Here is a 72,089-nt window from a genome sequence, read left to right on the forward strand (position 1 = left end):
TGTTGTGCCACTATCTCCCAACCTAACTGAACTCTCTAGGTTCTTGTGAGTTAAAAGTGGGACAGCCCCACATACAGGAAACATTGGATGCAGTTGTGAAAGGTAAATTTGACATTGTGTTTAATTACAAAATTAGAAAGAAGAGTAAGAAGAAAAACAAATTGTTGGACTGTCCAAGAGCTGAGGAGAACTACAACAGCAGCAAAGGACTTAGAAAATGTTAAAACTCTTCTGGCTCCAATGATTTCATTGCAGGATTCTTTAAACAGTTCAGTGAATGTCTCTCTCCCAAGCTGAAACTTGCATTTGACAAGCTACATTGTACAAGCTGAGTCCATGAATCATTCTCTGAGCCAGTGATCAGTGACTGAATAGCTAATACAAATTCCTGGTCCAGCAGTAATTATTGACCCTTCTTGTTTATTAACTTTTGCCAATATTCTAGCCAACAGAACGGAATGAGTTACGCCTAAGATCATTTCAATTTCAAAGGATCAAGCAGACTTTCTGAAATGATTCATTGGCAGAAACACGCACCAGAAATCTCGGTTATTATCATTTGGGTTTTCTGAAACTGACATCTCCCTATTCCTCTGAGTTTACAGCGTGTATATTAAAGTGCTCCCCTCTACTTTAGTTTTATCTTGCAAGTTAAGAGCAGCTATCTCCTGCTCCCCAAAGGACCCTCTAGAACAGAGATGTGGAACCTGTGGCACTCCAGACATTGTTGGATTCCAAGTCCCATCATCCCTGATCACTGAACATGCTAGCTGAAGCCAACAACATCTAGAGGGCCAAAGGTTCCCTACCCCAGCAGTAGAAAGTGGGCTTATGCTGGTGCAGTGGAATACATTTAGAGAATGCAACTAGTTATGTCTCCTTCTCCAATATTCTCTGGAATCACATATAGAGCAGAAGAGAATAGGCTAGTTCTACAGCTCAGTACTATAGTGGCTCCATCTTTTCAGGAGGTGCAAGAGCTTCATGCATGAATCTTAGGCTTCATGCATGAAAAACAAGTATAAACTTATTTAGACCAGAGAACCATGTTTAGGAAGGAGAAGGGTTATTCATCCCCTATCTGAGGATTCCTTTCCTCAAAACTGCAACTTCCTGAACCTTTTATTATTATTATTATTATTTTAATGCATAACTGCAGAAAAGTAGTTTGGCCCTGCATTTCTACCTCTCCTCCCCTTTCTCAAAAATAAAAGATAACTGGAATAATAAAACTTAGTCCAATTCAGTTGAGGTCAGGATGTGACACAGTACTCACAACCCGCCTGCTGAAAAGCGAATGTGTTAAACTATCTGAGCTTCTGAAAAACACCAGAAGTGTTGTCAATTTCAAAAGAAGAAAACACTGTGGCCTGCCCTATTTGTTCATCACTTTATATAAGCAGCAATAACAAAAGGGGAGTATGGATTATGGGTTCTTGCACTGAAAGGTTTGTTTCAAAGGTGAGAGGCCATTGTTGACGTATACTGTAGGATGATCCCCTTCATTAACAACCCCATTCAGAGTTCACCTTGGATGCTTTTATATTACTGATAAACAAGCATTGCTGCTGTTTTGGGGCTCGGTGGGCTAGCTCTCCTGAGATTTGGGTTATGAAATGAATCTGGATCATCAATAGTATTGATAAATATATACAGGGCTGACCCAAGACATTTTGCTGCCTGAAGCAGGGCAGCAATTGCCCATCCCTACAAATACAGATCCATAATATCAAAGGCTAGCCAAGTTATTTTGGGAGAAGATCTCACAAGGGCCTCCTCTCCTCCATGTCAGCAGAAATAACAACAATAATACATTAAATGATGAATTTGCTCTCCTTTTGTGACACTCAAAATCAGATGGCATACAAGGAAGAGAAATGAATGGATTTGTTACCTATACTATGTGCTCAACACATTTTAGCCCCAAATGCCCTTTTCAAGGGCTTATCTAAAAAGATTGAAATACATTTATTAAGTTGTTCTTCAACTACACAAACACATACACATATGTATACGTAAAAAACTTTGAATGTATTATAAAAAATATGGAAGTCAAATACCAGATTGGCCCAAATATAAGCCACACTTTTTTTTCCAAATTCTGATCATGAAAAGTTAAAGTGTGGCTTATATTCATGACCTTATGCCACTGGCAAAGTGGTGCAGTTTCCCCCCAAGAAGCAGCCTGGGAGCGCAGGGCAATGGAGGGCCGGCCGCCGCTCCCAAGCCTCCCCATAGCCGTCGGGGGGGGGGGGAGGCTGCCGGCAAAGCAGTGCTACATCCCAGGTATTGTCTTTTTCTCTCCCCCCCCCCCTTGAATTTTAAAGGTGCAGCTTATTTGTGGGTGCGGCTTATATCCAGGCCAATACGGTAGCTAATGAAATAAATCTATATTAAATTAGAAACAGCCATAGCACATACAAAAAACCAACAACTCTAAAGTTGATTACTTACTGAACCAATCTCAAAGGTTTCTGTTGTTGAGAGAAACTGGCAGTGCAAAATCTTGTGGGAGAACCACCTCAACCTGTGAGGTAGCCTGAGGCAGCTCCTACACTCTACCAAATGGTAGGACTGACCATGTACATAAACAGATCTGTAAAGTAGGTATAGTATTGTATCTAATGTTAGGCATACTCAGATTGGGCAGGATTCACCCACCTTACTTCCTGCAAGCAGAAGTCCTGTGCACAAACTTCCACTTAGAGCAATGGACTTCCCCTCTCTCCTCTCCCAGGCTCCACAATTGGCTTTTGGGGGGGGGGGGGGAGAGGAGTCCAGAAGGTGTTCCCTGCCTTCCAACACACCAGTCCCCATGGGCAAAAGTCATATATGATTGTGTTTTCTCTTATTAGTTTCTAAACTGTCTAAGATGTTTTCCATTGAAATCTGGATTGCTCTCCGTGTCAGTATAGCATACCATGTTTACATTAACTGATTTATATACAGTTCCTTAGGCAGAAGTAATTACGTATGCAGAGAAAAACAAAGTAACAATCACTTTTGTACGTCTAAAATACTAATAGGAAAAATACAGGACTACACATTCATTGCCCTGACTGCCAATTTGTGTCTTTCATTTCTCCAGAGTTCTCTCAGTTTCATCAGTAGTGTGTGAATTAAAATACTACTCTTTTTATTTTTAAAATTTTTTTTTGGCTGTTGACAGATATTCCCACATGACAACATTTGCTATTGGGAAATTATAAGGCAACATTTGAACAATATGCTCCCATAAGACAAAGAAAACAAAAGAAAACAACACACCTGTTGGTGTTATACCTGAACAAAGTTTTCATGGCAAATTGTGGTGCATTTCCATTATACCTGGAAGACCAATCCCGTTTCAGTCTCATTGGTGCGCAATCCTAGATCCATTATATCAGGTATCCCCAAACTCAGCCTTCCAGATGTTTTGGGACTACAACTCCCATCATCCCTAGCTAACAGGACCAGTGGTCAGGGATGATGGGAATTGCAGTCCCAAAACATCTGGAGGGCCAAGTTTGGGGATGCCTGCATTACATCCTCTTTGTTTTGGATTTTGTGGGGAAATGCACAAAAAGTCCACATTTAAATGGCATAAATCTGCCAAACTGTGGCGTGGAGTATCACTTGGATAGTGTCTGGCATATCTGTGAAAAACAGAATGGCCAGAGACTGCAAATGGTGAGCACAGTGTTTGAATCATCACTCTAAGGACCCAGAAGTCTGCCGCTGAGCAGGATGTACCAGAAATGACTGGAGAGGAGGCAGGCTCTTGAAAGAAGCTGAGAGGATTAGGTGCCAGAAAGATCCCAGCATCATTAACAAACTACAGTTTCCAAGTTTCTTTGGGGAATTCATGTGCTTTGAATGCATGGTGTTGGTGATGCCGCAAATATCACCAGGATTTTCCTCTCCCATTGTAAAACACACAGAGGAGCAACCCAATCAGGCAGCAGGTTTTGAGATTATTATCAGTGGATCTTTGGGGAAAAACAAGAGTGACGAGATGCACCGAAGTCAGCAGTAACATGATGCACATAAGTGATTTAAATTTACATTATATTGATTGAAAAGATTGTGCCTTTGAATGGGAAACATGACATGCAAATACAAGGGCTCATACACATAAAATACACATCTGTTTTTCTGCAATGCACTCTACTGCAATGCGCTCTACGTGGGGCTACCTTTGAAGGTGACCCGGAAACTACAACTGATCCAGAATGCAGCAGCTAGACTGGTGACTGAGAGTGACTGAAGATATGAAAGAGGGATTTATATCTAGATGTTAGGATAGAGATGATAAAGAAAACAGGAAAACAGGAAGACACAATGAGAGATAAAGGAGGTGCTGTGGGATTGGTGGACGTCAATGTCTTGTTGTTGCTTTAGTGTTTATAATATTAACTTGTAAGATATGGATTTGTTTTTGTAGTTGTTGTTGCTTTCTTTAGTTTTCAAATGTTGATTTTTGTGTGTTGTGTATTGTTATTTTTAGATATCTTTTCTGTTGTTGTTGTGTCGAAAATACTAATAAAATTTAGTAAAAAATATAAAAGAGAGAGAGAATAGCCGCCGGGACCATATAACACCAGTCCTGAAAGACCTACATTGGCTCTCAGTATGTTTCCGAGCACAATTCAAAGTGTTGGTGCTGACCTTTAAACCCCTAAATGGCCTCTGCCCAGTATACCTGAAGGAGCATCTCCACCCCCATCATTCAGCCCGGACACCGAGGTCCAGCTCTGAGGGCCTTCTGGCGGTTGCCTCACTGCGAGAAGTGAGGTTGCAGGGAACCAGGCAGAGGGCCTTCTCGGTAGTGGTGCCCACCCTGTGGAATGCCCTTCGATCAGATGTCAAGGAAATAGACAACTACCTGACTTTAGGAAGATGGCTGAAGGCAGCACTGTTGGAGGAGTTTTTAATTTTTGATGTTTTATCACTTTATTATTATTATTATTATTATTATTCTGTTGAGAGCCACCAAAAGTGGCTGGGGGAACCCAGCCAGATGGGCGGGGTATAAATATATTATTGTTATTGTTATTTAGTGTGTTGTGAAAAAATAATGTTTACTTAGGTGGATCAGTGTCGTTGCCAGACAATTCCAACAGGATAGGAAAGGTAGAAATTATCTGTCAGAGTAACGGGAAAGATTTCACATGTTCCTGATGTAGATATTCTCCTGAGTCACATGAAGAGTTGGTAAAGTTGACCCATTTCCTTTCTCAAGAGAGTCATTAATTGGTCTCCATGTTGTGGCTAAATTGTCACCAGACGTCTAAAAATACTATATCTTTTTAAAAGTAAAGCAAAGAGAGAGAGAGAAAGTCGAGTGTTTTCTCTCTCTTTTAAACACAGAGCTTGCCCCTCAGGGTTAGCTACCTATGCTTAGCAAAGAAAGATAAAAGATCTCATTATCTATTGAACCTGTATAATAGAAATCACATTAAGATGAATGGCATTCATTTTCCATTAATCAAAGGCATTTTCTGCTCCATCAGATAGATCACTTTGCTCATGCCACATGTCCCATTAGTGTCATAACAAGATGCCAAACTGCAGCTTCTTTACTGAGATATATTATCTGAGGTTGAATATGGGTAGGTTATAGATGAGGGTTCATTCCGTATGACCACAGGCGTTGTGCTGTTTGACCCAGTGACCCAAAAATCTGAACACAGGAAGCTGTCTCATACTGAGTCAGGCCACTGGTTGATCTAGGTCAGTACAGTCATACCTTGATAGTCAACTGCCTTGGTACTCGGACATTTTGGTTCCCAAACTCTGCAAACCCGGTAGTGAGTGTTCCAGTTTGTGATCGATTTTTGGAAGCTGAACATCTGACATGACTTCTGCGGTTTCTAATTGAGTGCAGGAAGCTCCTGCAGCTAATCAGAAGCTGCGCCTTGGTTTTCAAACCAAATTCAACAACCAAGGTACCACTGTATTGTCTACATAGATCGGCTTTGTCTCACCAGGGTTTCAGGCAGCAGTTTTCCCCAACTCTACCTGGTGATGCCAGGGATTGTATCTGGAACATTCAAGCATACAAGGCATATCAGTGAGCTACAACACCATCCCAAACCTCCATTTTATAAACAAACAGATCGTAACTGTATCGATCCATTTAATTCAGTGTTTTACTGAAAAATTTGTCCTGCAATTTTACCTTTTTTTTAATCATTCCCCAGCAAATAATGAAAAAATAAATTACATTTGAAAATTATTTAAGGGGAGAAAAGAAATTCCAGTGAAATTTTCACATATGGGATGCAATGTTTTTGCTGCACTTATCCTTATTGCAAGGTGACCAAGCAATGGTTGAGTATGCCCTTTCTTTTGCTCTAGAAATCAACTGTCTGTTAAGGATAATTTCCTGAAATGGTAATGTAAAATCCATGTGTACTTTTAATATGGGATTTTCCTCCCCTATCTGGCAGTAGCTCTCATGTGATTGGCTGACTATGAGTCACATAAGAGAGGCATTCTATTCGGCTGTGACTGTTATTCCAGTAACTGTCATTTTTTAACCTGCTCTTCTTTTCTCTCTCTCTCTCTGTGTGTGTGTGTGAGAGAGAGAGAGAGAGAGAGTGGCTGCTGAGAGTGTCTTCTCAGGATACTGCTGAGGACAGTGTTGTGTCAGTGTGATCTGTCTGAAGTGAAAGAGACAGAGTAAGTTGCGTGTTCAGACCCAGATACCTCCCCACTAAGACACATTTGACTCAAATTTTAGTTTTGGTTTTTGGCAGAATTTAGGCCACAACTTTATTTATTACAGAAAGTGAGTGGTTGCATAGGCTCTGGTTTGACTAGCTCCCTGCACCCTTGCAGGCAGAGCTGACCCAGGGCACCAGCATAGGCCAGCCAAGGCTGAACACCTGGGTAGGTGAAAAGCTGGGAACAGACTATGTTCACCCTCCAGATGCTCCCCTGGACTCATGCAACCCCATCTTGGGGGTTGAGTAAACCAGTTGAGTCCCTGGATTCCTTTAACAGAATACCCTTTACATAGGCATGGTGAGACCATTCTCCCATCCCTATCACCTGAACCAGTGCCTATCCGCAACCTTACAAGTTGTGATGATTTGCTACACGGCAGGTGAAACCCAAATGGCAACAGCCAACCAGCCAAGTGGGGAAAATTCCTGCCGTACCCCTGTCCCAACGACAGACGGCACACAACAGCATAGCAAGGTCAATCGCAAAAAATGCCCTAAAAGTAGGGAGAGGTGGGTGGGTGTTCCGAATGCACGAGCCGAAAGAGGAAGCTCTGGGTCACGTGCATGGGAATATATAGGTCCCTCGATCCATTTCGACTGCGCCCCATTGGCCAGATTAAACCCAGCAATGAGGGACCTACCAATTGGGTGTTGTGGCTGACCAATCTTACCCACCCACAACACAGGAGGTCAGTCTCCAGGCCTCATCACAACACGTGCCCTCTTTTAGGGGGACACGATATTCCTAAACGTTAATAGGGAGAAACCTGTGCAGGAGCTCTCTGTAAGGAACAGAGAATACTCCTGAGGTGAAAGTAAAATAATAAGAATAAATCTTTTCATAAGAAACTATAAGACCTAAATGAGGTAAAACTTTGGTGCAAGTCTCAACACAGTTTTATTTATAAGTCTAAGTTTATAAGACTTCAAGTGAGAACAAACCCATGTTTGAATAAGCATCAGATTGCAAACATATTCTCAGCTATATGATGATGAAAGAAAAATTCATTTGAATATAAAGAGTCTGGATATTTTATAATGTTTACAAAGAAGCTATGTTTTATTTTTTTAAAATTTTATTTATACATTTTAGATTAATACATTTCATTAATTTTACAATCATTTCAACATTTCAAGGTTTGACTTCCTTTCCCCTCTTTCTGCGGTTCCTTAAATTTATTTTTTAATATCTTCTGCATATCCAAATTCCTTTAATTTGCTCATTTATTTATCTACTTTAAATATATACTCTTATGAAACTGCAGGTGATTACAATAATCCTGATAATGTTTTTATCTGTTTGCAACTTATCTGTAAATATTCAATAAACCATTTCCATTCTTTTATAAAAAGTTTGTTATCTTGATTTCTTATTCTTCTGGTAAGTTTCGCCATTTCTGCATATTCCATAAGTTTTTGTATCCATTCTTCCTTAGCTGGGACTTCTGCTTTTTTTCCATTTTGGGCGAGTAGCATTCTTGCTGCTGCAGTCGCATACATAAATAAATTTCTATACACTTTAGGTAGTTCTGTCCCTGTAATTCACAAAGAAGCTATCAATCACCTAGAAGAGTTATTTAACTTCCTAGGTGTAAGGCTACTCTGCTACTTTGTTTACCACCAAAAATAGTTTTATATACATACATTCCCTCTGCACCCTCGCTGGCAGCAGTGGCACTTACTGAGAGGAAGAGGCGCTTAATGATGATGGTGATGATTTCTCCAATTATTTTGCTTCACCTTTAACGGTGTCATATTCATTTCACCGCTTAACTGTACTTTAAGGCTAAGAAATCTAGGGAGAACTTTTGAAATTTTTACATTGCAGAAGACAGGTTTATTGCAGACTGTGAAGGCCCTGAGAAGTTTAATAACTAGCACAGGCTTCAGCTTTTACAGATTTGCTATTTGTTCTCTCAGAAGTCCCTGAATGTACAGAATAAAAAACACCAATCGCTATGGATGGCCATTGAAAAGACAGCACTGCTCCCTGCATCTCAGAAAAGCTATCTTTGAGTCAGATATAAATCATTCCATGTTACAATTTTTGTCATGGGAGTGACTAGGCCACACATATAATGGAAATAGTGGTTCCTGCTTTAAACGCCCCCACTTTCAATATGATATCCATTATCAGCTAGAGCTGGGATGCCAGTCAGTTCACTGGTAAAATATTCTTAATTGCCCAGTGAATAGGCTGCCTATTACTTGACCATAGTAAACTGAAGCATGCCCTATTTTAAGGAGCGTTCTATATTTTTATTGTGTTATGGTGTCACTTGGTAGTAATAGCAAGGACAAAGGTGTTTGCTTCTCTCAGGGCCTCTGTCTGTCAGTTTAGTGTTCTACTGCAATTTACAGTAAATTGTCTCTGGCTGTACTTTTTTCATTGTATTGCCATTTGGCCTCATTCTTCTCATGTATGGACAAATCTGCACCTTACATTTATACCACTATTATATCAGTAATAGTTATAGCTTCCCCAAAGGTACCCTGGAAATTTGTAAGTTGTGAGGAGACCTGCATCCCTTCACAGAGCCACAGTTCCCAGAATTCCCTGGGAATGGACTGTTAAACCACTTTGGAAATTGTAGCTCTGTGAGGGGAACAGTGGTTTCCTAAGAACTTTCAACAACCTTAACAAACTATAGTTCCTAGAAGGCTTTGGGGGAAAGCCATGACTAGGAAAGTGGTATAATAGAAATTTGAATGTAAAGTTCACCTGCGGCCTATATCTATTTATTAACAGAGTACTCCTGTTTATGGTTTTGATACAGTAGATACTCTACCTTTGAAAGGGCCTTGGGCAATATTATTTTTCTGCCTCCTGACTGCCACACTCTCCTGCTATGCTGCCCTGATTGCTAAACTCTCCCTTTATCTGAAAAATAAAGTATTTCCTTCCTTCCTTCCTTCCTTCCTTCCTTCCTTCCTTCCTTCCTTCCTTGGTCTTCCCTCATCCTTAGCAGGTGATGACATTGTATTTGTTTTTCTGTGAGATCACCTCAGCATAGGGTTGTCACCCATCCCTTAAAATACGGAATCATTCCATATTTGAAAGTAAAATGCTGCGTCCTATAATAAAATGGGATGCAGATTATCCCATATTTGAAGTCATCCTCCCATCCTCCCATCCTCCCCTCCCCATCTCCTTCCACTGGTCCTTTAAGAAATTTCTGTCCTGTCTCTTCTTCTTCCACCATTTTTGTCCCAGTCGTTGTGCCGTTGGAGGGCGGAACTTGCACAGACAGAGAAGTCCTTGTTTCCTTTGCTTTATCATCTCCCTGAATCTCCCCATTTCCTCACAAGGATGGGGCCTTCTCCTCCCCACCCTCACCCCAAAAGAAGGTCCTTTGCATTGAGGAATCCCTCAATCTTTCCACCAACCACTTTTCCATCAATGGGACAGCTCCCACCCCCAAGAAAACAAGCTCCAATCAAGGGGATTGAATCAAACCACCACCACCCTGCCCACGGGACAAAGCAGCATGGCAGAGCATTCAAAAATATAGGAAGGCAGCATAATTTACACTGGAGTAAACTGTGCCAGTTTAATGTATCTCTACTCCAAACTCCATTTAGCAGCAGGGCTACTGCTGGATGACCAAGCAAAGGGAAACCAACTCTTTAAAACGGTTTGACTTACACCACTGCAATTTCTGGTGGGTTGCTAGATGACTCAACCAAGCAGCATGGAGTTTGGACTCCTCCTACCCCACTTCATACAAAGGCCCCTTTGGAGAACTTATCCTGGTCTTGGCTCAGCGGAATATTTGTGTATTCCAAATTTTTATCATTCTGACTGATCTAAAGTTTGGATTGCTGCCTAAATAACTGCAATGTAAATACTCCCATAGTTGGGCTCTCAGTGGGTGGTGGTAGCAGCAGCAGCAGGGGTATTCCCTAGAATTTGCAATGTATTATTATTATTATTATTATTATTATTATTATTATTATTACTGAATAGATTCTGTATGTGGAACTATCACCCACCCGAGGATGGGCACTCTGCTTCACAAAACCTGCGTGGGAAACTTCCTGTGAATGCAATGTAAGCAATAAGGTAAAGGTAAAGGGACCCCTGACCATTAGGTCCAATCGTGACCGACCATGGGGTTGCGGCGCTCATCTCGCTTTATTGGCCGAGGGAGCCGGCGTACAGCTTCCGGGTCATGTGGCCAGCATAACTAAGCCTCTTCTGGCAAACCAGAGTAGTGCACAGAAATGTCATTTACCTTCCCGCTGGAGCGATACCTATTTATCTACTTGCACTTTGAGGTGCTTTTGAACTGCTAGGTTGGCAGGAGCTGGGACCTAGCAATGGGAGCTCACCCCGTTGCGGGGATTCGAACCGCCAACCTTCTGATCGGCAAGTCCTAGGCTCTGTGGTTTAACCCACAGCGCCACCCGCATCCCTATGTAAGCAATACGTAGCAATAAATAGCAATAAATAGCAATAAATAAATAAATAAATACGTAAAAAATAAATAAATAAATAAATAAATAAATAAATAAATAAATAAATAAATATGTAGCAATAAATAAATACGTCCCTATGCAAGCAATATGTAGCAATAAATAGCATAATATTGCCAACTTGGAAAGGTTGTGTTTTTGTGAAATCACATCACACATCTAATCCCGATTGCCTGAAATCACAAAGCGAATGCTTGCAATGTTTTGTGGTGCTCTCTCTTTTCCGACTCTTTTAGACGTGGAAGCCATTTTGTGTCATGCCACATTCTTACAGCAGCCATTTTGTGAAAGGCACCCAACGCTTTCTCAAGACTCTAAATTTGCCCACCTGGCCAAAAGGGTTAGTGAACTCTAACTGAACCTCCCAATACACTACCACCCCATCAGTCAAATGCCAACTCATTTATCTGCTTGATTTGCTTAGAATATAACAGAATAATCCAAAATCAAGGAACATACCATTAGTTTTCCACTCTGACTAGTCATGAGTGGAGAACCAATGACTCTGACTAGTCATGAGTGGAGAACTAGGGCAAATGTTGTCCCTATTTTCAAAAAGGGGAAAAGAGAGGACCCAAATAATTACCACCCAGTAAGTCTGACATCAATACCAGGGAAGATTCTGGAGCAGATCATTAAGCAAACAGTCTGTGAGAACCTAGAAAGGAATGCTGTGATCACCAATAGTCAGCATGGATTTCTGAAAAATAAGTCATGTCAGACTAACCTGATCTCGTTTTTTGACAGAATTACAAGCCTGGTAGAAGAAGGGAACGCAGTGGATGTAGCCTACCTTGATTTCAGCAAGGCATTTGACAAGGTGCCCCATGATATTCTTGTAAAGAAGCTGGTAAAATGCGGTCTTGACTATGCTACCACTCAGTGGATTTGTAACTGGCTGAATGACCGAACCCAAAGGGTGCTCATCAATGGTTCCTCTTCATCCTGGAGAAGAGTGACTAGTGGGGTGCCACAGGGTTCTGTCTTGCGCCCGGTCTTATTCAACATCTTTATCAATGACTTGCATGATGGACTCAAGGGCATCCTGATCAAATTTGCAGATGACAGCAAACTGGGAGGGGTGGCTAACACCCCAGAGGACAGGATCACACTTCAAAACGACCTTGACAGATTAGAGAACTGGGCCAAAACAAACAAGATGAATTTTAACAGGGAGAAATGTAAAGTATTGCACTTGGGCAAAAAAAATGAGAGGCACAAATACAAGATGGGGGACACCTGGCTTGAGAGCAGTACATGTGAAAAGGATCTAGGAGGTCTTTGGAGGTCTTTAAGCAGAGGCTTGACAACCATATGTCAGGAGTGCTCTGATGGTGTTTCCTGCTTGGCAGGGGGTTGGACTCGATGGCCCTTGTGGTCTCTTCCAACTCTATGATTCTATGATTCTATGTCAATAGCTAAAACCTCCACCCCACCCCACAAGCAAATGTCCAATGTGAATTGCATTATATCACTAGTTGTGAGGTGGTGGGAATGGGGTGGGATGGCCAGTGTAAACCAGAATGTGCAATTCAGAACAGTGTGTTTAAAACTGTATCCCTCTCATAGATGCACACTGGGATATAAATCTTATTTACACTGATTTACAAAGCCAGCAAGTGATATGCATGGATTAATCTGCTTACATGCCATAAATCTTCTTAGCTGGATTAGGACTAATATCTTTTAACTATTTTAAATGACTAACAATGCACAATATTTGTCATCTTTTGTCAACTTGCAGAGGCTAAACTTGCAATTTTGGGAGGAAAGCAATGTAAGGTCTCTTGCCCAGAATTTACAGCAAGCTGATTCATTCTTTTCTTGCTTTCTTAAGCTGGAGGTTTTCAAAGTCGCCAGAACATACCACTTATTATTAGAGCTGTGTCCAAAGAATGGCTGTCACAAAGACACATCCCTGTCCAGCTGTGCCTTCTGAGACTCGGATAAAGTCCAGTCGCTGACTGCAATTTTTGAAATAGATTTTCTTTCACTTGGTGGGAAGGAAAAACAAACTGATGTGTCAGAATAATGTACCTTTTGCCATTTAGAGCTACAGATTATAATGGATCATATGTTAGATATAAAGATCAGGATTTCTGGTGTCCTGAATATGAAGCTACGAGGGGAGAGCAAAATATTTCACACTGTCTTTGAATATATATGCTATTGTTCGTGCCAATGACTGTTCCATTGAAGTGAACCAGGGATAGGGGAGCAATTTGGTTTGGTTAGCATTTTAGTGAAAAACTACCTAACTTGCACTTCCCGTGTGTGTGTGTGTGTGTGTGTGTGGTGAAATACAGCTAACCTTTGCAATTCATGCTTCCCTGAATTTTGCAATGCCTTTCCCCAACCAGATCTATGCAAAAATAGAAACATTAGGGGAAAGTGCGCATAAAATTGCACATATTAGTGAAAACAACATAGGAAAATGTTTTATATTTTTCTTGGCAAAGAGTAATTTGTTTGCAGAAATGTGTATATCAACTTCTAGTACATTCCGGTCATAATAATAATCCGTTATACAACAACTGCAATATTAATATCTTCTAGATTCAGGTAGGTAGCCGTGCTGGTCTGACGCAGTCGAAATATATTTTAAAAAATTAAAAAAATTGTCCAGTAGCACCTTAGAGACCAACTAAGTTTGTTCTTGGTATAAGCTTTCATGTGCATGCACACTTCTTCAGATTAATAACTTCTATTTGTGTTGACACATTAAATAATTTATAAATCTACAAGTGAGGCACTCAACCTATATCCCTTTTCTTCCTGTGTGTGGCAATTATTCTGTATTGAAATTAATAATATTTTGGAATGCAGAAATAAAGAGAATTATCAAACCATCAATTCTAGCACGCTGGGGGGCCACCTAAATTATATAATTCAGTATTTGAATGATAGGTATTGGTAATTGTGTTATAAATTGGTACTGTTATAATGAGGCTATTATTGGAGTGTAATTGAAAATTAATAAAAATTATTATCAGAAAGTGTATATCAGGCATTCTGCTTATATTCTGAGAAATTTGCACTGAAATGTTGATTGATATATTGAGGACTTGTTTTAAAAAATCATAAACTGATGCAGAAATGTGGAGAGCTCCAGGTAACTTACAAAACAGAAATCACATAAAACTTGGATTTGTGTTATTTTCTTCAAACACCTACAGGAAATGGGGGGAAACCAAATGATAGACCAATAGAGGGGGGGCTGGTACCTTTCCTCTCCTTTTGATACAGAAATGGCTATAGATGTATCAGTAATCTTGGATGGCAGTTAGCCTCTGATGTAAGAACTGCTTTTTGTAGGCGATAATAATTTTGCCTCCATCTTTTAATGAAATTGAGCCAACCGTTATGCTTCAGGCAGCATTGGCAAGCATGGCTGTATTCACTTAAGACAGCCAGGTCTTTCCCAGCAATTTTCAGACACAGCAGTAACCTACCCTCTTACCTGGCAGTGGACTCTCCTTCCTTGGAGGTTTTTAAGCAGAGGTTGGATGGTCATCAGCCATGGATACTTTAGTTGAGATTCTTGCATTGCAGAAGGGTGGACTAAATGACCCTCAGAGTCGCTCTCAACTCTACAGTTATATGATTCTATTATTCTAGAGTCATTATATGTGATTCTGCTAGCAATACTGTTTGAGCGTACAAATGTTTCAGGGTAGACATACTGCTTCATTTCCAATGGGTGCACGTGCCATAGCTTTCTGCTGAAGTCCTTTTGTATTCCAAGTGTTCCAAGTTGTTGTTTGATTGTTTTGCTTTTGTTCCATTCTCACTGCACAGTGGTGAAAGAGTACCCCTCCAGATGGCAATAATAAAACAGCATTGGGGAACCAATGTATAAGCCAGCGTAAACCCTTCACTAATGCATTATTGCATCAAGGACATGTGGCACGATACACTTGAAAAGAAACAACAACACCAGTCTGGAGCAGTCCATAGTCTCCCAACTCTACCATTGATAGCACTAAATTAAGAGAGATTAGGGTTAGCCAGTTAAGACTGTTGCAAATTAGACATGCAATTAATAAAGTTATGGTCTATTTTTGAACCCGTCTATTGTGTGTGGTGGCTTCATTCTAGGGCATTTCCTCTTCATTTATGAGAGCAAAAGCTTGCGTCACAATAGTGCACATAGTCAGGCCAGCTGTATGCCTTGATTTACAAGCAGCGTGGGATATAAAAATAGATTTATACAACGGCAGTCAATAGAAAGAATGAGCTTTACTTTATTGAGCTGTGTTGAGCCACTGTTAATATCTTTGTTTATACATGTCAGCACTAAGAAGAGACAGTTGACTGCAGAGAAGTAGCTACTGTTTGCAGCCTAAGATTATGGGTGCTTGCAAATGCCCACCATCTCAGGTTGCAAACAATCTTCACCTGGGAAAGCTCCTGGGCTGCAGGGAGCTGAATGTTACTGGGGAAGCACAGTAATCTCCTGCTAGCAGTTCAAGGCATCCTGCACACATTCAGTACCTTGGAGAGCTCCTAGGATCCTCTTGTGTTGCTAGATGAATTCTGTTGCAGAGATTGTGGGGGGAACAATCACCAGCAGCTACATGCATAAAAGAATGCGCGAGTGGGGGCTATTCTTGCTGTAAATGCTCCTAGCCACTGACTCCTGTAGCTAGGATACTATTAGGAGTCATTCAGAGTAGAGAAAGGGGATATCTGGAATGAAGAATCAGTCTCTGTAGTGACTTGGTTATCCTGCGTTGATCTCAGATTCCTCTCTGTTTGAAGATTGGAGTATTATATAAGCTCTTTAAAGCTAAGATAAAAACCTTGACATTTTTAGTTAGATTCAGCCTTGTAAAACCACTGTGAAAATTTATCAATACAGGCATAAAATCAATTTCCTTACGCATTCCCATGGTGATGTATGGTCTTATGGAAAAACATTTCTAATTACATTTTTAGTTGCCTTCCACGAAATATTTCTTGCCCAGAGCAAAATGGATTTTATTTTATTTTTTCCAAATGTAGTTAAAATTAAAATTAATGACAAATGTAGCATTGCTTTAATAATTATATTTATGTATTGGATCCCTTCCTTTTAAAAATAAAAAGCATGGCTAAATATGTATACAGCATCTTTGAACTTCACTGTTGGGGTGGTGAAGGGAGAATTTAGATTACTATCAACAGTTCCAGTCCGGAGCTCATTTGTCCCATAATCTAGATTATTCATCATCATCATCATCATCTTTTATTAGGCATAGCACACCACACACTAACAAACAAACTATCTAGATTATTATCAACAGCTCTAGATTATTATCATTTTCTAATTTTCCTGGAATGGAAATAAATTCAGCAGATATAATCAGTATTCACTGTTGTTCTTGCTTTTGTAGAATCCTAGAATTATAGAGTTGGAAGAGACCACAAGAGTCATATGGTTCAACCCCTATAATTCTATGATTCTATGAAAGTAACAACAGTGAATACCTATCAGTCTGTGAACAATGTGTTGTTGATGCGCATCCCACTTGAGAGACAATGGAGTGTGCCTCCAAGGGTGAGATCAAACTGCTGGGTTAGCAGCAATGAAATGACCTCCCCAGGGCACAAGCCTGGGCAGTGTATGTGGAGGACCTGGGCTGCCCAGATGATAAGACCTCACTCTTGGCCTTGCTGATGTGGTCCAAAAGAGGAAGGCATACAAGGCACCATGCAACTGTCTTAGGGACTTTAGATTTGTTTCGCGTTTGCTCCTTAGCCTTTCTTTTGTGGAAAATATTCTGCAAGGTAGCAGAGATTTATAATAAGAGTTTTCCTTCTCCTAGATGGGCTTCCTTACTAGGCTGATGAGCTCCATCTGCCCCTCACTTCTCTCTACAGTATGTGCAGAAACTGCCTTCTTCACCATTGGACCCACAATCGGTCACATGCAGGGGCCATCCTAACTAACTGAGGGATTGAGACTCATTGGCTACCCTCACCTGGTTTAGCCAGCCACTTGAAGCCAGTCAAAGCCATAGGTGAGTGCTGAGTGCAGGGTGGGGATCAAAAGACGACAAACTAGCCCAGTAGAAGCACTATGTGACCTCCACCTGAGGTACTACTACTTCCCTAGAACCTCATACATCCCAAACAATGTGTAATTGATTACCCACTTGCATTGAAATCTCATTATGACACCATAATTATGTAATTAATTACATACCTCATTTCAGCACAGTGTACAGCCAGACAAATAACACAGTTTTGTGTGGAAATCAAACTGCAGCAGAACAGGCACAGTACTGCATGTATCAGTGAACCTCAGCCAATACATTTTCCAACTGTTTTCATGGTGGAAAGCAGTGATGAATAATGCACTGTGAGCTTTGCAGAGGAGGGGAGACTTATTGCACATATGGGAGGAGAGCAAGATGTGTGGTACACTTTCCTTTAAAGTTTTTTCATGATATTGCATCGTGGTGTGTCTACTCTTGCCTGCTCCGTGCTCAGAAAGCCACTTCAGTAGAGTTGGAAGAGACCACTGCAGCAGGCAGGGTGAGGCATACTGTACATCACTCACCAAAAGCTACCAAGGAAGCTCATGGGGTGGAATTCAGCATTAACCAGTTATGAATGTCCTGTCTGCACAAGCATTCCCACTTGTCAGACAGAATGACCCCCACTACCTTCCCTCCACTCAGTTATATGGGTTCCCTGATCACCCCCAATTCAATTTGGGTTGGCCCAGGGGGAAGGGTGGGGAAAGCCCTGTTGCACAAGCAGAAGAATTTGTGCAGGGACTCTGCTGATGGGACTCCTTATGGAATTCTCCCTCACAGAATGGTAGCCATGTTAGTGTGTTGCAGCAAAACAAAATAATAATGAAAGCCTTGGAAAAACGGGTGAGGACTTTGCCGGTTGACCTGTGTTATAGAGAGAGAGAAAGAGGTGAGAGGAGAGGGAGGGAGGGAGGGAGGGAGGGAGAGAGAGGGAGAGAGAGAGAGACTCTCTATCTGAAGGTTTACAACATAAGCCCTGTTCCATGCCCAATAAGCATGGGATGCCTTTTCCTGGCGGTGCTATGGTTTTGCCCAGTATCTTCTATATGTGATGGGCTCATGGGGAAAAGCTATCCCATGAGCCTTTGGTGCAGAGAAGAGAGGAAAGCCTATATAAGTCTGCTTCCCCTGGAGCCCATAGCCATTTTGCTTTGAGAGCTTCCCACCCACCTGCCCGCCCTCAGGTTAGAGCCTTCACTGAGCAATTTTGGGTCATTGGTTGACAGGGCCAGAAATGATTTTTTCCTCTCAACTTGATTGGCACTTGTTTGGGTTTTTTTCTTCCTATCCCACAGTGAAATTATGTCTTTCCTTTGTTAGGCGGAAAAGCAGTGTTTGTATGAGGGCAGAAATGGCATTGGTCAGGATCAACATAGTATAGGGGGTCTTCCATAAGGGGCCTGAGGGGAGGATTGACCACGACAAACCCAAGCGTGGGTTTGGTATCTGCCTGGTTGGAATCTGCACCCTGGTCCCCCAGTGAGACCTTGCTTGCTTGGCTTGCACCATGGCAAGGTTCAACATGGGCCAACTCCCTCTGTGCAGGTTTGGAGCAGTCCAAACCCAGTGGATCCATTCCATCAACATGGGGCTTAGACTCATAGAATCATAGAGTTGGAAGAGACCACAAGGGCCATCGAGTCCAACCCCCTGCCAAGCAGGAAACACCATCAGAGCACTCCTGACATATGGTTGTCAAGCCTCTGCTTAAAGACCTCCAAAGAACCACACTCCTTGGCAGCAAATTCCACTGTCTTGTGGAATGATGAAGTGACCCTGGGACCCCATGCCATGCCAACCCTTGCCCTGCCTGCTGCTGTCAATAAAGATTTAGTCTGATTTCATCCTGTCACCGTTGTACAGTCTGGTTATCTTTCTGCTCTCGTGGCTCACATAATGCGCCTGCCTGGGCGAAAAGACACGGCACAACAAGAAATTGAATTAGGAGGGAGGAGGAAATAAGCAAACTCAATTTTAGTTAAGAGCTCTTATAATAATAACCAGCTGAGGTGGGACAGTTCAAAAACAGGAGCCAAATATGTTTGTCTTTTAGCTGTGCTGATGGAGTGGCCTTGCTTCCGTTCTTTTATCTCCCCTTTTGCAGCCTGATACAATAGCTGCTGCCAGGTGACGGTGGAAAAAGGAAGAAGCTGTCCTTCTTAGCAGAGCTGGTAGTGGCCTTGCATCCCTTCTCCTTTCTCCCCTATTACAGCTTGATATAGTGGCTGCAGCTTATATATTATAAATCATATGGAGTCAAGGTTGAATGCTGCGGTGTCCCAAGTTTACAGATGACACAAGATTGTTTACGATGGTGCAATTCCAAGTTGAGTGGAAGAAGCTCTAAAAGGTTCACTCCAAAGTGGATGAATGCAGTTTCTAATACAATATCATTTGGCACTGTGTTGTCAGAAGTGCACACTGGGACCAAAAATGCTAACTTCACTAAACTGGCTGCTGTGATTACCTCAGAAAGAGATATTGTGGTCAGAGCCAAAAGCTCAACGAAAGCATGAACTCAATGTACGGTGGGAGTGAAAAAGGAAAAACAAAAATCAATTGCCAGGAAAGTGGTTGAAAGTAAAACAGCAGTTCTGCTATACTGTATAAATCTATGGTGTGCACACACTTAGAATGCCATGTACAGTTTGAGTCACCGCATCTCAAAAAAGAAAAAGGGTATACAATTATTAATGGGTTAGGACAGCTATCCTTGAGGAAAAAATTGATGTGGTTTGGGCCAATAAGTATGCTGAAGGGGAAAAGGAAAACAACCCATTTCATTAGGTTGTGTACCCAGGGAATTTTATTTAGTTATATATTTTAAAGTCGAACATTTACTGAATACGTAATAATATAAAACATTATTTTTATTCATCAAACTAAAGAAACCAAAACTTAAAGTTACCGTAGATTTTAAAATTAATAACAATACAGTCGTACCTCGGGCTAAGTACTTAATTCGTTCTGGAGGTCCGTACTTAACCTGAAACTGTTCTTAACCTGAAGACCACTTTAGCTAATGGGGCCTCTTGCTGCCGCCGTGCCGCCAGAGCCCGATTTCTGTTCTTAGCCTGAAGCAAAGTTCTTAACCTGAAGCACTATTTCTGGCTTAGTGGAGTGTGTAACCTGAAGCGTATGTAACCCGAGGTACCACTGTACTTAAATACAAACTTTAAAAAAAAAGAGACACAAAATATCTTCTTTTCTTCTTCTTTTTTGGCCACTTTTCAGACTTTAGGATATTTCTGAGTACAGTTGGTATACCCTATAAGTACATCCATGTGGGGGAACAGGAAGGAGGCTAAACCTGGTTGTTGCAACCATAAAGTTGCAGTGGCACCTCCCCATTTTTGAAAATATAAAGCCCAGGTGTAACCCAGATCTCTGCCACACCTTAAATGAATAACTCAGGTTCCTGTTTGGAGAGCAATAGTAAAAATAAATAAATAAATAAATAAATAACATGACAGTCTTTATATTAGTAAAGCAAGAATTCAAATTTCTGGAATAGCTAGACTAGTTTCCTGGTGAGGCGACAGCCTAAGTAATGGCCCAATAAGGGAACAAATGAAGTGGATCTGTGCCAGACAGCAAATGGGTGTCTGGTAGTTGGAAAGAAAAAGGCCAGAATTGAGAGGGGAGAGTTGAGTGATATGAACTAGAAGCTGGAAGCTGAAAAGTAGTAAAGCTGGGAGGCCAGTGAGGCAGAATGATGCTTGATTACTGTTTTGAATCCAAGGAAACAGCTATGGGAGAAGAAAGACCCTTTTCAGGTGTTAATGCTGTGAACCCTTCCATCGCAGGCTCAGGTTGCATATATGTGTAAACAAAGCATATATCATAAAGACACCTTGCCATGCCAAAGGAGCCATGAACCTGTCATTGAATTCTACTCAATATTGATCCAGAGTATATTCCAATGAATAGTTAGTGGAGCAAAAACTTAAACACGTTGCAGGATTCCCCAAAAATAGACCACAGGCATTTCATCCAGCAGAGCTTTACTGTTACTGAAGGCAAATGAGCATAATGGTCACAAATCCAATACATTCAGGATTGGCACTGTCCATAAGAAATCCAGTTGCAGCAGACTTAAATTAAACTTACAATAACTTATAATAAGTCTAAGCCTTAACAGTAAACATATTATGTACAGAACACCACACCAGAAGGAAAAGAGATAGAAAGACCCAGGCTCCTTCTGGCCTTACTTTTAGTCAGCATGACCTTGACAGAAGAGATAACAGAACCAGTTTAAGCCAGCTGTACAGTGGTACCTTGGGTTAAGAACTTAATTCATTCTGGAGGTCCGTTCTTAATCTGAAACTGTTCTCAACCTGAGGTACCACTTTAGCTAATGGGGCCTCCCGCTGCCACTGCGCCGCTGCCACACGATTTCTGTTCTCATCCTGAAGCAAAGTTCTTAACCCGAGGTACTACTTCTGGGTGAGTGGAGTCTGTAACCTGAAGCGTCTGTAACCTGAGGAGCCAGCTGTACTCAGCTTCTCTGAAGGAATAACCCAAACATCATGAACCTTCTGCTTGTTTCTTTCACACAGAGAAGCTTCCAGGACTCTCTTGAATTCATTAGAATAGGAAAGATCTCTACACATCAGACCCATACTTTCTGCACTAAGGAATGCAAACTGACAGAACCCTGGGTAAGGGCCTGGAACCCCTGGCATATCATATCACTTGGAGACTGGGGTGGCTTGCAATAGTATTTTTTCGTATTTTTTTTTTTAAAAAAGAAAATAAAATCTCAGGGCAGCAAAGCAGCAGAGAGGAAATTCCAAAGCCTTTGGAGAAACTAGAGAATTCTGAAACTATGTTATCCATGTTAAGACTCAGACAAGGTGGACTGCTGTTGTGGACTGCAACTGCTCTATTATCTAAATATTGACCATGCTGGTTGAGGCTGATGGGAAACTGTAGTCCACAACATCTGAAGGCATCATGTTGGCTACCCCTGTCCTAGCTTTACACTTAATACTGCAGTCTTTAAGTAAACATTGAACTTCCTTGTTTTAACCTCTAATCTGTGCTGTCATTGGTGAGATTCTGATTTCATCTTGCCTAATGAATTGCCATCAGGTGTTCTTCTGGCTTCTGTACAGGGCTCTGCAAGATATGATGCAAAATAGGAAGTAATGCATTTTTCACAAATAGATTTTAAAAAGTACACTTTTTCTGCAGTGAGGGGACTAATATTGAGGTAAGAGGTTTGTATTCATCTGGATCCTGTTTACAATGTCGGGTGAAAACTTTGAAGTTATAGACATTCGTGCATAGGGGGGATTTGTGATATCTTATATGATTAGGTAACACTTTAATTTCAATATTTGCTATCTGATTTCAATTATATGCTGTAGATCTGGAGATTCCTAAATGCAAAGGCTTACTGACAACACCAGCTGATAGCTACTGTCACTTGTCAAAAGAGCAAATTGAATGTTAGAAAGTCTCAGGAAAGGGGGAGAGTGTTAACAAGAAAATAATAATGCATCTACATGAATCTATGGCATCCTCCATTTTTGTGTACACTTTGGGGAACTTTGCCTCAAAAAGCTGAAAAAAAAAATCCCATAAAATGTCAATGTGTATGCAATCTTTACAATCAAAGCCCATATCAAATAGCTTAGGGAAATGATGGTGATGATGTCACATAAAGCGAGCATGGATATATGGATATATATATATATATACACACACACACACACACACACACACCCTTTTGCTAGGCATCTGAATGAAATTATTATTAACAGGAATCAGCTTTAAAATACTTTTATTACTGTATCTGGAGCTCTTTGAACTGGATATTTAACACAATTAAGTTAAGAGCTGCATCATACCCTGCATAAAAAAGAAACCACTACAAAGGCTATGTCAGCAAGTCTCTCCCTGATGCAATTTGCAAGGGGTCGCTCTTCTTTTTAATATAAGGAAATGTTCAAAGTGGTCTCCCCGCCTCCCCATGGGGTGTGTGTCCTTTTTTACCACTTGAGCATCTTTCACCTCATTGTGCTCTATGTGTAGACCCAGCCTAAGTCCTGGTCTAGTAGGGATGTAATAAGGCATTTTGTTCTGTTCTGTCATTTTTGTTTTATGCAGCATTGTTTCTGTTCTGCTGCAGTTTGGCTTCCATTGAAAAACTAAAATTATTCATCTTACTCTTCGTAGTGTAAGAATTATATGTAATTAATTAAGTTATTGCGTGGTGATTCCCGCCCCCCCCCCATGGAATAAATAAAGACACTGGACACCAGAAATTTAGATTAATGGGCGAAAATTGGCCACAACTTTATTGATTACAGGTAAGAGCGGTGTTGGCTTTAGGCATTGGCCCTATCAGACTATCCGGCATAGAACCGGGAAGGGTTAAGCACCAACAGGGGGAGCCCCCGAGATGCACATCCCTAGGCACTCCCCGAGGGGTTACCGCTCGGGAGCGCCCTTTAGGCCCTAGCCTCCGTAGGTTTCGGACGAGGCGACGCCCCCCGGAGTCCTTTATCGGACCACCCTTCAACATTTGGGGGAGGTGATGGCGCTCCTCCCCCCAACTCATTTGCATAATAATATAATAATACCCCTGCCAATGCCTAACCGCCAAAACCAAAGGTGTTGTGATGTTTTGCTACAAGGTAGGCGAAAAAACCAAGTGGCTTCCAAAATAATGCCAATTAGCCAAATGGAAAAACTCCTACCAGCCCCCTTGCGGTGACCAACCAAAGTCCATAGCAAAGTCCAAGTGAAAACCTAGAGGGTGGGTGGGTAGTAAACTGCAGCTGGCTAAAAGAGAGAAAGGGGCGAGCATGGAGCTGCCCCAACCTTAAATGAATTATCTTAGGCCCGCCCACGCCGCCAACCAATTGGCTGGCGCGGGGAATGATGAATCCCGGGATTCCCAAGTCCCGCAGGGCTGCAGCCAGCCCCGCGCGGACATAGGTGGAGCATGAGCCCGCAACCCCCCCCCCCCTTATGTCGGGAGTGGCTTTGCTCTGTTATTTGCCACCATTCATTTCACTGCAAAGGCTTTTCATTTTAGTGTGTTTGTGTGTGATCAAATTCAATTGTGGACTGAAAAAATCTACTGTCCTGTGGACTGAATTAGGCTAGCAAAACCTCCCCATTTGCCCTGCAATCCTGTTTCTGCCAAGCCATGCCCACCTAGGCTGCACATGGCATCATATATGATCTCAGTTGTGGAACAGGTAAAGATGCAACTGTGCTTAACGGTGGTTTGCAGGCATCACCACTTTGCCAAGCTCTGATGATCAATTGATTAAAAAGATCTTGTGGAGCGCTATGCGCAGCACTTTGCATGCCAAGGCCCCAAAGTTCCCAGAAACACAATAAATCACATTGATGCAGAATATTTGGCTCATGGGTTCAAAAAGGCCACAACTTTATTGGTTACAGAATGTGAGCAGTTTGGCTTAGGTGCTGGGGTGAAGCCAGGCTATGTATTGGTTCCTGCACCTTTGCAGGGAGTCTGGAAGGGTAAACCACCAACAGGGGGTGCCCTATAATTTACGCCAGATAGTGGCACCCCATGGAGTTCCTGTAGGGGCTGTGACATGGCCCTTGCCCATGCCTGGGCTTTGGACAGTATTCACACCCAAGATCATTTTAACAGGATACCCTTACTGAGGAGGGGCAGGCGAGGCCACAACCTCCCCTCCGACAACACAAATGCTTACCCAATGCCTAACCTCACAGAAAGTTGTGACCGTTGCTAAAACCAAATGGCCGGTGCCAATTTGCCAAGTGGAAAAATTCCTTCCCAGCCGCCAAACAACTGTCATAGCAAGGTCCTATCAGAGAAACGCCTGAAAAAAGGGTAGGAAGGTAGGGTGATCCAAAGTAAAAGGCAAGAAGAGTGAGCCGGCCGCTGGCAGGAAAATTAAACGGCCCATGGCCACGCCCTCCCTGGCAGCTGATTGGCTGGGGTTATCTCCATAACAGATGACACAGGATGGCAGTGATGCAGAAGAGGAAGGCAAGTACCTCCCCTACGTCGGAAGGCTGTTGAGGCTCGGCTGGCTGGCTGGCTGCAACACTATCCACCAGAATGGGGTGAACAGACTTGCAAGACCCGACGATCAGGTAATTGTCAGCACTTGGGCTATTTTTTATATATATATATATATATATATATATGATATTCATTAAAATTTCAAAAGAAAAAGATCACATTAATAAGAAAATTAACAATAAAAAAGAAAAATACAAAATACAAAAAAGAAAAAGCAGTTAAAAACAATTCCATCTTTTCATCACTTCTTTTATATTTACTTGTTTCCCGGACCTCCTCATACCTCCCTCTTTTGTATTCTATTTCAATTTGTTAGTCCAGCGATTCCTTTCCCTCCTTTTTAATCCTGATCTTTAATCTTGATATATTATAACATTAAATTTTTAGATATTAAAAACCAATTTTTCCATATTCTTTTATACCATTACCGCATGAAACCACTTAACTTCAATCCGTCATCATTCTAACATTCATTAATTTTACAATATTTATGTAAGTAATCTTTAAATTTCTTCCAACCTTCTTCCACCGACTCTTCTCCCTGGTCTCGAATTCTGCCAGTCATTTCCGCCAATTCCATATAGTCCATCATTTTCATCTGCCATTCCTCCAGTGTGGGTAGATCTTGTGTCTTCCAATGTTTTGCAATAAGTATTCTTGCTGCTGTTGTAGCATACATAAAGAAAGTTCTGTCCTTCTTTAACACTGATTGGCCGACTATGCCCAGGAGAAAGGCCTCTGGTTTCTTCAAGAAGGTATATTTAAATACCTTTTTTAATTTATTATAAATCATCTCCCAGAAAACCTTAATACTTGGGCACGTCCACCAAAGGTGAAAAAATGTACCTTCAGTTTCTGTACATTTCCAACATTTGTTATCGGGCAAATGGTAGATTTTTGCAAGCTTGACTGGGGTTATGTACCACCTGTATATCATTTTCATAATATTCTCTCTTAGGGCATTACATGCCGTAAACTTCATACCTGTGGTCCACAACTGTTCCCAGTCAGCCATCATTATATTATGTCCAACGTCTTGTGCCCATTTAATCATAGCAGATTTCACCGTTTCATCCTGAGTATTCCATTTCAACAGCAAGTTATACATCTTTGACAAAATCTTAGTTTTGGGTTCTAACAATTCTGTTTCTAATTTTGATTTTTCCACCTGGAAGCCAATTTTCTTGTCCAAATTGTATGCCTCCATTATCTGATAATAATGAAGCCAGTCTCGCACTTTGTTTTTTAATTTTTCAAAACTCTGCAGTTTCAATCTATCTCCATCTTGTTCCAAAATTTCCCAATATTTCGGCCATTTGACCTCCATATTGAGCTTTTTCAGAGCTTTCACTTCCATCGGTGACAGCCACCTTGGTGTTTTATTTTCCAATAAATCCTTATATCTTATCCAAACATTAAACAATGCTTTCCTGACAATATGGTTTTTAAATGCTTTATGTGCTTTGACCTTATCATACCACAGATATGCATGCCATCCAAATACATTGTTAAAACCTTCTAAATCCAAAATGTCAGTGTTTTCAAGAAGCAGCCATTCTTTCAGCCAGCAAAAAGCTGCTGATTCATAATAAAGTTTGAGGTCTGGCAGGGCAAATCCACCTCTTTCCTTTGCATCTGTTAATATTTTGAATTTTATTCTGGGCTTCTTGCCCTGCCAGACAAATCTAGAAATATCTCTCTGCCACCTCTTGAAACAGTCCATTTTGTCCACAATTTGCAATGTTTGAAACAAAAACAACATTCTAGGCAATACATTCATTTTTACCGCAGCAATACGGCCCAGCAGTGAAAGCTTCAAATTTGACCAAATTTCTAAATCTTTTTTCACTTCAGCCCAGCATTTTTCATAGTTATCTTTAAATAAATTCCCATTTTTTGCTGTCATGTTAATCCCCAGGTATTTAACTTTCTTAACCACTGTTAAACCTGTCTCATTCTGAAACCTCTCTCTCTCCATTGATGTTAAATTTTTCTCTAAAACCTTGGTTTTTAACTTATTCAATTTAAATCCTGCAACTTGACCAAATTCTTGAATCAGTTCTAAAACCCTTTTGGTACTAGATTCTGGCTCCTGTAACGTCAGTACTAAGTCATCTGCAAATGCTCTCAATTTGTACTGTTTTGCTCCGACCTGTATACCTTTAACCAGCTGGTCCCTTCTAATCATGTTCAGCAAAACCTCCAGGACCGAGATAAAAAGCAGTGGGGAAATTGGGCAACCTTGTCGTGTCCCTTTTTCTATCTTAAATTCTTCCGTCACCACATTATTTACAATTAATTTAGCTTTTTGTTCTGAATAAATTGCACTTATACCGTTTTCAAAACCTTGGCCTACCCCCATACCCTGTAGGTTCTTCTTCATAAAACTCCAAGAAATGTTGTCAAAAGCTTTCTCCGCGTCCACAAATATCAAAACTGCTTTAGTATTTATGTTCACTTCTAGTTTTTCCAAAATATCAATTATATTCCTCAAATTGTCAGACAAGTGTCTTCCCGGGAGAAAGCCCGCTTGGTCTTTATGAATCTCTTCCATCAACACTTTTTTCAGTCTCTTAGCCAAAATGTCTGCAAAAAAATTGTAATCCACATTAAGTAATGATATGGGGCGGTAGTTCTTAAGCTGCGTCTTTTCAGTCTCTGTTTTCGGTACAAGTGTGATATAAGCTTCTTTCCACGACTCTGGTGCCGTTTTCCCCTCCATTATTTCATTACAGACCTCTTTCAAGGGTTGTACTAGCCATTCTTTCAAAGATCTGTAATATCTAGAAGTCAGTCCATCCGGTCGTGGAGATTTACCCAATTGCATGTTTTGAATGGCACCTTCTATCTCCTGTTCAGTTATTTTATAGTTCAACATTAATTTATTTTCTTGAGAGATTTTTTGTAATCCATTTGTTTTCAAAAATCGATCTACATCAATTTCTTTCAGTGGCCCTTGTGTATATAGTTGTTTAAAGTACCTCTGGAAACAATTTCTAATCCAAGCTGGGTTCTGTATATTCCTTCCTTCCACTTCTAAATTTGTAACTGTATTTAATTTTTGTCTTTTTTTCATTTGCCAAGCCAACAATTTCCCACATTTATTAGCCGACTCGAATGTCTTTTGTCTCATTTGTTTAATTTTCCATTCTATCTCCTGATTCATCATTTTCATATATTGCACTTGATATAACTTTATTTCTCTCAAAATCTCTTGAGACTTTGGTTTTATTCTCAATCTTTTTTCACTTTCCTTTATTTTCTCCAATATTTTATCCTTCTTCTCATTTTGAATTCTCTTCTTTAATGCATTCTGTTGTATCAAGAACCCGCTCGTAACCGCTTTGCTTGCGTCCCAGATTACTCTTTTTTCCACATTGGTGCTCATATTTATCTCAAAATAGTCTCTCAAGGTTTTTTGGGCCTTCTTAAGCACTTCTTCATCTCTAAATAAGGTGTCATTCATCCTCCATCTAAAGGAGCCAGTTGGTGTTAGTTTCATTTCCATCTTGACAGCACTTGGGCTATGTTTTGGCCCACACAGTTTGATTTCAAAGAATTGGTCTGAAATCAAACTGTTTGGAATGACTGTGATAGCAAGTGATTGACAGCTTGATTGGACCAGGGCCGTCTATAGCAGATGTGATGCTGGGGTACAAATATCCACACAGCACCCCCAAATTACCATGGATGGGGGGGCAGCTTCCATCCTAAGTCTCTGCAGAGATTGCTCTCCTCCTGCGGAGGCTTGGGAGGCAAGCTGCATGCCCACCAGCCATATGTTTGACGGGGTGCAGCTGGTGAGCGTGCAGGGAAAGGGGAGGCTGCCGGCAAAGCTGCACAGCTCCCCCACTCGCTGGGGCACCCCTGAGAGGCCAGCGCCCTGGCACAACGCACCACTAAGCCCTATGGGAAAGACGGCTCTGAGTTGGACCCACTTAACTATTAAACACAGCCCACAAGGCGGGGTGGGGAGTGGGGAGATGATGCAGCCCGCCTTTCCTGATCCATTTCCTGACCTGCTCTGTCGGAACAAGGTTCTGGTTTTTTTGAAATTGCCCCAAATGATTATTTGTGAAGAATCCCTCCCACCAGACAACCCCAAAATCCAAGTGCCCATAATCTGGACCTCTGGACCTTCCAAGAAATCTAGAGGTGGCACTATATTTGAAAGAGTGTGGGAGCCATTCTACTAAATGATTACTCTTTGGTCTGGTTCTTATTTTTGATAGGTGGCCCAGAATGCCAGTATCTCTCAAAAAAAATTCCCAAGCCATTTTGTGCGGTTCGAACAGGGGAACAAGCTCAAAAATCACTGGCTTCAAAGATATAGTGGTCAATGTAGCACATCTTTATTAGTTTCTTTTGTTGAAGACATCAGAAACTGCTGGCCGTTTCTGTCCAAAGTCTGTACAAATAGCTTGCTAAACCTGATTTATGAACGGTCCTTTTATTACGGAAAGCTATAAAACTATCCAAATGTTCTGTAAATTGTTTCAGTTCTCTTTCATATTGTCTAGGTACTTTCTCTGCACTGTGGCTCTTGTATTACTCCTGCCACTGTGCTTCTAGCCCACTCTTTGAATCAGGATGTATTTAGAGCTAGTCGGTTACAGAACATTCAGTTGTACTTGCTGACAGCTCTATTAGCCTATAGAGACAATATCTGGAGAGAAGTGCAGGAAGCATAGAAGAATGCCGAATGGTTACCTTCCCACTGGAGATTTAAAGCGTGGGAAGAACCTGTAGGAAATGTACCATGGAGAATAAATCCAGCCTATGTGAAGAGCCAAAATGGATGGACCAAATCTTGATGTAATGATTGCATTGAAATAGGTTACGAGTGAAAAAACAGGCTAAATTATCCCCATGACTAATACTACCAGACCTCAGTTTCCTCAAGAGCTTACTAGGAACTATGTATCTTTCAGCCAATAGAATCATTTTAACTATTATTGCTGTCTTTTACCAAGTTGCACTGCAGAAATGCAAGGAATATTGTGAATGTGGCTTCAGATCTTGGTGAGACATGGCTGTGATTTCCAGGTGAACTACCCACAACCCTTGAATGTTTCAGTTAAATACTACTTGGGAAAAAATGGGTAGCAAGATGGCCTTTAAGCTTTATTCTCAAAAATCTCAACCTGCTACTCATTCCTCTGGTGTAAAGCTAAGATTATAAGCTGCTAGGTCCTTGCCCACAAATTAACCTTAAGCCTTCAAACATGGCTGCATGTGTTGTGACTTCCATCCTATCCATCCACTAGCAGCAGGTGAATTACCATATACAAAAGAACAGGGCTTTGATACATATTTCCATTATATAAAAGATGGAATTCAGCAGGTTATACAAACTATTAAAGTAAGAGACTCATGTGCACCTTGTTTACTGGTTAACCTCAGTGGAAGGGGAATATGGAGATGAGGAAGGAGACACATAAACTTTTTGACTTAATCAAACAATAGTTTTTTATTACATCTGAGGCAAAAAATAGAGATATTGATCTCCAGATCATGATGCACACCAGGATGACAGCAAATGTTTGCAATGTTGGTTTGGAACGCTTGCTTGAACCATTGTTTGCAAGTTTGGATGCAACAACAAACTGTGGTTTGTTTAAGTCAGAAGGTTATTTAGTAAGTAATTCGGGAAAGGAAATGAGAGTGTGAGTACATTATTCCTTGATACTCCAAACTATTCAAAACTATGGTGCCTAAGTGCTGCTTTGCTGTCGCAGAACATCTGAAGCTTCAAGAAGCCAGATTAGGACCTAGTAATACCATTTGCACTGTAATGAGGAGGTGTATCACAAACAATTAAGTGTGTATCTAAAATCCATGGTTTTGAAGGTAAAGAAGTAAAAATATGTATTAAAAACGCCTTTAAATATGAAAAAGCCACATAATTTCTACGTATTAGATTATTGTTGTCATCGGCTTCAATTTCAGCTGACTGTCAAAGAAAACCATTGACCATTTATATTTTTGTCCAAAGAAGTTGAATTGCTAAGAGCTAAGTGAACAAACGCCTTTACTGTGGAACAACTCTGATATTCTATAGGAGAATAATAAAGATGAAATATGCTTTGAAAGCGGTGCTCTGTATCGCGCAAACTGCACAGCCAAGCACCATAATATCTCTTTCTTTGACATTTGTTCTAAACTTAGCAAGCCAAACAGAATCCAAATGACTAAGGGATTCCATAAGAACTTATTTGTGGAAAATATTTGTGAAGAACTCAGCCAGCTTTTCTCAAGTTGCTTTAAAATAATTGAAATACACATTTCCTTGTTTTTCAAGAAATAATAGAGTTCATTGAATCATATAATTTTAGAGTTGGAAGGAACCCTGAGGGATATATAGTCCAACCCCCTGAAATGCAGGAATACCAACAAATGGTCAACCCATCCAATTTGAAACCATACCAGACCCTGCTTAGCTTTGCAAATGTACTAGCAGCTTTATTGCTGCACCACTAGTTGCTAAACAATTTATTGATTTCATTACTATCAAATTGGCAAGGAGATGGATACTCATTTAAATAGTTCAGCTTCGTTTGGTTTGTGGACCTTAAGGGGAAAGTATCATTGGGCAAATGACATGAATACAATTTGAGATAATAACATGGAACTTAATAAAATAGCACCATAACTCCTTGTTTCAGAAGTCCCATATCTGCAAAACGTCTGCAAACTTTAGGGCAGTCTTTGCTGTGTACTTCACATGCTAATATGAGATCAGTAATGATCTCCACTTTCTGTGGCCTAGGATGTAATCACTAGGGGTTGAGGATATTGGAAAGAAGGCATCTAACTTAAATTAAGAGTTTGGTAGTGATCCTGGCATGGGCTGGGACACCCACATGAGCTATTTTAACATTTTTTCAATGCAAGAAAAACAGATGAGGAGGAGGAATGTAATGCAACTGCAGTAGGCCAAAGCAAGTGACACACACATTTGCCACTTAAAGGTGTGATATAAGTTGTGATATAAATAGTAATTTGTTAGCAAAGAACTCAGTCTATCGTTTTAAGTGTGCCCTTAGCATCTTGTTTCTGAGGTGCCAAAGTTGCCAGGAAAAGTACACAAGGCAACTGTTTAGGCATGCAAGGCAAGAAAGGGCTCTGTTTCACAAGCCAACAATACACCCTAAGGAGTTTGGTACCCAAAATTATTCAGAAGCGGCTACCCCTGACTCCCACTATGGCCAGCCATGGAAAAAGGACTTTATGGACTATTTTAATAACTTTTTATGGAAGGTAATCTACCCCAGGAAGGCAATCTATGAGGGCAAGCTTGGGAAGGCAAAGCCAGAAGATGTTTATTTGGGAATTTTGGCAATGCCCATACTATAAAGGTAAAGGTAAAGGGACCCCTGACCATTAGGTCCAGTTGTGACTGACTCTGGGGTTGCGGCGCTCATCTCGCTTTATTGGCCGAGGGAGCCAGCGTACAGCTTCCGGGTCATGTGGCCAGCATGACTAAGCCACTTCTGGCGAACCAGAGCAGCGCATGGAAACGCTGTTTACCTTCTCGCCGGAGCGGTACCTGTTTATCTACTTGCACTTTGACATGCTTTTGAACTGCTAGGTTGGCAGGAGCAGGGACTGAGCAACGGGAGCTCACCCCATCGCAGGGATTCGAACCACCGACCTTCTGATCGGCAAGTCCTAGGCTCTGTGGTTTAACCCACAGTGCCACCCGCGTCCCATACTATATGTTACCCCTTATTAAACTGTTCTGAATTTATTGTTTCTCTGTGTGAGAATGCCTCTTGGAGAGACGTGTGGGTGTTTGTAGAAACCTGTGACTGTCATGTGGTTGGAAAGCAAGCTACGGTACAAATTTCAGTGTCACGTCCATTGCATGGACAGGCGGAGTCCCCTCAACCCCAGGCAACCCCTGAGTGGAATAATGACTCAAGACAACATGCTATGGGATTAAAATTGGTCACAACTCTGCCCCATCCTCCACTTGGCATACATTCCCTGGAAGGTTTTCCGTGAGGCAATAAATCCTCCAGGCTGAAATAGGTTCCCCACTATGAAATAGATCATATCACTCTGAGTGATGGGAAATGGTCTGTGATGAAGTACACATACAGTCCTGCGTGGTTTCTCCCCAGACAAATGGCGGAGCACGCTTGGAGGATATGTGCAAAATCAGTACTCCACACTGGAAATGAAATGGAGCTCTACGTCTAGCATTATTCCTGTGCAACAAGCTGGGGGTCTAGTGGGAGAGAAGGAAATCAAGTCACTTCATCATCATGCTAACAGCAACCAAGCATGAGGTAGGAAACAGTCCTTACCACAACCCATGAGTCCAGATTCAGTACAGAAAGTAAGATTTTGGTTTGCTTCTTTTGATACCAGCATCATTGTGTTTTCTGTGTTTGTTCCCCTGATAAACAAGCTTTCAAGCACTCTTCTGCAAGTGACAACAATACACAGATGACAGGGCAGATAGAGGTGGGGAAAAGCTTTGGGGCCTAGTGTGGCACTGCTGTGAGGGACAGATTGCGACGTTTCAGTCCAAAGAGGCTAAAAGCATATTGCAGGCATTAAGTCATCCGTTTGCGCTTGAAACATTTGTTCCAAACTGTAGGAAGAGGGAGGGATTGTTAAGCAACTCTGAGAAGGGTAGCTCTGTGAGAGCAATATGGGTCCTCTAGCAACTCTCAGCACCCTTAACAAACCACAATCCCTAGGATTCTTTGAAGTATTATGATGCTGCTTCAAATGTATAATGTAGATTGGGCCTCGTTCTGGTACTGGCAGAAGATCCAGGAGAAGTGGGGAGAAGTTCATATTACATCTCTTTACCATGCCACAAAAATGGAGTCACACAAGTCTGAGAAGTGGCAGTGGTTAACAGAAAGTGAGTTTACTAGGTATCATACTACAGTGGATGAAGTGAATAATGTTTATATAGAGAGGTCAGACAAAGAATCAGAAGTACTTTACTTTCTTAACTTCTCTTTGCCTCTTAAATCTTTTTCTATTCCTCTTTCTTTCTTTCTTTCTTTCTTTCTTTCTTTTGCCTTTCTCCTCTTTTCTTTCTCTTTTTTGCCTTTAGATTAATGTTTTAAAGGTAAAGGTAAAAGGGACCCCTGACCATTAGGTCCAGTCGTGGCCAATTCTGGGGTTGCAGTGCTCATCTCGCTTTATTGGCCGAGGGAGCCGGCGTACAGCTTCCGGGTCATGTGGCCAGCATGACTAAGCCACTTCTGGTGAACCAGAGCAGTGCACGGAAACACCGTTTACCTTCCCGCCAGAGCGGTACCTATTTATCTACTTGCACTTTGACATGCTTTTGAACTGCTAGGTTGGCAGGAGCAGGGACCGAGCAACGGGAGCTCACCCTGTCGCGGGGATTCGAACCGCCGACCTTCTGATCAGCAAGTCCTAGGCTCTGTGGTTTAACCCACAGTGCCACCTTTTAGTTTGGACTAATTTTTTTTTTTATAATGATTGGTTTATTTTCTCTATAAACACTATTATTATTATTATTATTATTATTGAGCACTGTCATGAAATCCATCAGCATGATCTAAGAGTTCCAGTGCTACCAAGCACAGTGTTGAATGCTTCATGCCACAGCAACTCCCATGCGGCTAAATGTAAACACTCCCAAAGGTTTGTGAATTAGAGTTGTATAAAATGGGACATGGGCTTGATTGGTTCCTGGTTTTTTCCCCCCCTTCCTATTTTGAGTCTCCCTTTTCATGATAAGCACAAACTGGTACAAAGTTCAAGGGAGCAGGAAGGTGTTAAAGGCATTCCTTTGCTGGGTATCTGCAATGTGTTTTGCATTTAAAGGGGTTTCTTTGTAGAAAAGCCTGTCAAACTTGATAAATTCTCCTGTAGCATATAAAAAGCCAACCATCCAAAAATAGAACATTAAAAGTTTACTTGCTAGGAGGCTGCTGCAATTGCATCTTTGTATTACACTCACAAGTCTTCTGGTTTGTTTTGTTGCTGTTATTACACGAAGTCTTTTTTTTAAAAAAAAGGAATTATAAGCTGCTTAGTGATAGCCCTGTGCACCACTCCGGTTAGACACTTTGCTATATGGGGATACAAAATGCAGGTTCAGATCCCATCTTCAGAAGCTGTAGTCCTCAAATGATGAATATGTGTGAATTGTGTGAATATGGCCATAGTCATCAGAACAGAATGTGACTAAAATACCAGACCCATCAAGTGTACCTATTTTCCAGGGACAGTCCCGGATTTACAGAAGCCGTTCTGGTTTCTAATTTGATCCCAGAATGCCACAATTTTCCTTAGGACATCCCTATTTTCATCAGAGGAATATTGGAGGGTTTGGAGTTACCTGAACCCTGAACCATCTGAAGCCAGCCCTGTATAGGGAAGGTTTTTTAAAAATGTTTAATGTTTTACAGTGGTACCTCGGGTTACAGACGCTTCAGGTTACAGACTCCACTAACCCAGAAATAGTACCTCGGGTTAAGAACTTTGCTTCAGGATGAGAACAGAAATTGTGTGGCAGCAGCGCAGCGGCAGTGGGAGGCCCCATTAGCTAAAGTGGTACATCCGGTTAAGAACAGTTTCAGGTTAAGAACGGACCTCCAGAATGAATTAAGTTCTTAACCCGAGGTACCACTGTATTATGTTTCTATATATGTTGGAATCCACCCAGAATTGCTGGGGCAACCCAGTCAGATGGATGGGAAATAAATAATAAAATTGTTGGTGGTGGTGGTGGTCTCCTATTTTCATTGGAGAAATGTTGGAGGGTATGAAATACAGCTTATTGTACATAAGTAGAGAAGTGAATGGAAGCATGTAAAAATGTTTGTTTATATTAGGACTCAGTAACTGGAAGTCCGAAAGCTAAATCTGGCCTTTTGCTGCTACCAAATCACTAATATTGGCTTGCAGTCTTGAGACAAATGGAGGGTTTGGAGGATGTGGGAACTGCAACGGTGGACTGATCATGGCCATCTGGAGGTTCAAGGAGGCCCAGAGTAAACTGCAGTGTAGTCGGCTTCCACCTCTGATGGTGGGTCCTGGAGAACTTAACTGGCAGTGACAGTGTGCTGGTCCCGAGGGTTAACCATGCAGCAAGGTCCGAGTCCAGTTCGAGGTCGAGGGTGCGGTATGGAGGCTGTCCATCAAAGCTGTAGTGGGGTCCAAGGCAGGGAGTCGGGTGAGGTCAGGAATTCTGGCAGAAGAGCAGGACAGGGCGCAGGCAGGAACAGGCTACCAACAATGTTGCTCCCACAACCTGGGACTGGGCTGGCTGGCTTTCATCTGCCCTGAGGCATAGGACGGCCCTGTCCACAGGTGACTCGCCTCTCCTGGCCTAGAGGCGAGCACTCCTCCTGCGAGAACTTAGTTCCCTCCGTCTCTCTGCCCTGAGCCTCTGCAGCTCAGGAGAGGCTGGAGGGTTACTGGACCCAGAGGCCACCTCACCTTCCCCTGACGGGGCTGAGAGTGGAGCACCTGCAGGCAATGGGTCCTCCCTCACCTCAGGAGCCAGAGCAGACTCAGCAGGTGCCTGCACCTGAGGATCCAGCACAGGTGAGGACCCTTCAGGCTCAGGCCCCAGCCCCAGCCCCGGCTCAGCTGGTTCTGGAGGCAGGGACTCCTGTGCAGGCTGGGATTCCTCAGGTTCAGCCTCCGAGTCCGAATCCCAGGCCATCACAGACAGGGACTAGTGGTAGTGTTGGGTCGTCTAATTTTAACCTCTTTCGGAGAAATGCTACATAATGGACAATATGGGAAATTACAGTGCTAGTGTCAGGCTCCAGGGAATCTGATCCCCCTCCCTCACAGCAGGCTGTCAGTAATGGAAAGACAAGATGCTCTTAGCAATGTCTTTTATTCAATATTCACAGAAAGAGGTGTAGAAATGCAGCCTCTTTTGTAAGGATGTTGCTCTGAGTAATCTCCTCCCCCCCTTTTCCTTCTCAGCTGTCAACAGCTCCACCCCCTTATAGTGGCTGCCTAGGGCCAATTGTTTCTTAGCCCTCTGCTCTCCTACTTTCATTGCTCACTGGGCTCTGGTAGAAGGGGGGTCTGGAATGCTTTCTAGTGATAATGTGTCAGCCAGTTGTTCCTGCTCTGCTTCTCCTGTTATTTCTCAGCTTTGCCTCTTCTATGAGGCTGTGACACTCTGCAAACCACCATTGTAAATCTATACTGTCGTCTTCTCCTCAGGAAGGTTCAGGAGAAGGGGGAGGTGGTCTCCACCATTCCTCCTCTGATGTCCAGTCCCTGACTTCTAGCTAGACTGAGGATTTATTTATTTTTTAATGCAGATCAGGACAGGCATCAGCCAAGGGCTAGGGCTGACACTAGGCCTGATGGACTTGTAGGTGGGCTGTACCCCATCCTCTCTCAAGAAAAACTTGCTGATTGCTGCAATTTAAATGGCAGAAAAACAGACCATATAAAAGGCTGTTCTGAAGTTTTCCGCATATCTGCTATTTTGTCATCTCATTGTGACCATTCCTAAGGTTTCTGCAGACTTTGACTTTTAGAAGCTTAAACTTATCAAGATCTTAAAGCTTTCGCTTTCGAAAGGAAGATTACTATGATGCTGGCTGCACATCTATTAGTAAAATAGAAACTGGCAAAAAAAGAAGAAAGCCTTTAGGATAGGACTTTGAAAATGTGATTCATATGCAAATCTTAAAACAAAATAAATTCTTTGGGACTTTAGCTTGTGACCAGATCCTGTATTTTTAACTAATCCCTACAAAATGTATCAGCACATAGGGAGATGTGAAATAGAACTCCTGGAGCCAGTTCATACCATAGCACGGCAGAAGAATTTATCCCAAGGCAAGACAGGTGGTGGAACTAGATTAGATAAAATATCCCATTCCTAGATGTCAATCAGACAGAATTTTCATCCTGCTTGATAGTCCTTCAGATACCTCACTTTTTCATTACAGATCCAAAACCTATTTTCTATGCACATAATGAAGAAGGGAAAAGTTGTTCTGCGAAAAGCTCCTCTACCTACTTTTCACACACACACACACAACCCCACAACAGCAATATAAGTAGTAAGATATGCTTCTGGAAAGACGGTGGCATAAATGAGTTGTGAAGGTGGCATTGATGAAGAAAATGCAAGCATCTTTTTAAAAAAATCATGTGATACAGAAATTGCTAATTGGGATACAAATTGCTAATATGCAAATAAGGAATTGTTGCTGCTCTTGTTGTTATAATAATACAAGTTAAAAGCACAAATAGGTAATTAAAACAAAAAACAGCAAAATAATTGCCATCGCTCCCACAATCACTTTTAAAAGACTGTAGAATATTAATCAGCCAAAGGCCTGACTAAAGAGGAGCTTTTTCACCTGGTGCCTAAAGATAAATAATGAAGTTGACAACTGTACCTTCCTGAGGTGTATATGTGCCTTTTAAATTTTTTGGTGCCTTTTAAAAAAAATGCTGACAAGGTAATCAAAAATGTTCAGAGACATTTAAGAGCACAAGATGGAAACAATGAACGAGGCATACTATTTGATGTGTTGGCAGGATGCGATACATTATGAAGTTCCATTTAATTTTCCAACCAAACAGAATTTCTGAATACAATGCCACAAAATAAGAGCATGTACCTTCTCTGTATATAAATAAATGGGGTAACATTGCACTAAACACAAAGTGTATTCTTGAATGTATTAACATTGGCATCAAAGGTAATTGAGAATCAAAACAACTCAAATGGCTGGACTAGCTTTCGGAAAGGGAAGATTTTGTATTTATCAAACACTCCTAATATCAAATATTGGAACTAAAAATAAAATGCACTGTACTGTGATGTACCTGGATCTTTCAAATAGGATGTAGTAAACCTCCTCCAGTGTCAAGAAAATCTCAAGGAAAGGCAGCTGGCTGTAATAAATTAAAAATATGCCTTACTTTAAATTTAACATTTTAGTGAAAACATGCCTAGTATATGCACACATATTAGCAACAACCGCAGGGGAGCTGTCTGTTTATCATAAGTAGTTTTAAGTGCTTGCAAAAGAAAAAGGTCTTGCCTGGGGAAATCTTCTGAGCTGGTATGAAAGACACACTTTAAGAACTACCATGCGCAGAAGTATGTATCTTGGTGAAGTGCGGTAATCACAGATGTTCAGGAAGGCTTGAGGAACTGCACAGTTCCATAAATGTCAAGGCCAGTGGGGAAAATTGTGTCCTGGAGGTGTGGCTCTCATAGAAGTGGCTTTGAGCAGCACAGGGTGGGGAGATTAGGTGACCATAGGTGAGGGTAGTAGGCAAGCAAGGACATGAAAAAGAAGTTCACTTAGTTTCATGCTATCTCCAGAACTCATCCCAAACTGCTGCTGCCACCCATCAAGTAAACATAGAGTGACACTGGTGACATGAGGCAGCAACAGAACATTAGTGCACACATCACAAAGTGTCATTTGGAAGAGAAGAAATAGAAAGTTTCACCTGGGTTTAGAAGAAAAGAATAAAAAGGTAAAGGACCCCTTACAGTTAAGTCCAGTCACGAATGACTCTGGGGTTGCGCCACTCATCTCGCTTTACTGGCTGAGGGAGCCAACATTTGCCCACAGACAGTTTTTCTGGGTCATGTGGCCAGCATGACTAAGCCGCTTCTGGAAGACCACCGGAGAGGTACCTATTTATCTACTTGCACTTAGATGTGCTTTCAAATTGCTAGGTTGGCAGGAGCTGGGACCGAGCAACGGGAGCTCACCCCATTGTGGGGATTCGAACCGCCAGCCTTCCGATTAGCAAGCCCTAGGCTCTGGTTTAGACCACAGCACCACCCATGTTCCACAGAAGAAAGGAATAGCCAAGCCTAAAGGAGAGTCCGAGCAAGGGGAGAAGTAGAAAAGAGATGTTCTTGGTTTGACAGTTAACTGAACAGGGATTGATTGGGGACAGGATCTAGGCAGGCAGTGAATTAGGGTTAGGGGAAAATTGTTATGGAGGTGATCTGGGTGGGACATTCAATTGTTGTTAGGTGGCAAATATTTGAGGTTTGAACGAAGGAAGAATAGAAAAATACTGAATGGAAATAGGTGTCCATTTTAAGCAATTGCAAAGGTTTGAATGAAGCAGAGATGGAGTAACACTGAGTGGAAATAAGTGATGGTTTTAAACAATGACAGAGGTTTCAGTAAAGTGAGCAGTGAGTGACACTGTGTGGGGTGTGACAGTTAGTTTGAGTACAGCAGGAAAGGAGATCAGAAAGGTTCTGATGTGTTAGCATTTTGGCATAACACAGGAGCTATTTCTCCTTGTTATAAGTTTTAATATATAATAAATTTTTCAAAACAGAGGAAAGCACGACAAGCAGAGGTAGGGTCCACATTACACTTTTCTACCAGGCTTATTGAAGTTACAGTGGTACCTCTGGTTAAGTACTTAATTCGTTCTGGAGGTCCGTACTTAACCTGAAACTGTTCTTAACCTGAAGCACCATTTTAGCTAATGGGGCCTCCTCCTGCTGCCGCGCCGCCGGAGCACGATTTCTGTTCTCATCCTGAAGCAAAGTTCTTAACCCGAGGTAATATTTCTGGGTTAGCGGAGTCTGTAACCTGAAGCGTATGTAACCTGAGGTACCACTGTATCCTTGGGCACTGCTGAAACCATTAATTCACACCTGCAGTGATGTTATCTAGCAACACATACATCATCTGAGCCTTTGGATTGTGTTATTTACCTTTCATCATCTGAAACATCGAATAGGCTGGTTTTTATTTTTATTTTAAGAAGTCTGTCACTGCTGCCGCTCTTGTCAATGGATCTGGATGAGTCATCTCCTCAAATCAGCATGCCCTATTGTGCCTCCCCTTATTTCCCCAGTTTGACAGGGATGACTCTGAACCATCCAATAAACAAGCATGAATAGCAAATCTTTCTGCATGTGGATGACACCCGAGTTGCTTCCCCTGATTTGTAAAGCCCTCATTGTCATTTCTTGCTTTATGGTTTTGTCTCCAAGGAATTTCAGGTTATACTGCTCTTACAGCTGGCAGTATATCACACCTCTTTAATGCTTCATATGTAGAGGAGGGCAGTAGAATGCTATTCATCTCCCCTGGAGGGCATGGCAAACCATCAGCATATAACTATTATTAGATATCCGCATGCTTATAAATGGATTGGTGACAACTGTTTTTACCTCTTATATTCTGTCCTGGTGAGCCTCTGAAGATATTTATCCACACTAGCGGGAAGACATATGTGCACATTTCTTTTTAAAGCAGGCTGCAGAGCTGGACCCTGTTTAGAGGCAGACAGTAAATGTATTGCTTTGCAAATCACAGTGTAGATAATTGCATTTGATTATGCTATGCAAAGGGATGCAGATGGCGTTGTGGGTTAAACCACAGAGCCTAGGGCTTGCCGAACAGAAGGTCGGTGGTTCGAATCCCCGCAACGGGGGGAGCTCCCGTTGCTCCATCCCAGCTCCTGCCAACCTAGCAGTTCGAAAGCACATCAAAGTGCAAGTAGATAAATAGGGAAGGTAAACAGCATTTCTGTGAGCTGCTCTGGTTCGCCAGAAGCAGCTTAGTCATGCTGTCCATGTGACCCGGAAGCTGTACGCCAGCTCCCTTGGCCAATAAAGCGAGATGAGCGCCGCAACCTCAGAGTCGGTCGCGACTGGACCTAATGGTCAGGGGTCCCTTTACCTTTACCTTATGCTATGCAAATAATCTCTCTCAGGTTACCGAAAGGGTATTGGAATACCATAAAGTTAGGTTGGTTAAATAATAATAAATGAAAACTTACCTACTTTGTAACATTTTATTGATTTTATTGTATTTTTTGCATTAGTTGTTGCAGTAACAGGAGTAATAATAGTCACAGTGGTATAGTATGATAGTTCACGACTCTTTGCTTGTAAGCATTTGTATGTGTGTGTGTAATTTTTATATAATTTATTTACAATTTATTCATATGCCTCTCATGGCAAAAGCCCTCACATGGCAGATAACAATACATAACATACGAAACAGTGAATATACATAGTAAATAGAACAAAAAGCAAACAACTATTTTCAAACACAACAAAGGTGACAACAGGCAAAATGTTATATATGAACTTTTGTTTAGAAGAGCAAAAATGGCTGAATTTTAGCAAAAGAAGATTAGAATTTTTCTGACAGTAAAACGAGTTTGATTTTTCTTCCTTTCTTTATAACATTTGGTGTGGGAGGGAGAAGACAAGCACATGTAGAAGTCAATAGAAGATATTTTATTTCCTACCACTACTTTCTGCAATGCTGCTAAGATTTCAGTAGCTAATTAATAGGCCAAAAAATTAAATGTTGCAGAGGAAAAAGCACAAATCTGCCTGCTGATGGTCTTTGCATTGCAATGCGTCAAATTTCAAAATCATTTCTGAATTTGGTATTGAATGTGTTAGATTTCAGAGCAGAGAAATGTTGAAACTCTAATTAAATGTTAATGCATTACTGATTTTTACTTCAGTTTCTCTGTTTCTTCACATACTGATATCATGGCACTGTTTCTGGACTGTGTCAAGTATGCACCAACCATTCTTAATACTGTATTACTCACTCCCCCACTTTTTTGGGGAGGGGAGTGAAAGTTCACAGTGAGATTTCTGGGGGTAAAAATATAAGGCTCAATAGGTCAATATTTGCCAAATAGGTCCACATTTTCAGAACATAAAGCAAAGAAATGAACCAACTACCGTCTGAACAATTTCAGCCCACTGCAGGCTTTAGCAACTTCTGCTCCAATATTTAAGAAAGAAAAAGTTTAAGTATATTTCTGCAAATATAATAAGCATGCAGTTGCCTAGCATTTTTTAAACTTTATTTTCATTGAACTTTAGGAGAGTTAGAGTCAATATTACTAACCTGAATAGATGGTATTAACTATGGAATACAGTTGCAAACAGGCATATGGGCAACTACAAAATCAAGTCAAAGCAAACAAAATTAAAGAACGATTTAGGGGGAAGGAGTGTGAGTTGCATTAGCCAAACTTGCTTCATCAGGAGAAATGTAGTTTATGGGAACCAACTAGGCCCGAGGGCAGAAAATGTGTTCCAAATATTGTGAGCATGGCAATCGGGAAATTGTGACTGCATTAGTGGTGTTTCTAAGCTACAGTTTTCCTTGGGGAGACTAGAGGTACAGTAACATCTCACTGCCCAGCTCACTGCTATAATATTTCAGCTGGTCCAAACCAACAGGAAATATATAAGGAGGACAATTTATGCAGATGACACTGATGGAAAACAAGATCTGATTAAAGATGAGCGCTGTAGTGAGGAATAACGATGCACTGATGAAATAATGGGGATGCGGGTGGTGCTGTGGGTTAAACCACAGAGCCTAGGACTTGCCGAACAGAAGGTCGGCGGTTCGAATCCCCACGATGGGGTGAGCTCCCGTTGCTCCATCCCAGCTCCTGCCAACCTAGCAGTTCGAAAGCATGTCAAAGTGCAAGTAGATAAATAGGTACCACTCCGGCGGGAAGGTAAATGGCGTTTCCGTGCGCTGCTCTGGTTCGCCAGAAGCGGCTTAGTCATGCTGGCCACATGACCCGGAAGCTATACGCCGGCTCCCTTGGCCAATAAAGCAAGATGAGCGCCGCAACCCCAGAGTCAGCCACGACTGGACCTAATGGTCGGGGGTCCCTTTACCTTTACCTTTAATGAAATAATGCACAGTAAACCAACATTATCATGAAATGGTAAAAGCACCAATGGCACTTACAAAAGTTTAACACTGCAGTGCCCTTTGGAAGTCTATTAATAAATGATTCACAAATCGCTCTGATTCTATGAGTGTCAGCGCAGCAGAATTAGAGTAAAATGCAGTGGTACCTCCAGTTATGAACTTAATTCGTTCCGGAGGTCCATTCTTAACCTGAAACTGTTCTTAACTAGAGGCGTGCTTTCGCTAATGGGGCCTCTTGCTGCCGCTGCGCCGCCGGCAAACAATTTCCGTTCTCATCCCATGTTAGCGGAGTTTGTAACCTGAAGCGTTTGTAACCTGAGGCATTTGTAACTCGAGGTACCACTGTACTGGGAGGGCATCTCAGGGCTCACACAGATACCACTGTCAGTGCTTTGAGAGATAAGTGTACCACCAGAAAGCTTTCGCTGGCTGCCCAGGAAATATATGTCACTTTGTCAGGGTGCAATACCATACCCTTCAACGTTTCTCTGATGAAAAGAGGGATGTCCTAAGGGAAAGTGGGACATTCCAGGATCATATCGGAAACTGGGACGATTTCTGTAAATCTGGGACTGTCCCTGGAAAATAGGGTACGGGTAAGGTCTTAAACATGCATCTGAAATAATAGATTGCGGCAGCAAATCTTATCTGAAGTGGCAATTAATTCCATATTATTGTGGGGGGCACAGCACTGCTGGACACAAAGTAACTTGTAGGAACTCTCTGTAACAACAGGAACAACAGGAGGCGCCCTACCATGGAATGAAATGGGCTGAATGTCATAGGGTGCATTTCTGTAAGCTAGTCTTGAAATTACGAATGCACTAACCACTGTGGTTAGTATGGCACTGTGGTTAGCACTAGCATCTGAAGCCACTTGTGCCTCACAAAAATATGAACCCCTGACTATGAGCCTTCTTCAAAGGGAGTGTGACCCCCATCAAGAACACACAAACACCCAGTTTCCTGGACCCAGGAACAACTCACCCATCCACAGGGCATCAGTCTTGCCAGAATTCACATTACTGCATCTAGACACCAGCTCAGGACTTGCATATGAATCCTGATTCAGATTCATATTGAAGACGTGTTCCAAATTGCCTAATGACCACCCCCAATGGCCTCGTACATATGGCAAATAGCACCGGGGACAAAACAGAGCCCTGTGGCACTCCACAGCATAACACGCATATCTTTGCAAATGGCCCTCAATACGTTGCTGAGCTATTCTGTCTTTCAACCCTGGCAACTGAATTTCCTTGCTGGGGCTGATGGCAGCTGCAGTTCAGCAATATGGGGGGGGGGGCAAATTTTTCCCATCTCTGATCTAGGGTTTACATTTTTCAGTAAAATGCAGCTAATCAAAATTAATAATCTGCACATTTATGCATAAGCAACCACTGGTAAGCTCATTTCCCTCTAAATATCCTATTTTATTTTAATTTTTGTACTACTAGCTTATTTTTGTTGCTGCTGTTCCTTTTTGGCTCCTTTCTTAATTAAACTCTTTGTCTCCAATGTGCATTACTTGGAGATACTGAAAAGCCCTTCTTAACGAAGATAAATAAAAGGGTTTTGTTTTTAAAAAGTAATATTAACCTAATAAACTTCAACAGAAGAAAAATCATTTCTAAATGAAATCTACCAGCTGGTGCAATGCACTCTTTATTTTATTGTTGGCAAAAGGGAATGAGACTAATAGTGTTTGTGTGTTACTAACAACGGTAGTTATAAGACGAGGGCATATATAAGAAGCTATTAAAAATGACATAAGAATTGTCCATTGCTTCTTCCTTCATCCTTTTATAGCAGTGAAAGTGGATGAGTAATAAAAAAATGAAGAGCTAGTTCATTAGTTCTGTAAACATAGCATGAACAAATGATTAACAGAACCTCAACTAGTAAAACTATTCTTGGCTTGCCAGCTTGACTGTGATTAGATAATTCAAGATTGGATTGAATGGATGGATAGATAGATAGATAGATAGATAGATAAATTCATTCATTCATTCATTCATCCATTCATTCATTCTTATAGCCAAACATTTCAGCCTCCACCTTCATCAGTTGCGCAGATGACAATGGTTCCATTTCCAAGACAGCAGTTATAGAACTTTGAGGATGGAGTGCTCAGAAGGCTGAAGCTAAACAATGCTGTTACTGTCCTCTAGGTTGTCATTCAATGCATGAAGGGTAGTGTGGCCAGGCATTGGGACTGTAAGGGAGGCAGCAAATCAGGTTTGCAAACTGAAGGACTAAAGAAGGCTCCTGTCTCCCTATGATGTGTCATTTCCCTTGTCTACCATGGGATGCTGCCATGTTGTGTCTCAATGTTCTTGTACTTGTCTGCTGCTGGACAGACAGGGGATGCTTTCTATGATATCACAAGCAAGTGAAACTTAAGATCACTTAAAATTAGTGTACTTTACATTTAGGAAAAATTACATGTTATGGCTATAGAGAGGAGAACATAAAATAGGGAGGCCACTTTTGGAGACCACTTCTGTTGCATGATCAACAGTTCTTGCTTAACATCGGAAACCACTGTTCAGCTCACTCTAATTGAATCTTGCAAAAAAATAATAATTCCGAAGTCTCAAATTATGCACGATTAAAGCTTCATTAATCATTATTACAGATTTCTCCATGCAAATGAGAGAACATTTAACACATAATGGTGTGCTAATTGACCAACAACTGGTTCACAGAACTGTTAAATAGCATTTCATATATATATATATATATATATATATATATATATAATGGTAATTAGGTTTCACTGAAGGTTCAGTTTACCTATTGAAAACTATATTGGTGTGCTGTAACTTGACAATATTAATGGCTAGGGCTTTAACTATAATATATTCCATTTATCCATGAATATATACAGTGCTGGTGCAACACTATTTTGCACCCTAGGCAAGTCTAACTACTTGCATGCCCCCCATACTAACTTCTATTATTTTTAGAAGCCAAGTATTGTTGAAAAAATGAAAAACACAAAACGTGAAACTGATACATTTATTTTAAATTGCAAGAAGAGCAACCACCCTGGCCCAGCCAGCTGTCTCCTCCCTGCTAGTTTTTATCAGTCAAGAGGGACAAGGATCCAGAACTTAAGTGGTCACCCAGTGTAATGATCTCTGACAGGCAAGCAAGCCCCTGATAAGAGGTAATGACTCTCCCGGCAGTTTTATGTACATTTATTTACAAAAACACACACATCCAGAGCACGGTTTCTCGCCTGCTCACATTGACAATAGATGGTTAGTCTGAATCATCGCCCCTCCCACAGCAGGAAGGATGCCAGACTCCCGCCTTTCCCCTCTTGGCCTTCCGTTGTCCTCTGATCTTATCCAGTCTCCTAGGATGGGGACTGAGAAGCTGGCCTTCGCCCTCCACACTTTCACTTGACACGGTCTCAGACCTCTGCTTATATGCTGATTGCCTAGCAATGTTCTGGCTGCCTTCCAACTCTTCCTTTTCTTGAGAGCTAACAGTGTCTTCCTCTGGAAGGGGGGGAGGTCGAACTGCCCTTTCTTGACTCAGCCAGCTCTCATCTGCAGAGTCTGTCCCTCTTCCACTTAGCTCAATTTCTGAGTCTGACTCTTCGCCTGCGCTCTGGTGAGCAATGTTCCTGACACCCTGACTGATCCAAGCACCTTGTCCAAACCCCAGTGGTGGAGGAAGGGGTGTGTGGTGGGTGCGGTCCGCCCCGGGTGTCATCCCTGGGGGGGTGACATCACCGCACCGTGCTCCCCTGGGATGCTCGCCACAGACGGCTAGCCCCACCCCCCACGGGTAGCTAGCCCAGGTGCACAACATGTGCACAACAACATGTGCACTGACCGCTCTGGGTGCCAGAGCAGCTAGCTCCACCTCTGCCAAACCCTTGAGTCTTAATAACTGAAACTCATCCAACACAACAGGACTGGACGGCGCTCTCGCCCCCCCATGAGATTCATCTGCTATAACAGCAGATTCAAGATCTCGGTGGTTGCAAGAAATTTTATCCTCAAATGTTTTGCAAATGAGTCGCAGCAAGCTACCGTTGGTTCTGTCATTTGTAAAAGGCCTTGCACTACCCAGAAGAGCTGTGCTGGACAACATAATGAGGATGCAATGGAGGCAGCAATTTATGCTAGGGGAAGTTCAATGATGAGCTCTCTCTAGCATTTGGTTGCATTCAGCCAGAGCTTTCTTCAGTATCACAACTCACAGCATCATGTATCACTTGCAGCCAGGATTCCGTACTTTTGCCTCATTAAAAAAGATACTCCCAGTTGGCTAAGTAAATACAGGAAGAAAAACAGTGTTGCGCCAACATTGTGCAAAAGGGACTCCACTTACATAACAGGACTTCCTCTTTTCTCCCTAAAGGTAAAGATAAAGGGACCCTGACCATTAGGTCCAGTCATGACCAACTCTGGGGTTGCAGTGCTCATCTCGCTTTATTGGCCGAGGGAGCCGGCATACAGCTTCCGGGTCACGTGGCCAGCATGACTAAGCCGCTTCTAGCGAACCAGAGCAGCACACAGAAACGCCATTTACCTTCCTACCGGAGCAGTACCTATTTATCTACTTGCACTTTAACGTGCTTTTGAACTGCTAGGTTGGCAGGAGCAGGGACCGAGCAACGGGAGCTCACCCCATCACGGGGATTCGAACCGCCGACCTTCTGATCGGAAAGTCCTAGGCTCTGTGGTTTAACCCACAGCGCCACCCGTATCCCCGTCTTTTCTCCCTATGCGCCCCCAAAATCTGCTCCAATGGTCCCCCAACCCTCTGGAGCATATTTTGAGGGTGTGCAGGGAGCTACAGGGGAGAGAACAGGAGGGGGAAGTTCCATTGTAAAAGCAGAAGTCCACTGCAGTATTGGGGCAGCAGGGATCAGCACAACTCACAGTACTGCCCAACCCATGTTATTGAGAGAGCCAGTGTGTTACATGCAGAACGTGCCCTGTTATCACCAGTTTAAAAGGATCCCAAGAAGCACAGTTGCCAGGATTGCCTCTTTTCCTAGTATCAGAGGAAAGGCTTGGCAAAGGAAATACCCATCAAAAAAGAGAAGCAGGGAGCAATGGGGATAAGCATATACAAATGTGAAAATGAGATGACCCACACATTACTGAAGCTACCCAGAAGACACAAACTGCCAGATCTGTGTCGGAGATGGGAAAGAAACATAATTAGGCAGTGTCAGCCCCTTGAAGTCATCCCTGGTGCCACAAGGCATGTCAGTGACAGAATCCACCGTTGTGCTGTGGCAATGCCTTTATCACTGACCTTGGCCAGACACACTCAACAATTTGCATTGTTGGCCTTTCAAGCACCTGCTGAGAAAGAAGAAATATATCTCGTCCCTATAACATGCAGAAATTGAGAAGCCACGTTGGATGGGGATGCCATAAATTATCCACTTTCATTTATTTTGTCTTCTCATTAGAGAATCTTAGAATTGTAGAGATGGAAGGGACCCTGATGGAAGGGACCTTGCAATGCAGAAATCTCAACTAAAGCATCTATGACAGATGGCCATAAATCTTCTGCTTAAAAACCACCAAGTCCACCACCTTCCGAGGGAGTCCCTTTCACTGTTGAACAGCTATTACTGTCAGAAACTCTTGATGTTTAATCAGAATCTTCTTCCTTGTAACTTGATGTCATTGGTTTGGGTCCTAACCTCTGGAGCCAGAGAAAACAAGCTTGCTCCATCTTCCATGTGAGAGCCCTTTGGATATTTCAAGATGACTATCTTCTCTCAGTCTCCTCTTATCCAGGCTAAACATACCCAATTCCTTCAACTGTTCTCCATAAGACTTGGTTTCCGTCTTGGTTGCCCTCCTCCTCTCACGTTCCAGCTTGTCAATATTCTTAAATTGTGGTGCCCAGAATTGGACAAAGAATTCCAGTTGTAGTCTGACCAAAGCAAAATAGAACAATTTTATAACTTCCATTGATCAAGACAGTATACTTCTGTTGATGCAGCCTAGAATAGCATTTACCTTTTTTGCTGCTGCATGACACTGTTGACTCATGTTAAGCTAGTGGTCTACTAAAATCCTAGATCCGTTTCATATGTACTACTGACAAGCCTGGTGTCCCCATCTTATATTTGTGCAGCTGGTTCTTCGTGCCTAAGTGCTGGTTCTTCGTGCCATCTTTCCCTATTGATATTCAGTTTGTTAGTTTGTCTCCAATTTGTTAAGGTCATCTTGAATCCCAATTCTGTCTTCACAGACAATCATTGTTGATAAAGTCATTTTATTATGATTCAAGATCTTCCTTGTGTAACCATACTGAAATGGGTCGGGGGGAGAGAAAACACCAATCGTTAATCATCTCCTTCAGTGGCTTCTTTGCTTCGAGAGACTAGAACTGATTCTGCCTGGAATCATGAATGTCAAAATTAAACAAAAGTCAGCCAAATGAAACTGGGTCACCCAGCAGATTACATACAGTATGGACTGCAGCATCAGACTTTGGGTACACCAGCATCCCTACTGGTGTACAAAATAGCACTCTATGGTGTTGTGACTTAAAGCCAGAGAAATCTTTCATTTTTTCAAAACATAAATGTGTCTACATTCATTTCTTAAGATAGAGTGTAAGGAAGACAGCTGAAATTGATAAGAAATAAAAATGAAATTGTCACAAAGGAAGAACAGCATTAACATGGAATAAATATGAGCAATCATATTACCAATGAACAGCACAGGGCAATTTCCCCACAGGCTGTGCTAAAAATTGTGCAAAATCTCATAAAAAATGTTGGTTTATATCCTAAGCCTCAAGAGCAGTGAGATCATGTTGAGGAAGCCCATAACTTAAAGTGGTGATATAACCACTTTAGACAATGATTTTCAAACTTTCTAGCTTCTGTTGCGTCATTGGACTACTGCAATGCACTCTGTGTGGGGCTATCTTTGAAGGTGACTCGGAAACTATAACCAATCCAGAAAAGGGCTGCTAGAATGGTGACTGGGAGCAACTGCTGGGACAATATAACTCTGGTCCTAAAATATCTGCATTGGCTCCCAGTATGTTTCCAAGCACAATTCATAGCATTGGTACTGACCTTTAAATCACTAAATGGCTTTGGCCCTGTATACCTGAAGGAGTGTCTTCAGCCTGGACATTGAGATCCAATTCTCAGGGACTTCTGGCAGTTCTCTCACTACAAGACATGATTATGGTTATGCTTAATAATCTACTACTGGGCTATTTGTTGCTCTTCAGAGCCACAATGTGCATTTAACTGTGCCATTCATAACATGTTTACTCAGGAGTATTTACCATTGCATTCCAGTCATCCTGAGGTCCAGCTCACTGTGAGATGTGAACCTACAGAGTACTAGGCAGAGGACCTTCTCGGTAATGGCACCTGCCCTGTGGAATGCCCTCCCATCAGATGTCAAACAGATAAAGAACTGCACAACTCTCTAAAGACATCTAAAAGCATCCCAGTTTCAAGAATTTTTTTTTTCATATTTGATGTTTGCTGTGTTGTCATTGTATTGTAAACTGCCCAGAGTGGCTGGGGTAACCCAGTCAGATGGGTGGGGCATAAATAATAAAGAAGTTGTTGTTGTTGTTGTTGTTAACTTCCCTGTGACTGCTTGGTATCAAAGCCTAGTATATTTCTAGTGATTCTGGCAAATGTTCTAGAATGCATATTAATTTCAACTGAGAATGTCCTTTAAGACATCCAGCTTTCAACTGAAAATGTCCTTTAAGACGACATATCCAGCTCTGCAAATCTAGGTTGAAGGTGAATATCAGTAGTGCCAAGAAAGTTATCTTCCAGGTTAGCTTGTCATTGAAGAACTCTTGATAAACTTCCAAGGAAATCCAGTGTTCTCCATAATATAATAGGGGTGTGGAGTCAACGATCAGTATTTAGGCTGGATTCATTCATTGCTTTGTGGCAAAGGAGCCATTTGCATTTTGTGCAGTCCCATGCCACACTGTGAGAATGGTGAGGATCATCCTCGGTAACTTGACTTTGTTATAGAGCAGTCTTTAGAGGTTTAGGTCATAATCTGTTTCTTAAAGTAATGTCTTCAGATATTTGTCTGCAAACAACGGTAGCGAAAAAACCATTTGGTTGAAACAGGACAGAATTTTGATAAATTTATCCATAAGCCCAACAGCTGTCAACGCTCTACTCTGTGAAGATTGCCAAGATAAAAAATGTAATGTTATATGGCCCAGTTTCACAGGGAAATGTTTATCAAATTTCACTGTATCTTATCCAATTTAACCTCTCTTTCTTAAACCATACTGTGCTGAATATATTTATCAGTTTTGACATCAACATGTTTTAGCCATTACATAGCCTTTGCTACTACTACTACAACAACATGGAAGATTTCTTAGAAATTGTAGCAATTCTTGCTTGGTTTAGAGTCATAGTTGGTTGAAAAAAGAAGTAGTAATCCACTTAATCTATTTTTAAAGACTTTACATCCTTGCATAATAGAGGAACACAAATACTGGTAATTCAGATATTAGGATGCCCCGCACATGGGGTTTTTGTAATGGTTTCATGGACTGTCTGAGAAATGTGATTTCATAAAGGACATGTTGGACAATGGAGTGATCCAGCATAAGACTTCTTTCTTCTTCTGGCGCTTCTTTAAAACTCTGTTGTTGTTGTTTTAAAAAATTGATTTTCTGCCCCACTATACACGATACACCATAACATCACAGGGCTAATAAAGTACCTTTGGGCTACGGCACCCACAGATACCTTGCTAACTGATTACCATCACATATAACATACCCTCCAACATTTCTCCAATGAAAATAGGGATGTCCTAAGGAAAAGAGGGAAATTCCAGGATCAGATCAGAAACTCTATAAATCTGAAACTGTCCCGGGAAAATACGGACACTTGGAGGGTCTGATATAATTGTTGCTAGCACAATGCAATGGGGCCAAAATAAATAGGGAAAGATCTAATATCAATTTCTCATAGGGTTTTGTTCTGTGGGCTACTTTCTCCTGTTCCATTGATCCAAAGCCCTTTCACTGCTAGGAGAGAGAGAGAGAGAGCAAGTGACACAAACTACATCCTTCTATCATGTAGTCAAGTACCTTGTTCACAAACACACTGATCTTAAACATGCTACCTGGCCGTAAATCCCATTGATTTCAACTAACAGGTTTTGGTTCAGGGCATGAATCATTGTACCAGGTGGTGGATAAATGTGCAAGAAAAAGCTCAAAGAGAGAGGCTATAAATTGGAGTAATTTCTAGAAAACAGCTCCTAGCTATCTGAAGGGAAAAAAGTACACTTGTATACTGGCCCTTCAGAATGGGCTCCACAAAGGCTATTAAAAAGGATCTATAACTAGCCTTTCTGCTATTACTAAAAGAAAAATATATAGCAGAGCCCCAGTCAAGCATTGTGCCATGCTTTTGTGAAACTGACTTAGAAGTTATGCTTCCAGGAACTAACACAAGGTATTTCTCAGTGCCTGCATTCTCATGCTTTAACCATTTTGGTACCAAATAGCCTATATTCTCGACTCATTTTTAGTATTTAGCCTGAGGCATTTTGTCCTTGTGGTCAAAGCACACATAAACAAATGTGACATATCCATTCTTTTGATATTACAGTCATCTTCGCTGGCACGAACAAAACACATACACGAGAAAACCAAACTATTTTTGCACTGTTAAGACCACCAACTTGAGATGCAATGTCCTTGTGAATGAAGCACACAGTTGTGAAGGTAACCTGGTATATTTTCTTAGCAAAGGACAAGGAAAGCAAAGTCAATTTCGACCAACGGGCTATGTTGATGTTGACTATTCGCTGAAAAATAACACTGGGCAACAATTTTTTACTTTTTGAATGTTGTCTACATTTCTACAACTGATTTAAGGTATTTTTGCACTGCTGAATCAGGAAATGGCATCCGTTTCTCTCCATCAGGTCAGGTTTACTGTAAACTGAATGGTGGGCATTGATAAAGGTAAGTACACGTAAATTGCATGTTGCTTCACCATTTTTCAAACTTCAGGGCTTGAACTTCTGTTTCTTGGAACTCCTGGAATGCTCAGCGGCAGGGAGGTCTCTCTTCAGAGTCCAACAGTAGTCAGCCATCATGACTGTGTCCCAGCGACCCTGATACCTGGTCTCCATCTCTTTCATGTCCTGATGGAATCTCTCCCCCTGCTCATCACTCATTGAACCCAGGTTCTCAGGAAACCGGTCCATATGTGAAAATAGGTAGTGCATCTTGACGCTCATGTTGCAGCCCAGGTTTCTGAAAGCAGTCAGCATGTTGTTGACAAGTTCTGCGTAGTTTCTGGCCTTATTGTTGCCAAGAAAGTTCTTCACTACCAGAACAAATGCCTTCCATGCTTCCAGTTCCACTTTGTTCACTGAGTTTCCAAACTCTGGATCTCTGATGAGCTGACGGATCTGAGGACCGTCAAAGATGCCAGCTTTCAATTTCTCCATGGTCAATCCTGGAAACGCCTGGCACAAGTAAGTGAAGCAGTCACCATCCTTGTCCAGAGCCTTGGTGAACTGCTTGATTAAGCCGAGCTTGATGTGCAGCGGTGGGAAGAGTATTCTGTCTCTGTCCACCGGAGGGTCGTTGATGACGTTCCTTTTCTTGCAAGGCACCAATTCCTCCCACACAGGCCAGTCCTTCTTCGTATAATGCTGAGCACGGTCCCAACTATCTCACATGCACAGAAAACATGGGTACTTGGTGAAGCCAGACTGTTGTCCCAACAAAAAGTTCACCATCTTCAGGTCAACACAAATAAACCACTTATGCTGATCATAACCAATTTTCTTGAGCACATACTTCACCGCTTCATAGTTCTCCTTCAGTGTAGTCGAGTGAGTCAGGGGTATAGAGGCAAACTGGTTGCCGTTGTGTAGCAGAACACATTTCAGTGATCGCTTGCTGCTGTCAATGAACAGTCTCCAATCTTTGGGTTCGTACTTTGGCACTCCAAGCTTGAGCAGAAGCTGTGCAATGTCTGCACAGTACACCAAGTCCTTCTCTTCCGAGAAAAAACGGAGGTACTCTTGATGCCTGTTGTGGAAGAAGCTGATGCAAGCACTGTCCGAGAGGAGGTTTTTTTCCTTCAATCTGGATGCCAACAGTTCGGCAGAGTCCTTTGACAAGCTGAGGTCGCGGACTAGATCAATCAACTCCTTTTGGGAAAATGGATGTGGAGCATCATCTTCAAGAACCACTTCTTCTTCTACATGTCCTTCAACACTGGAGGCATCTTCGTCACTAATGTCAGGAAGTTCTCTGAAGATAGGCACTGGAATTTCATCACAATGAGCTATAGGATGACATGCTGATTGAAGATCAGGATTAACTTAGTTTTGATCCCCCAACTTTATGCTTTGCCGCACCAATTTATGGAAGATTTCGAGGTTTTATGACTTCAAACTGATCCCTTTTCGACATAATCACCCAGAACTATCGGACCTGAATACTTCTTGTCATTAAAATAATCATTTCTAATCAAAACAATTATTTGACATGGCATTTTACCCCCAGCAACTTCTTCTAAAATGCTGCACACAAGCGTACATGTGAACAAAAACGTAAAAAAAGACATGTGGCCATAGCTCAAAAACTTGACCTGATTGAGCAAAACCAATGTGATTTTTGGATTCAGCGCATCAGATTTGTCCTAAATCAACTGAAAAAATGCAGACAACAAATTTGTTGTTGACCAGTGTAATATATCATGGGGAAAGGAGAGGAAAACCTTTAATAATTACTAAGCAGAGATGCTGTTGCTTCTTGTGAACTTTTGTGGCCCACTGAAAATAGGTACCCATCCTTTCAACAATTTTTCACACTCCTTTTTGAAAGACTGTGATACTTTCATTCTCACTCAATCATTGGGTGGTTTTAAGCTACTTGGGGTTTTTAGGGTGACCAGTTGTGGTAGCTATAGCAGGAAATGTGTACTTGGGGAAGTTCCTTTATTTACTAAGTAAATCACGTTAATACTTTATGATACAGTGGTACCTCGGGTTAAGTACTTAATTCGTTCCAGAGGTCTGTTCTTAACCTGAAACTGTTCTTAACCTGAAGCACCACTTTAGCTAATGGGGCCTCCTGCTGCCACCGTGCCACCAGAGCACGATTTCTGTTCTCATCCTGAAGCAAAGTTCTTAGCCCGAGGTACTATTTCTGGGTTAGCGGAGTCTGTAACCTGAAGCGTATGTAACCCGAGGTACCACTGTATAAGGTGACTCATAATTACAGTAATAACAATAGATATTATCAGTACTACTACTTAGTTGTTGTTGCAACCAGCCGGTATTTGGGAGGAATCTGAGAAGGAAGGAAACTCTCCGATCTAGTCATAGCTTGTTTATCTACTGCAATGAAATAGTTCAGGGTAAATATGAAGGGTGATGTATGGATATCTGAGTGCCCATGGCTTATTGAAAGTAATTGTACATCCAAGCACACGTCATGTTCATTCATTTAGCATTACTATCAATGAACTGTACATTCAGGCTGACGCCTGTGTTTACTTTCCCATCTAAATTCAGGCCCAACAGGTCATGTCAAAGCTGGATCAGACCAGAAGACTTGCCATGCAGCATGGGCAGGTAATGAAACCATCAACATGATGCAACAGGACACTCTTGAGTTCAGTTGCCTTGGAAACAGTGAAGCACACTCTCATTGCCTCCCATTCAAAGTAACAGAATGACTTGGTTTGTCTTCAGTGACATCATCAGCCATGATGTCGTAATGTTCACAACATTCTCCCTGGTTGACAGAGATCTTACAGTCAGGAAGCATTTTGTATTTTTTAAAAATGGCACCAATTTGTACCAAATCATTAGCAATTTGATGAAACAATAGCTGTAAAAAGGTGTGGAACAAGAGTAGAAAATAATCTGTGTCCCCCCCCTCCCCCATATACCCTTTCCAGTGTACCTTCCATACAACACCTTTTTTTACAATGGAAATCAACCCTCATTTAAATTCAGTACAGTTTAAAACTTAACCAATAAGAATGCAATGTTTGCTGTTCTCTGAGGAGAACACAGCATTCTTCTTTCTCTGTTGAATTTGCTGATGGAATAAGAGGTTGAAGAAAAGGCTTCAGAAATATTAATATGGAATGATTGGAAAGGAACAGAAAAAGTTTATGTTTAGTGTCTGTACTGTGTTTGAAACTGTTCTTATACCTGTCATTGTTTTAATTGTTTTTATATACGAATTGGTTTTATATATGTTTCCATTGTTGATGGTTTACTGTTAAATTGCTTTGTTTCATAGAATCATAGAATCATAGAGTTGGAAGAGACTACAAGGGCCATCGAGTCCAACCCCCTGCCAAGCAGGAAACACCATCAGAGCACTCCTGACATATGGTTGTCAAGCCTCTGCTTAAAGACCTCCAAAGAAGGAGACTCCACCACACTCCTTGGCAGCAAATTCCACTGTCAAACAGCTCTTACTGTCAGGAAGTTCTTCCTAATGTTTAGGTGGAATCTTCTTTCTTGTAGTTTGGATCCATTGCTCCGTGTCCGCTTCTCTGGAGCAGCAGAAAACAACCTTTCTTTCACAGGGATGATTAAAAAATGGAATGAAGTTTGAAAAATAAAAATGCTTCAGCATGGACATTAATACAGAAACTTTACTTTGACTTATAAGCAAGAAATGAAGCTCCCTAAAGTTAATCTCTTATACATTCCTTCTTATCTCCTTTTTCTTTTCCATCACCAACCCTTGGATGATATCTAATGTTAGTCACAACGTAAGTTACTTAAGTCCACTGATTTCGATGGATCTGCTCTTGAGTGTGACGTAGCTGGATATTACCCCCTTTCTCTGAAGCCTAATTCAGGCACCCACCATGCACAGAGCCTACATGTGGCAAACAGGGCAGTGGGGTGGTGCTGTTAGTGTTATACCAGACATCCTGAATGGCACTGGCAACTCCTGGTGGAAATCCACACTAATGCAGTTGCCAAGAAGTGCCACACAGAATACCAGGGGTGGCATCAGCAGTCCCATCCCATTGCAGCCCTCTTCTTCACTCATAAGTTCTATGCGCAGAAAACACATGAATAGGACTTATCGCTCTTTCCAGAGTGCTTTGGCATATCCACGACTGAGCAAGCTATTCCTTTCCTGGACACCAGCCAAGCTGTAACAAGCATCACATGGATCAAGGACATCTTGCTGCTTTTAGCAAGAATGAAATATTTCCTCACAAACAGACTTATCTTAACCTCAGTCGGGAAATATAGGATTTCCTTAATCCGTGATACGATAAGGACACGCAGTATAAGTAAAGCATCTTTCCGGTAAGGAAACCAGCAATTATGAACCGAGAGGGGAAATCCATACGTTACATGGGTAAAGTAGTAATGCAGCCATTGATTTGGCAAGCTAGGGATACGAAGGAGAGATCATAAAGTTCAAGTTTAATTGGTCAGTTCCACAATACTCAATGAATTGCATGCCCTGTACTCCCAATAGTCTGTGTATGGTATAATAGCAGTATTGCAAATAGAATGCAGTAGTAACAAACAATTGCTTATCAGATAGGTCAGAGGTGATGATAAGGATGGGCCCTAGGTAAGAAGTTATAATTGTCAACATAGCAGGCATGGAGATAAATGATTAGGAATAATGTAGACAACAGACCTACAAACCCTAGCTTCTGATCACAAATCCTGGTTAGATCTCCTCTGCCCTTCAGCATTCTGACCTTAAAACCTCCAACTTATGGTGCTCCCCTGTCTAGTTCAGAAGATTCCTGTCAATGTGTTTTCTTCTAAATCACATTTTGCCCTATGGTAGGTTGGACATGCTGCCAAAACTTATGACACATGATGATTTCAATGTACTTACTGAAATGAGCCTCAATGCATTTGCCTCTGCCATACATAAAGCATAATTGTGACATGCATATGGCAGGAAGGAAGGATGAAGTTGATGGCTGGAGCCCTACTGCTACCCAAGCTAATGGTTGTTTATAGTGCTTTAAAAAGCAAAACAACTTACGATGCTACTTTGCCACCTTTCAACCTATTCCAGGGGTGAAATCATAATCCCCAAAGCAGCATCAAAACAGCCACCCCATTTTATGGCAACTTGTGAATGGCTGTTTGTCTATCATGTGTCTTTGTGCATCTATTTTTTTCTATCTATAACTAGAAATAGAATTTTTTGCCCTCAAGGTTCTGTGCAGCTGAGTCTTGCGCCAGACAGCTTCCATTTCTTCTGATTCACAGCTCTTAGATCTCTAATGACTTGTCTGTTTTTGGTTTTTGGTTTTTGGTGTTTGTTTGGGTTTTTTTTTTTTTTTTTTTTTTTTTTTTGAGCTTTGGATAGCTAGTTATCCTGCGATTCTGAGAGGAGGTAATATTTACATGGTTTACCCCAAGTATAAAATGTGTAATGTGGGTTGTGGGGTGGGGAAGAGATGAATGACAACCATTTCCCAAATAAATAAACCTGCTTAAATAAGAATTTTGCAACTAAAAATGGAAGAGGCCCACAATGTAACTATATTTAATGTTTTCACATTTCTCTTCCCCTAATCTGATTGGAATAAGTCCAGGTTTATAATAGCTATCACCACACACATTTTGCTCAAGCACATCCAAAGTACAATAAAGCAGATTTTGTCATACTGTTTGGCTATGTAAAAAAACTGGGTAGGAGGTAAATCAGTTCTTTTTTTATGTGACATAAGGCCATTAGTTAGGGCTTTGCCAAATGATACTGAAGGCTGCATTATAACTCTTCTGGAACATGGATGTGTTTATCATGCATAACACAAAACGAGTGGAAATGGAAACCCTCATGGTATACTTGAATTAAACAGAGGAATTAAGATTTCAGTTGCTTGCTTAGAGTAAAAATCAATTTTCTTTCTGCCCAAAGATCCATTTCTTTCTGCCCAGGAGCAATGCAGCAAGCGTACTGAAGTGTGAAACAGTTTAGGACCTTGACACTATCACATCTCAATGCAATTGCTCCCAAGTACTCTCTCAGACATTGTGGAACCCCTTTGACTCCCTGGTATTCTGATGAGCAATGTTTGATGAAGTTGGTGGGATTATGGGTGGAGAGCAAAGGCACAAATCTCAAGGCACATCTCACTGAACACAGGGCAAGAGCCTCAAACGTGATGGTGATGGTGGCAAAGCCTCTTCTGACATAAGGAGGGGGTGTTGCGGGCTCACGCCCACCAACATCCGCGCGGGGCTGGCTGCGGCCCCACGTGACCTGGGGAATCCCGGGCCGCGTCAGCCCCAGGGCCAGCCAATCAGCTGGTTGCAGGGGCGGGGCTTGGGTCACTTAAGGTCGGTGCGGCCCGAGATCGCCCCTTTCCCTTCCTCGCTCCAGCTGCAGTTTCCCACCCACCCACCCTCTAGGTTTTCCCTTGGACTTTGCTATGGACCTCAGTTGGTCGCCGCAAGGGGCCTGGTAGGAATTTTTCCACTTGCCTAATTGACATTGATTTAAAGCCATTTGGTTTCTTCGCCTACCTCGTAGCAAAACGTCACAACGCCTTTGGTTTTGGCGGTTAGGCATTGGTAGGGGTATTATTATGCTGATGAGTCAGGGGGGTGGAGCGCCATCACCTCCCCCAAATATATAGGGGTAGTCCGATAAAGGATTCCGGGGGGCGTTGCCTCGTCCGAAACCTATGGAGGCTAGGGCCTAAAGCGCGCTCCCGAGCGGTGACCCCTCGGGGAGAGCCTAGGGATGTGCATCTCAGGGGCTCCCCCTGCTGGTATTAACCCTTTCTGGTTCTCATGCTGGATAGTCTGATAGGACCAATGCCTAAAGCCAATGCCGCTCTTACCTGTAACCAATAAAGTTGTGGCCATTTTTCGCCCATTAACCTAAAATTCTGCTGTCCTGTGTCTTTATTCCAACTGGTGGGAGGTGGGAATCACCACACAAATCATAATTATAGTTCTGTCACCATTGAATCATGTAGTTAGGTGTGTAGGAGAGCTTTTCTGAAGGACAAAAGGGCTTTTGAAGCCTGGCTGGAAGGAGGTGGTGAGGCAGACACTAGTGGCAAGTATGTGAGGATGAAGTTTCTTAGATTTCTACTGAATTTAAGAGCACTGCTAGAAATACCTGTGGAATTGTGTGGTCAAGTTTTAATGGCACATTTTCAGTTATGGTGACCTGAGGACAAGTTGCTTGAAAGGGTTCAGCCTACCACATGTATTTTGGACCCTTGTTCTTCATGCGTAATAAAAGTTGGTCAAACTCCCCCTCGCTGCATTAGGGAGAGTTATCAATGACCCTGAAAGAGGCAATCATAGAATTGTAGAGTTGGAATAAACCATGAGGGTCATTTAGTTCAACCCCCTGCAATGCAGGAATCTTTTGCCCAGTGTGAGGCTCAAACCCGTGTTCCTAAGATTATGAGTCTCTTGAGAGGAACTGTCTCCAGTATGGGTACACAACTGTTAAAAAGGTAAAGGTAAAGGACCCCTGACAGTTAAGTCCAGTCTCAGGTGACTCTGGGGTTGTGGCGCTCATCTTGCTTTACAGGCCGAGGGAACTGGCATTTGTCTGCAGACATATTTTTCCAGGTGATGTGGCCAGCATGACTAAGCAGGGACGTAAGAAAGGGGGGGCGGGGGTCAGTCACCCCAGGTGCCATCATGGAGGGGGGTGACAAATTATCAAGGAACAATTACTGCCCTACTAAGGCGGTTCATAAAAATCTTCTTTTTTAAAAATGCCTGCTCCAAAGGTCTTATCTTACTACACTAGGGATTATATAGCTATATATGAAATTTCATGCATATCAGTTAATATCTTGACCCTCCTCCACGAAAATAGCTGTTTACTTGGCTGTTTTCCTATGTCGTGAAGGCTGGAATTTCAATGCAGTGGAGCAGGGTCAAGATATTAACTGATAGGCATGAAATTTCAGATATAGCTATATAATCCCTAGTTTAGTAAGATAAGACCTTTGGAGCAGGCATTTTTTAAAAAAGTTTTTTATGAACCACCCTACTGCCCTACCCTCCGCTGGGCTTCCCGGGTCCTGGAAAGTTGGCCTATGTGAAGAAAATGAGACTAGGCTGAGTAGATTAGGCCTTGCCTTGCCTTCGCCCTGCCCCCTGCACGCAGCCGATTTTTCTTGATTTTGCTGCGGTGGTGTTTTTTGTTTTGGTAAACCACTTTGCAGGTTTTTTTAAAATAAATTTTATTAAATAAATAAACAATAAATATAAATAAAATAACACAAGCCGAAACACAATCCATCCTGTAGATTTAAGTATCTGTCCATAGTTGCCTACTTGTTATCAGAGGCCCAGAATTCACATTCCTTTGTAAAACCATTTTTGCAGGCAAAAAATAAAATAAAATAAAAATCAATGGGGGGGGGGTTAAACAAGAAATTTTCTGCACCGGGTACCACCTGACCTTCCTACTCCTCTGTGACTAAGCTGCTTCTGGTGAAACCAGAGCAGCGCACGGAAACACCATTTACCTTCCCGCTGAGGCGGTACCTATTTATCTACTTGCACTTTTGGGTATGCTTTCAAACTGCTAGGTTGGCAGGAGCTGGGACCGAGCAACAGGAGCTCACCTCGTCGCAGGGATTCGAACCACTGACCTTCTGACTGTTACTAAGTCATAAATGATTTTCTGGGGTGACAAGGTGCTCAAGAAAGTGGTAACAGCTCAAGTACAAGCAAGTTTGCAGGGAATTGATTGTGTAGGCCTCTTTGAATCCAGCTTTAGATCCATGTTTTGCATTAAAACTGCTTTGGTTGCCTTGAATGTTGACATATATCCAGAGACAGGGAGTGTAATGCTCCTGATTCCCTTTCACCTCTCAGTGGCTGTTCTCAGTATTGTCCCAGAGCATATCCAGGGGTTGACTATTGCAGGCCGTTTTCTCCTCCTACCTCTGGAATCATTTTCAAAAAGTAGCACTGGGATACTACTGCAGGACCTCCCTGGTATTTGACCTATGACATCCAGCAGGTCTTGAGCCTGTCTTCCATGCTATTCAACATCTCTATGAAGGCATTGGGAGAAGTCATTAAAGAATCTGACACCTGATTTCCCAGGACAAGAGGATTCTGAGCTATAATATCTGTGCAAGTGTGAACTTCCTGGAGTTCACTCCTTTGCCCCAGGGTGATGCAGGGAGCAAGGAATCAGTGCCTGAACTGCAAGTCTCCTGCTTTGAGCTCAATGGCTCTTGACAAAGATGAGTTTTGACTGGTCCGGGCATTAGACATTAAGAACTATAAACTGAGGACCAGGTCAAGCAATCATAGTTTCAATTTATTATAGCTGAATTCCTATCAAATCACTTTCTGTTCTGCATATCACATTATGAAGAGAGGGATTAAAACATGCCATAAGGCAAAAGGAAGTGTAGGCTGTACAAGCTTACAAGAGCGTACTGTTCATATTCCACTGTGTTGTGTTAAATCTTGTCACGGCACATCACCCAATGATGTAACCCATTATTTGCTTTCTATTTTTCAATGGCTGAGCAATCATCCAAGACAAGTACAATGTCTTCCTGGAATTTTAATCTCCTTAATTCTGCCAGAGTAATAAGAGTTTAAGACATCAAAGTGCTTTTTACGCTAATATATCTTTAAACATTGAGTACTTGCCAGGGCGACCTTTGCAAAGGTTTGTGCCATGACAATAGGTCAGTGGTTTTAATGTTTCTCCCTACTGAACAGTAATCATCTGAAGAATCATAGGATGTCATGGGAGAAATCCTGACAATTGTTCAAAAATAAATGTTAAAAGTAAGGGATCAAAAGGAAAGGCACTGTGGCCATTATTCTGACATATGCTCTTACCATTTAAAGCCAGCGGGGTGGGGTGGGGCCTTCCAGATGCTGTTGAACTCCACCTCCCATCAGTCCCAGCAAGCATGGCTGATTGCAAATGATACTTGGAGCTGGACACGAGCAACATCTGGAGGACCAGAGTTTCCCCACCCCTGATTCAAAGACCAGCTGTCCAACTAGTCTAGCATCCTGTTTCCCACAATGTTGAGCAAGATCCTTCTGGAAAGCTTACAAGCAAGACATCCCTCATTGGCTTCTACCATTTGATGCCCAGTGGTCAATTGTGTCTGAGCATGGAGGTTGCTTTAGTGCTTAGCAGGAGTTGTAGATAGAAGCAGTCTACTTCACCTATGGTGTAAACTGGACAGAGAAGGTCATGTGTCTTCTATATATGTATAGTTGGATTGTCAACTGGTTAAATAATTTAGGAGCTTCTAAGGTATGTAGCACCTTCTCCAGTTATTTGTTCCTGTTGCAATTAAAATCTTTCCCCATCAGAATGAAGCATTGATTTTCAAACTGTGCTCTGAGAAAGCCCAGGGTTACATAGAGACTTATGAGGGTTGCTCAATGAGAAGATCAGTTGTGACATGCAAGCTCTTTACCCATTACAAGCTTGGTTCACGGAAATATGACTGATTTCCATGGAAGCCAAGAGAGATTCAATAAGGCTTAAAAAGTTAAAGATTCAGATGAGTTACACACATTCCGAGCATCTTCTGATTGGACTCTGGGCCAGACTCTGTTTCCAGAGCTGCTTCCAGAGTGACCTTTGGAGCAATGCCTTGACTTGCATGCTTCCCTGTCTGCTCATAGATTGTGATCTAGATCAAGTGGCTTCACATGAAATGTTTTGGCAGGATTCAAAGGTGCCAATCTGTCTTACGTTTGCAGCACTGTTGTGCTTAGAAGTCAACAGCAATTTAAGAAAGAAAAAAACAACCTCAGGAAACTTCTGTTGCTTACAGTATTATGCAGACTCTTCCTGTGCTATGATTAATGCACTACTTTGTTAATTAATACAGTCGCAAAGCAAAACACTTGAGGGCACTGTTATCCCATAGGAAAACTGTAATTTGATTATCTGTTCACAGGTAAGTGCAACCAACAGAGGGGTACCAGATTTAATGATTAACACTCCATATTTTATAAGGGCTAGATAAAGTATTACATTGGTCAGCTGACTTAAGTGCTATTTGCTATGTAGAATTCAACATTGAGCATCAAGATTTTCAGATGTGATCATTAGTGTTTAAACTTTGAAAGCTATTCTATATTTGTATGGAGTTGAACAGGACACTCCTGTTCTTTCCTGCCTCTTTCTGGTCTAAGATTCATTGTTCTGCTCCCTGGACCTATTTTATGTCACTATTCATTCCCAGTTAATCTCCTCCATTGTAAAATCCAGCTTGTTAAATAGGCTTTGGATGAGTGTTGACACTTTATAAAAATGTCTGCCGCAATTTCCAGCACCACCTGAGGGACCTACCCCATCCCTTTCCAATTTTCTTTTTAATACTATTCAATGCTATGTTTCAAAAACATTCATACCATCTTTTTACTGCATTCGTTTTATCACTTTTCCATTACATTCTCCTAAAAAGTCTGCCAAATTGTATCCCACGTCTACCAGGTAACACATCTTTTCACATACAGGATTCATCATTTCTTGCTACATCATACGTCAAGTGTTGGGTCAATGGAAAACACTTTAAAATAAAATAAAATTAATGGTCCTACATTTTCATTATCCAGAGACAAGGCAACTGAGCAGGAAAAGTTGGAAACGAAAGAGGAGGTGTTTGGAAAAGTTATTTGGTAATTTACAAAATAACCATTGCTGACTATGTTTAAAGCTTCAAGCTTAAAACCCAAAGCTTTAGTCTTATCTATGAAATGGTAAGACTAAATAGGATAAATATGATGCTCTAAATGTTCTCTTCCATCCACACTCTATTAGACATACACTGATTGAATTCTATGCCACATAAGCTGCCCCCATCACTGACCTTTCTGAATGGGAAAATCTGAAGGGGGATTGTAAGTGTGTTTGGATGAATGGAGTCACGTAGTTGTGGTTCGAGGACCCAACCCCCGCGATGTGAAATAAATACACAAGGACACGTGATATAAAGTTAATGAGCAAGAAAAGGCCACAACTTTATTGATTACAGCAGTGAAAAGGTATTGGCTTAGGCATTGGATGTCTAAAACAAGGGGGTTTATTCACCAGTAGGTGGAGCCTGTTGATGCTAATCCAACTATAGGCTCTCCCCTGATGTCACCGGGGGTCGTGCCATGGCCTCCCGCGAAGCAGGCATCGGACAGAGTACACGACTGCCAGATTCCTTTAATGGAATACCCAAAAATTGAAGGCATAGGCGATGGCCACACCCAGCCCTTCGACACACCACAACACATTATTCCAATGCCTAACCTACCCACCAATACCACAAAAAGTTGTGACGATTGCTACGAGGTAGGCGAAAAAACCAAAAAGCCTAATGCCAAATGGAAAAATTCCTACCAGGCCCCCTAGACAACCAGGGCGACCAACCTAAGGTCCATAGCAAGGCCAAAGAACAAGGACCCTGAGCTAAAAGGGAGTGGAGGGTGGGTGACTCGCGACGAGAGGACGGAGAAGAATGAGGCCGAGGAGAGGCTGGCGCCGCCGCAAAGGGCTGCTGAACACGCCCCCTCCGAGGCACCTGGTTGGATGCCTGCAGAGGGGGCGTGGGTGCCAGCCAGGTGAGGTGGAGGCAGGGGGCTAATGCCCCCCGCTAGGGGCGGTGCTCGGTCTCCCGCCCACAACCACTCCCCTCTCTTCCAGGGAGGAAAGTCTTTAGAGTCCTCCCTGCAGCCAGGAACTGTCTACAATGGAGTTTTCTGATCAGGTGAAGAATTATAATTACAGAATGTGCTAGAATCCATATTTAGAACTTTTCACTCCATGCAGGAATATCAGGGTGCAGGGCTGAGGCTGCCATACACACTCTTCCTTTTCTCAAATATAATTTAAGAACACCTGAATAGGGCTTGGGTTACTGCTGGAAGCAGTGCCCCCCATCTTGAATTTTCCCCCTCTCCCCTGTAAAACATAGTATCGCATCACCTATGTCATGACACTGTCCTATTTTGCATTACTCCACCACCACAAGTGGCTGTTAACGAGGTGGCTTCAAGTTAGTAAAATTTCATATTTTGGACCCCAACTATTAGTTTGAGTCCATGCCATTTCACAGAGCACACAACTACTAAGCCAGGTTTCCCATCAAATGCATTGTTGATGGGGTACCCTCCATCTTGAGCATCTGATAAGCCTACCTGTAAGAGGCATGTACTTCAAGCCCTGGTTCTTGATCTTCACAGATGCATATACGGCACATACTTCAGATGTAATGTATTAAGAAGCCTTCTTGTACACCCTGGTTTTGCTGCCTTGCCAACCAGTACTTAGAACGGATCAGAGTAATTGCTAAGGCAGAACATCACAAACAGTCCCAGAGATGTTAGAATGTAGCCTTCAATGGTAAGCTTGCTTGCTTTTTGTAGGTGATAATTAACACCCAGTTCCTGAACTGCAATGCGAAGAGCATCCTATAAAAATGGAGAATCTAGCCTTCCTCTGTTAAAACGCTCACAGAGAAGTGATGTTTTCTGTGCAATTAGCATTTAAGCTCACATTACAGGAATGGCAGGGGGCAGAACTGGCTATGCTATTAGACTGAGGTGGTGGAAGTCCCCATGGGTGCCCTGCCACTTCTGCCAGTGGTGGAGAAGAAGTACCGATTTTGGGGCAAAATTGCACCAGAAATGGTGTGAGATCTTGCAGAATGTGCAAGATCTTGTATGCCAGCACCATTTCACTGCCAGCAGTAGAGGTGGGGACCTCTTCTCTCTGTGTGTTTTACACAATTTGTCCACCATGAAGCTTGCACTCATAGCAACTGAGAACTGTACAAAAACTCACCTTGCTTTACCCTGTGGTGTGAGTCCCATAAGTGTATGAACTTGTCCACTGCAAAAATAGTTTGTAACAGCGAATGGTGAGGTTTTGAATCTAGCACACATACTGCTATTTTTGGTTCAGAAAAATAACACAGCCTACACACAGGCGATAATAACAGCTTATTCGGGATAATTATAAACTGAAGATCTGGAGTTTCTAAGGGCTGTTTTCAACATTATGCAATGAGGAATCGAGTCCACACACTCACTCTGATCATTCCTTCACCCAAACAGTGACCAGCCTTTTCAGAAGCCCCAGAGAGATGCTTCTGACTAGTGATGAGCCAAAATTTCTCAAGGGACATTTTTGTTCTGAGTTCTGTCTTTTTCTTACTCTCCTAGAAAAACAAGGCCACCTTGCAGTTTTCTCTATATATATTTACGACCATTTTAGATCTGTGTGCTGGATGCAATTCCTCTATTCCCAACACTGGAATCATGCTAGGACTGGGACATTGTGGAGGGTGTAAAAAATGGTTGACAAACTGCCAGTACTGTTGTTGCTGCTGCCCTGTTTTGCAAAACAAAACAAAACAAAAGAGAAAGGGGGAAAGTAACTATAGCTGCAGCTGATGAGGAGTTCCACTTCTAGGAAACTGTTGGAGAATTTCTCTTCCATTAGAAGAAATCCCATGAAATTTCTCTGCCCAGAAATTGGGCAGAGAAATGTATTCCATAGAACTAGACATGTAACAGAGTGGAAGCATTAGAATTCCAGGAATATACAAATGAAACAGCTGCTGATGGTTCTGAAACTATCAGGATAGCAGTGCAATAGGCGGGAGTGAAATTAACAAATGTTATTGCTTCTGGATCAAACAGCAGTTCTGTAGATTTTGGGAGACCTCATTATGTGTTTAAATTTCTGCATAGCAAACAATCCAGCATTATGAGAGGCAATTGCATTTGTTATATTATTCACAATGCAACGAAGCATGCATGTGAACATCTGTCTTATGGTGTGGAGGCACTGGTTATTAAGGCTTTTAATGAATTTTCAGCTTGGGGGGGGGGGGGAGATCCAGAAGGCAAGCAGTCTGCTTTGTGTCTTTGTATTAAGGAGTTTGTATTCATATTCTCTCTTTCTTTCTCTTTCCATTTCTATCGTGGTTGTAATTATCATTCTATCATCTTGTTTTTATAGAATTCATCAGTCCCCTAGTTAGGAGTAAATGAAACAGTGTCCCACTTCTCAAATCAAACTGTAAGTTATGCTGCACGCACTTTCCCTCCGTTAACTCCTTCCTTCGCCAGCGAGGAGCAGTGGATTAAGCAAATAAGTACCTAACAAAACCCTGACAGACCAAATTATGCCTTGGGCCAATTACTGTGAGAGAACTGTCTCATGGAAAACTATTTTTGGTAATAATAATATTTCTTTTTTAATATGAGAAGAGACGTCAGGCAAGAAGAAGCTAATGTGAAAATCCTGTGCTTTACTGAGCCTTGATCAATTTCAGGTTTTGCAACATAGCCCAAAACAATAAGCAAATCTATGTTTTTAATCTGCTTTCTACTTGGAGACACTAGTCTATAAAAAGCTGAACAAATAGCTTCCTAGTGCATGTATCAATATGATCCTGGAAACTGCAGTTTATGTAAGCGGAGAGCCAGTCCATTCTATATTTGTTTATGTCAAGGTAGGAAACTGTGGTGTTTCAAGTTTTTGGAGGACTCCTAAGTCCCTTCAATCCTGACCATTGGTCTTACGGCTGGGGCAAATGTGAGTTTGTGTTCAACAGCTTCTAGAAGGCCACAGGTTGCCCAGCAATGCTTTACTTGGGGCATGTAATTGAGTGTGGTCAGCAGAGTTCATATATGTGGACTGCAATCCTGTGCACATTTACTTGGGTCTAACTATGCAGCCTAAGTTTGCCAACTCACAGTTGACTTGTTTTCTTCTTCACCTTACAGAAGGTATAGAAAGTTCTTGGGGCAAGAGCCTAGAGGATAAGCACCCAACTCCACATCTAGAAGAATTTATTCCGATCTATAGTCTGCCCTGAAGCCACAGTAGTGTGCAACATCCTTGTCTGAATTGGTGTTGCAAAGTTGGGGGTTAAATCCGAAACAATTGTGTGCATTTTTTTTTCTCAATGGAGTTAGGTCAGCATTTTTCAAACTGTGTTCCGGGGAATTCCTGGGGCTCCTCAGACGTTTTATCAGGGCTCTTTGATGTGAACATCAGTAACGATGAAAGAGGAAAATGTAATGTGTACTATTTTCAATTCTTTACAATACATGAGGTTGGCAGAAGCTGGGACAGAGCAACAGGAGCTCTGGCTTCCATCACAGTGTTCCATTGTGCCAGAAACAGTTTAGTCATGCTGGCCACATGACCTGTAAAGGTGTCTGTGGACAAATGCTGGCTCTCTTGGCCTGAAGCGAGATGAACACAGCACCCCATAGTTGCCTTTGACTGGACTTAACTGTCAAGGGGTTCTTTACCTTTTACCTATAACACACAGTTGCAAGGAAGTGTTAGGTGTTTCTAGAACACACCTTGTTTACTTGTCGTGATGCTGAAGCCACAAAAGGATAGTCAGTACCTTGTGTGAACAGAGTAGAAATCATTAAAGACTTCCCTTAATGCTCTACAAACCAGAAGCAGAATCTCCTAGCAAATATTCAAGAATTGCCCAGTAAGCACATTGTTATCAAAAGGGATTGGTGTGAAAACGATACCCTGAAGCAAGAAAGTTTGATAACTCTGTGTTAGATATATTATCATTATCATTGCTACTATATTATAATTGAATACTACTACTACTATTTACTCTGAGGGACGCGGGTGGTGCTGTGGGTTAAGCCACAGAGCCTAGGACCTGCTGATCAGAAGGTCGGCGGTTCAAATCCCCATGACTGGGTGAGCTCTCGTTGCTCGGTCCCAGCTCCTGCCAACCTAGCAGTTCGAAAGCACGTCAAAGTGCAAGTAGATAAATAGGTACCGCTCCGAAGAATTGATGCTTTTGAATTATGGGGCTGGAAGAGACTCTTGAGAGTCCCATGGACTGCAAGAAGATCAAACCTATCCATTCTGAAGGAAATCAGCCCTGAGTGCTCACTGGAAGGACAGATCCTGAAGCTGAGGCTCCAATACTTTGGCCACCTCATGAGAAGAGAAGACTCCCTGGAAGAGACCCTGATGTTGGGAAAGATTGAGGGCACAAGGAGAAGGGGATGACAAAGGACGAGATGGTTGAACAGTGTTCTCGAAGCTACCAACATGAGTTTGACCAAACCGCGGGAGGCAGTGGAAGACAGAAGTCCCTGGCATGCTCTAGTCCATGGAGTCATGAAGAGTCGGACACGACTAAATGACTAAACAACAACAACAAATACATATAAGCACTTAAATTTCAGTGAATTAAATTACTATACTAGTCAACTATAATAGTCGACTAAACGACTAAACAACAAGATTACTATTAATGAAATTTATTGGTTGCCTAATGCCGAAACCTCTAGTTTTTATACAATTAAAATAATTAAAGCTATTCCACCAATACTACGGTTTAAAAGCAAACAGAATCACAGGCCAACTGGAATCCTCCCACCCACCCTCTGCCACATCAAAAGAACAATCACCATCAAATTAAAGGGGGAAATTGCTCAGTATGGTGAAATGTGTTAAAATACAGTTCCAAATACTTAAAAGGTCCGGCAGGGGTGGGGGGAGCTCTTTGCCTGCTGCAAAATGACATTAATGTAGGTTCCTGATCAGACTTTCATGGGAAAAGTGGCAGCACTGAAAAGGCTCGTTCCTGTGTTTCCACCCTTTGTAATTCATAAAGAAGAGGTACTTAGAGGTGTGCCTCTAAAGGGCTGAGGCAACATATGGGAAGAGGTATTCTGCTAGATATTGTAGTCCCAAACAGCAATGTGTGCATGGTGTGTGTGCCTCCTCTTGTTCAACTGGGATGAGACTGCAGTAGAACAGGGCTGAAAATAACATACCCGGTATGAATGGCAAAGTGTTGCTAATGTCTTCCAGGAGGTTTACCTATGCTATTACTTTATTGCTGCTAAAAAAAAAAAATGCTATATATTCTGATATGGTAACTAAAATGTATAGATGATATCCAGTGAGATGACAATGTGCAAATGAGCTCTTTGCAGAGGTCATATTGATTTGAAGATGGAAGGTCAATATAATATATTCAAATAGTTTAAATGATTGACAATTACCTTACCAGTGCTTGAATATTCCACCCACTGAAGCCATGCAAGAAGGAATATGAAAAACTAGTGACCCACATGGGATTGCACCATTAATTGCCTTCTGGAAGATGGGCCTTTTT

The sequence above is a fragment of the Podarcis pityusensis genome, assembly GCF_964106645.2.
Source record: "Podarcis pityusensis genome assembly, chromosome: 4".
Classification (NCBI taxonomy): domain Eukaryota; kingdom Metazoa; phylum Chordata; class Lepidosauria; order Squamata; family Lacertidae; genus Podarcis; species Podarcis pityusensis.